General features: G+C 35.1%; 1 protein-coding gene across 1 annotated transcript; it reads right to left on the bottom strand.

The window, feature by feature from the left end:
* Nucleotides 1-37,818: 37,818 nt before the first annotated feature.
* On the bottom strand, nt 37,819-70,354 carry LOC128549176 (uncharacterized). The gene is made up of 5 exons (XM_053525669.1): nt 70,257-70,354; nt 59,705-59,778; nt 58,989-59,045; nt 41,898-42,088; nt 37,819-37,836 (listed from the first exon to the last, which is right to left on the bottom strand). The coding sequence occupies exons 1-5, from the start codon at nt 70,352-70,354 to the stop codon at nt 37,819-37,821; spliced, it is 438 nt and encodes a 145-aa protein (XP_053381644.1).
* Between the last annotated feature and the right edge of the window lie 1,735 nt (nt 70,355-72,089).

Raw genomic sequence — 72,089 nt, 5'->3', positions numbered from 1 at the left:
CAAAATCAGTAGCAAAATATCAAGCACATGCCCCTACAGGCTTGTGTTACTTAGTCCGGCTAATTGGGAAAAACAGTCTTTATTTAATGTTACCTGGTTTATCAATATATTTCTATTATTACATTTTTAATGGTTTAAAATTAATTTGAAATCAGATGACATGCACAACATACAAATCTTTTAAAGATGAAGTAACTGTCTATATTAGTTAGGCGTAAAAAAAAGTGTGTTTCCGGTATCCAGACCTACCCTAAATGTTTGGCCCGACCCTAAATGTTTTTATGGCCTTGGAGAATATTTGTTTCCAACTTTTTAACAAAAAGGTGCAAAACTGCACTTTTTATGCTTTAAACATAGCCAGTGATGTTAGAAATCAACTTACTGATGCTCTAAAGGCATAACCCCCTTATTTGCAATCATTTTTTGACAAAAAAATAATTTCCGAAAAGTCCCCCTTAATAAAAAAAAATTACAAAAAAAAAAAATTCCGACCTACCTACCCTAATTTTTTTTAGCATGTTACCAGAAACAAAGAATTTTTTTAGGCCTTAGTGATTATTTGCATTGTTATTCTAATTTATATCGACAGAGGATAGATATCTATTTTTCGCGAATTTGCCGAAGTATTCACCATGTGCTAAAAGTGCATTCACGGCTCTATGCCCGGGGTCCAATAATACCTTTTAGGCGTAAAATATTATTTGTTTCCGGTATCCCGACCTATCCTAAATTTTTGGCCCGACCTTAAATGATTTTATGGCCTTGGGGAATAGTTTTTCAACTTTTTAACAAAAATTTGCAAAACTGCACTTTTTATGCTTTAAACATGGTCAGTGATGTTAGAAATCAACTTACTGATGCCCTAAAGGCATAACCCCCTTATTTGTATTCATATTTTGACACAAAAATATTTTCCGAAAAGTCTCACTAAATAAAAAAAATCCAAAAATTTCCGACCTACTTACCCTGAATTTTGCCCCCTTTTACTTACAATTTAAGGTTAATTTTGATGCATTTTCACTATATCTCAGTTATTACGAAATGCATTTGATTCAAACTTGGAGTAGTTGTTCCACATCATCACCCACATCATATGACACAAGGTGCATAACTCTTGCACCAATATTTCTTGAATTATGCCCCCTTTTTGCTTAGAATTATACTTATATAGTGTTTTGATACACTTTATCTGTACCTATCTTATTATTTGATACTTTTAACACAGACTCAAGCTATTGTGTAATATTCATCCATCATTGGAGTCATTAAACACTCCAGTGACAGTTCTTGACAGATTTAAATGTTTTTGGTACACAGGTGTAACATCGTAAAATACAGGTCAAGTTTGATTTAAAGTGCACCTTCTTGTGTCTTTCTTATGGTTGCCATTCTTCTGTGACAAGACCATATTGTGGGGGTATTTGTCACTCCTGTGACAGTTCTAGTTATAACTTACGATAAAGTTCCCCTTCATACCCTTTTATTGTCGGGAATTATGGTATAATAATGTTACAGGATTTGAATCTACTGAATCTTCTCAGTTAAATGTTTGAAACTACTGCCATGTGTTATGCTTTGTCACTCCCTATATAGCTCCCTTCGGATATAGCTCCCCAGAGGAGCTGTAAGCGAACGAAAGCATGTACAAACCCGAATATGACTCCCTTTACATGGAAAAATTAAAATACTATAACAGTAGTGTTCGAGTAATACAAAACATGATTTTATTTGGCAGAATGTCATTTGGATATACGATTTCCCACACCATTTGGGAGACAGATGGGGATTAATAAAATTGATTTCTCTAGCCATTCGTAGGTACATAGTCTCGAAAACGGATACAATTTGACCAGTTAGGAACATGGGTTTAAAGGTATTTATCTGGCCTAACAGTTATGACCCTCGAGTCCAAATACATACTCGACCGTACTGTGACAGGCACTCATCTTCTGTACTATGTGTCAGAATTATCAAATTTGGAACAAACGTTAATTAGGTGTACCAGAAGATTTTAGATTTTTTGTCGGACTTGACGAAATAATGGTAGTTGCCACTAAGTCCCAAAAATGTCCAGAAATGTTGACTGGCAAATGTTGGTTTAGTACTAGTTATGGCCCTTGCATTAGAATTAAGGAATCATGTGTGAACTATTTTGACACTATCTATATACGAAAAGGTGTCCCGAATATAACACTTGGAGGAGCTATATCCGAAGGGAGCTATATAGGGTGAGACAATGCTTTACATAAATTGTACTATGTTTGACTATAAATTATAATTATGCTCAAGCGAAATACAGCATTCCATATCGAGCTACTATTAACATAACCCTATTATCTAATTGGCCAATATTATTAGTTTGATTGATAGTTCGGATCTATGCATTGCATATAAAGGGTTGAAAAAAATGCATATCAAATTACGTTTCTTTGCTTAAGTACTCGTCTAATGATGTATTTAAGTGGCAAATATTATAGCTATGGCTTTTAGAGTATTCAAGTAATGCAGACCAAAACAAAAATTTTAAACAAGAAGTTCCAGTGTTCTAAGTAAAAAAGTCATAACTCTGATAAAATGCAAATGAGAGTTATGGTTCTTGACATACTTACACATCTAATGATGATATACAAGTATGCAAAGTTTCACAATTAGCGCTTATATATAGCTTTGGAGAAAACGAATCTAAACAAAAATTTGGCCAACGCTAACGGCGATAATACCTCACAGATCTTGGTAAAACGGTCAGACGAGCTAGAAATTGTCTCAGTATTCCATATTCACGGAAAATAGATAACTACCCTCTGTCGATATAAATTAGAATAAAACTGCAAATAATTACTAACTGATATAGACAGTAACATCATCCTTAAAAGATTTGTATGTTGTGCATGTCATCTGATTTTAAATTAACTTTAAACCATTAAAAATGTAATAACAGAGATATATTGATAAATCAGGTACCATTAAATAAATATTGTTTCTTTCTTTCTCATTTAACCAGACTAAGTAACACAGGCCTTTTAGGTCCGTTAGGACAAGTAAGTGAAGTAACACATCAAATAACGTAACGCTGTTCTTACAAAAAAATCAACTGTTTGTTGTTGTTTTAAGGTAGTTATACATTTTCAGATGAAATAACTAAAGGAGAATATGAGTCAACCACGGCTTTTCAAAACATAAAGAGATACTTAGAACATTCGGCAAATAAAAAAAGCCGGTGCACGACGTTTGGTCGAAAGACAACTAGTCTAATTAAAATTTTGCCTACTGCTTTCTGGTCAAATACGTCAGCTGGTCTTATAAGACAATTGGTCTACTCTTTCTTAATAGATGCGACATTTCGTCGATTTCTTCTTTCTGTTCAAAAGATTATCAGATTCGACTAGATGTCACAGATCGATTTTGTTTACCGTGTAATGAGGTGCGATTGATTATAAGCTTGTGTCGGCGAACGATGTTTATCCCATTTTGACCAATTATGTGACCAATTATACTTGTACTGTTGTGCGATGTTCACCCACTTTTGCTCGTGTTATAGATTTGCTTTAGGTGAGTATATTATGTTTTTGAGTGAATCTGAGCCGGTTTTTAGGGTCGTTTTTATTAGTTTTAATACCCATCATGACAACAAAGCCGGAACATTTTCTAAGTTTAGGGGTGGGTAAAAAGCAAGTTTTCAATGGATTTTCCTACTGTAAAGATCGGATGGATACAAAAACAGGCAAAACATACTGGAGATGCGAAAAAATAAATGTAAGGGATGATTGATTAGTTCAGGCGATGACACTGTGATGAAAGTTTCCGACCATGATCTCTACGGACCTGATTTTCCGCAGATTGCTGTATAGATGTATATGGCGAGAGTGAGGGAGGCTGCCGCCTCATCACAAGATTAGCCCACCAAAATTGTTAACAAAGAGTTGGCATCTGATTTACCTTCGGATTTTATTACTGCACCTTTTCACGCATCAGAAGTTTGTGTCATATAATTATCTACTGTAATGTTAAAGAAAGATAAAAATGTTGCCGATTTTATAAATTACTCAAATATTTATTTGCGACAAAATCACATCAAACAACTTCTATCACCTGTAATTACTTCCCTTTGTCTTAAATAAAGGAAACAGACACTAAAATGAAATGTGGCGCGTTCATGTTATAAAATCCAACCGACACTTATATTATCATACTTATTTATTTTACAATATCTAGAGAAAAATGATGGATATTGTAAATTGGTATGTATATTTTATTCCATTTGTCTTGACGAAGAGGAATATTTACACTATATAGTCATGCTCTTCTTCCACTATTGTCGGAAGTCCATTGCTTATAGTTTATCTCTACTGATACTGACTACGGTCAAAACTGATACAGCTTTCTAAGCCATATATATGTTGATTCTACATATAGCCATAGGTGTCCCTTGACTTCCACTTTTGTTTTCTTATCACAACATTTATTACATGTATATGATACGTAACAAGAATGCTGACTGGCACTTAATGAAGAAATTGACACAGTTATTACCTTTTAGTATAAACGCCACTAAATACCGATATCAAAGGTGGAAATTAAAGGGGACTACACCTCTTGTTCAGTTTCTGGCAATCTTGCATTTGTCGTTTATCCCCTTTTGATATAATAATTAACGGTGTTCAGTCAGTCTCATTTATAATAGTCTTTTAGCACATTTTAGTATCTGTTTACGCATTTTGTTACAGTTGACAGAGCAAGGGAGGTAATGAAAAAATTTGGGTTGCAATAACTTTGTCATTTCTTGGTCAAAAGTGATGTGATAAGTCACAAAAAGCTTCTGCTGATGCATAGATAAATCATATTATCTCAATCATTGAAATTGTCCTAAAACTAATTTTTCTGTTGATATCACTAGATTAAAGGATTGTGTAATCATCGTCGTGTTATCTACGCGGTTTCAGTTTCACAGCATGATATATAGTGGTGGCATGTTTCGTAGATGATAATAATGGTATGTTGATGATATGATAATGTTATTATGTTGTTGGTGACGATAATGATGATGATGGTGGTGGTCGTATGATGGTGACGATGATGATGATGATGATGATACTATGATGATGATGATGATGATGATGTTATGATAATTTGGTGATACGTTGTTTATGTTTATACGATCATGATGATATGATAATGATGATGTATGATGAGGATGATAATGATGATGACGATAAACGTATGATGTGATGACAATATGGCGTTGATAGTACGATTTGACGATACGATCATAACGATGATGATGATAATATTATAGTGATGATGAAGATAACGATATTACAAGATGATGATATAATAATGCCTTGATCGAGAATATGATAATGATATAATATTACATGATGATATGATTTTGATTAATATGATGATGAAATGAATCTGATATGATGATGATGATTGTATGTATCTGGTATGATGATGATGGTATGTTGATGAAGATGATTGTGATATTATGAAATGATAATGATATGATTTCATGTAGGTACATTATGGTACGATGATGACGATGTTAACGTTTATAATGCGACGATGATGATTGTAATAATATACTGATGGCGATATGACGACGATGATGGTAATGATGATGATGATGATGTTGATGATGATGATGATGATGATAATTTGCATATAATTGTGATAATGCTCCACATTACTAATTCGCTTTAATGTCTTGTAAGCGATACTTAGACATTAGGGGTATACATCAGGTAAAATGAATTATAGGTAAAAGACAGATAAAAGATAAGATTACTTTTGATTGATTTTGAAGCGTTTTGGAACTGCTTTTCGTTGACATTTTTTTCAGAAACTTAATTTTAAAAAGAAATGATAATAATATATTTATGAAAATATCAATAAAATTCATTTTAAGTAGGCCGTCGTTGTCGAGAGATTTATATCATATGCTACGGATTACTTGACCCTCTCTGATGGGTATTCGAACCATACTGCAAGTAAGAAGCAATCCAGCTGGCTAACAAAACAAAAAACAAATTGATTGTTTTACTGCAGCACTCGCTCTTGTCTTGTTTCTTATACAGGCAAGGCTGTTTGTCAAAGGATATATTCTGTAACTTCAATATGCAGTTATGAAGGTGCAGGCATTCGGATTTGAGCATTGGCCTATGTTTTGATACATATTAAGTCATACGAATAACCGATGGCAAACTCTAAAGATTTCTATATTTTCTGTTACCTTTCGTCTAGATTATTAAGCTGTCACAAGTAATAATGTTCTTATTTTGTCAAGTCCTTTGTTTTTAAATCTCAGTACAAGAATACATGACAAAAACGAAATATAGAATAACAATAATGACTTTTCCCATAAGAATGTCTAACATACAGTATGAATAACGCCATATAAGAATTAGAATATGAATGACACGACATTGAATAACAATATCAAACATACAATAACAATAACCAAATATAGAATAACAATGATGACTGTTACCATAATAAAAAGAATAACGGCATATACAATACAAATAGAAAATTTTAGAATATGAATGACACGACACTGAATAACAATAACAGACATACAATAATAATAAAATAGTTTATATGATTTAGCAACGTTTGACATACCATAGCAGTTTATTATGAATGATAACAAAACGCGTCTTGTTTAAGTCTCGATTCAGTTAAGGGGATATTCCTTCAATATACTCTTCAGTTCGATTTTAAATCATATAATTTTGACAAAGAGCTTGAAAATCAACAAATGAAAAACATTCTGTGTGCTGATTGGGCGAATTTTATATTATGAAATATTTAGTGGACTTCGATACACATGCGGCTGCATGTGTATTTCGGTATGGCACATAGCAATTTATAACTTAAAGCAAACATTGAACAATTTGCCTTGCTTTCTCATCAGCTAAAAATGCAGACATCTCTGCATTTTGACAGTTTCTGCATTGTCAGCTTATAATATGGGCTTCTGCATCTTTGCGTTGCCTGTAAGTTGCTAAGCAATTTAGCTAGCGAATTTTCTTCTGTTCATATTCATTTCTATGAAGTTATACATGCTATATGCCATAATATCAATGAAATGAAGCCGCGGCCATTTCCCACCCAGCTCTTTGTATTTATTGTTTGTGATTGCTAAACTAGAGCTGCTTTTGAGAAAAACGCATGTCTCCCACAACTGCCTAATCATCTAGACTGGCATTTCTTCTCCATTATGTATCCGAGTCAGCCATGCACCAAGATCTGTATCACTGGCATCAGTATTTTCGGTAACTCAAGGGCCATAATTCCGAAGTGCCTAGGCCGTTTTGACTAGTTATCGAACTTGGCCAAGGACTTATTGGCAAACACATTTTGTTCAAGTTTGGTGAAGATCGGGTGAGAAATGTTCGACTTAGAGTGCGGACAAGATTTGTGACACACGCACGCACGCACGCACGCACGCACGTACGCACGCACGCACACATACACACACACACACACACACACACACACACACACACACACACAGAGGAGTAAATCAATGTCTCCCACCACACTGCTATGGGAGACATAATTAAATATATATAATTTTAGAATATTTGTACTGACGTCTTGCAACGGCTGTCATAGATATAGTGAATCTCATACAATCTCCGTATGTTCTATCTTGGTCGTTACCGGTCTTACGTCCTTGCAGCCGCCTGCCTTTGTTAGCCGCATGGATTCATTCCTTAGTGGGCTGCTAAATACACGTTTGAGAGGTTGCGAATTTGTACTTGTACGGGTAGGCATACGTGTAGGTTCAAAGTATAAATCGTGCGACAAAATCAGAAAAGTAAAATATATTCACATAAAAGTGTAATTGTACAAGAGAAAAAGTTGAAACTCCACAGGTCGCTCAACACGACAAAAAAGAAAATGTTAATCTTAAATGTTTATATAAATTATCATATACAAAATTTGAAGGTCTACAGATAAAGATCTGTTTGCGCTGAAAAATATTCGTTTTAACAAAATGGATAAGAAATACTTAAAACGAATCAAAATGCATTTACCTTTTCATACACATTCCATCCAGTTCGCAGCAACAGGTTTAGGTTCAATCGTTTAGGCAGCAGCATTTTTTGGAATTGATTTCACAAATGGCGTCATTTCCGTAGTAGTTGACAGGCGTGCATGCGGAACTCCTTGCACAACGGAGACAACACTCGGTAAGTTTCATACCCCGATTTACACGCACTCGTTGCGTCATCCGGAAACCAATGACAGCCCTAAAGCCCGTTACCGGAACCGAAGAAAGTGCACTTGCGACACCAAGAATTAAGACAAAAATGCGATAAAATTTGAAACAACTTTTCCTTTTTAAAGTCACCTTTTCTTCCGTCCCGCGCCGCGATTGTAATATTTTCTCTTCAACTTACCTGTGTACAAAAAAAAAATACGTTTTTTCCGCGAATAGTGTGTGTGTGTCTAAATCAATAGGTGCTACTTAACAACATATACATATTTATTTTCCGAACGTTATCTCATTTTGTAGGCCCCGCTGGGTATAATGGACTATAATCATTATTGGCGGCTTAAGTCGTCGCCTGAATATGTATTTATTTTAGTATTTTTCAGATTGAATATATACCATCCCTGTTAACATCGCAGTCACGAAGCATACACTAGTGTACACGTTTGAAATAATGGACTATTTTCAGTGGCGGCCATAGTTTGACGGTACGTTTTGTTGTTGCCAAATGGGAAATCTATGTAATGATAAGTACGAATGCAACTAAACAGGTAATTGTGCTTTGAACCGAAGAGAAAATGAAAATAATACTAACTGAGTACATGTATAATGCTTCTTGACATATATGCCTTCTATTTCTAAAGACGTAGAATTTGAGGTTAAAATTATAATGCGCTATCACTGTTATATCTCTGTTATTGCGAAATGGATTTTATTCAGACTTACTAGTTATTTCACATCATCACCGAAATCATTAGATTACATTCACTGGTTGATTCTTCCATGGCCAGAAAGTAACACCGACGTGAAACAAAGCTACAGTGACAAAGTAAAAACAGGTAACGAACAGATGAAAAATCAGAGTAAGAAAAAGTGATTGTAAAACAGATAAAATAAAACTCAAGTGATTAGTGACAGTGAAATATGTTGGGAAAATACCTTTTTTATCTACTTAGTTTACTCTTGATGCTATATTTTATTCAAAATATACATCAGTGAAACTTTTGTTCTGTTATTTTTTAACAGTACCTACTTAGTTTAATAGTGTACTTTTTAATCAATTCGAGCCAACAATACAGAGGTTAATATCTTATACCTCTACAGACGCGTATGTAAATTCTATTTTTGTATTTAGAAATGTTTAGAACAGTTTCACTTGATTTTCTACATATATTTGTACCTCGTTTAAATACATTTGTAAGTCGAATATGATTTTGAGCGGAATCTCTTTCATCAGACGCTTACATAGTTAGGAACGCGCGCACGTGCACGCACTGAGATTCGACCTTCCTGCTGCGGATATCAATTTTATTTTTGACACATACCCTGTTAGTCGCCAGATATGTCTAGAGAATTAAATAATTAAATATTCTTAAGTTTTTCAACTTTTATTTGTAGGTCTCTTGAACACACCTATTAGACAAATACGATTTCTATCGGACTTTTTATTTTCAGCAGACGCTTACATAGCAAGGAACGCGCGCATGTGCGCCTACCGGGTTTCGTCTTTGTATATAAATAGAATACTTAGATATAAAACACTGTGTTATAAATGAGTATAAACGGTTCAAGGAAAATGTTTGCCTTAGCGGCAACAGTACTAACAGTAAAAGTTTCGGTATATTTTTAAGTGATGCATATAAAATACTGACGCATGAAGAGATAGTGGAGGGCCGCCTGTAATGTTTAACGGTAACAATAAACGAAACGGTATAGGTATCGCACAGTAATAAGGCGCTTTGAAATGTAAGTACAGTTATTTGAGGCTTGTCTTCAAATAGATGACTTTATCCGGAGTCTTAGATGGGAGACAACTCTTCGGGGCATATTGGTTTGGCCAGCCACGCTACTTTGACATCATCAGCTATACGTCATCAATGATAGCACGCGATAACTTTCTTTTTGAATTGGATTTCAGCGAAACAGGTCACGTTTATATGGCTTTTACAAAACTTTTAAAAGACAAAAGATTTTAGGATTGATTTGCGCATTTTATTTATTCAGTTATAATTTAAATGAGTTATGCTGTTTAGAATATTTTTTATTGAGTTGAGATATGAAATAACGGTAGATCTAGATCTAGATCTGTTTCGTATTTTAGAAGCTACTAGAATCATGGTCTTTGTCTAATTTTCAGTTTTCACTTTAAATTGAAATCTTTTGCCATTATAACTTATGTGACTTTGAAATTTGCTCTGCTCTAGATTATATTGTTTCAGTTTATTTCCTGATAGAAATGCCACGTCAGAAGACTCGAGCAAGGAATGCAAATGCTCATACTGCCATTACTGGTGGGAGTGCTATGTCCAATCGACGCAGGCGGAGTGAGAGGCGCCAACAAGTTGCCAGCAATCTGGCTACCTTATCACAAGACAGTAACGTTAATGCTCCGACAAACAATGCATTAAACTTCTCAAATGTCAGTTTGGACCCTTTCAATCAGAGTTCTGGATCTAGACCAGATCTGCCATGCTCCGGCGAACACCAACCGGTGAGAGATACAACGGTCAATGATAACGGACAAAATCAATTCTATCAGCCTGGTGTACAAAACTCGAATGGACAAAGTGCTAATTGCCAAATCCAAGCAGCGTACTCGAATATGCAAGTCATGGAGGGACAATATCTAGCAGCTCCTTATTGGAATAATCCAGTAGTTACGCAATATTCGGACAATGGAGATAATTCCAGTTATGGCAATACATTCCAGCCGTACCCTACGCATACTTCTACGCAACAATCTGTGTATCAACAAACTCCTATGCAACAATCGGTGTATCAACAAATTCCTACGCAACACTCTGTGCACCAGCAAATTCCTACGCAACAATCTGTGCATCAGCAAATTCCTACGCAACAATCTGTGCATCAGCAAACTCCAATGGTTCCTAACAGTTATGGCAATGAATTCCAGCCGTACAGTATCGGTATTGGTTCAACCAATGGTAACATTATACCTGCCAACATAGAACATAGCGGAACCCAACAGACAGTTCAGGCAGCCACAGGCACGAATATTAGCAACGAGCCTCAACTGTCAGGTAATATTTTTATGACTTCTGTTTGTACGGATTTTTCACTACATGTTAGTCAGGGTTTGAAAGAAAAAATTTTGAAAGGGGAATTTATAGAATTAGCTTCATTACTTGATAAACAAGACCCAGATTCTCACTGTATCAAAATTGTTAACGGTCAATTACAAATAACTTCATCTGAAATGAAAAAACGAGAAATATTAACCATTGAAAAATGGACTGATGCTCTAATGATCTATATGAATATACTTATAGAAAAATCACCATTGCTTGCTAGAGAACCGTTACAGTATTGTAATACAATTCGTTCCGCTTCAAAGCAGAACTCGACGGGCTGGGTTAAATACGATAGGCTTTTCCGTCAAAAATTGTCAAAATATTCATGTATGAGATGGTCAATGGTTGACTCCGAGTTGTGGCTTCGAACTATGACCAGCAATCGTACTACATCATCGCTCGATAAGCAATGTTATGAATTTAATAACAATGGTTATTGTTCAAAATATGGATGCCAGTACTTGCATAAGTGTAAAAACTGTTATGGTCCACATTCTTCTATTGTTTGCAGAAATGGGCACGCAAACGACCTAGAGGCGTTCCAACAAATATCACAAGGTTCCCTAGACCCCAACATCGACCTGACTTTATATGCCCAATTAGGGGACCTCGGCAATACGCCAATAGACATATCGCGTTTAGAAACATGGCTCCAAGATTACGACCACAGTGATAAGATATATTTGTTGAAAGGTTTCAGAGAGGGGTTTCGGCTCGAATACAGTGGTCTACGATCGCTTATTCGTTCAAAAAATCTCAAATCAGCAATACTCAATCCAGACATACTCTTAGCAAAATTAGATAAGGAAGTAGAGCTTGGTCGGATGATAGGTCCATTTAAAGACAAACCGTATTCGAACCTTCGTATTAACCCGGTTGGTTTAATACCGAAGAGCTCTGGGGTCTGCGCCTAATAACACATCTATCGTATCCCTATGGTAACAGTGTAAATGATTATATTGACGAACGCTTGTCGTCTGTTCAGTACTCAAAATCCGAGAATGTGATTCAAATCATTCAACGATTAGGCCCAGGTGCATTAATGGGCAAACGTGACGTAAAGTCTGCTTTTAATTTGTGTCCAGTTCACCCGGATGATTTTAATATTTTAGGAATCAGTCATAACAACAAGTATTGGATACAGAAAATGCTTCCTCAAGGCTGCTCAATAAGTCCAGCAATTTTTTAATCTTTTTTCAACATTTTTACAGTTTACCGTAGGAAATCACGCAAAATCAAATAATACTGATCATTATCTGGGTGATTTTTTCTTCGCCGGTTTAGCTGGCACAAACGATTGTGCAGACTTGATGACATCATTTGAATATATCTGCAATGACATTAAAGTTCCAATAAATCATGAAAAATCAGAAGGTCCGACAACAATTTGAATATATTTAGGTTTAGAGATAGACACAATTCGCATGGAAATCCGTGTTCCAGAGGAAAAAATTGTTAAAGCAAAATTGCAAATTTCAGAGGCTCTTTTAAAAAAGAAAATTACTTTAAGTGCATTACAGTCTATACTCGGAAGCCTGAATTTCTTTACTAAAGTTATCCCTAGTGGTACAACATTCAGTTGCAGATTATATCAAGCCCAGTCCCAAGCAAAGTTGCCCTATCACTTTATCCGTCTTACATACGAATTAAAAGAAGATTTAAAAACGTGGCTAATGTTTTTAAATTCTTTCAATGGAACTTCCATAATGCCTGAAGAAAATTAGGTATCCGACCGACTTCTCAATATTACACAGACGCGGCCGGAAGTAGACGTTTAGGCTGTGGTGCATATTTAAATGGGGAGTGGTTTGTTTTTAAATGGCCTGTCTGCTGGCCTGAAGAAATATATAGAGACATCACGTTGCTAGAAATGGTTCCAATCATGCTCGCGTTTTTAATGTGGGGTGTCAAATTGAATTGGAAGAAAATAGTGTTGCACTGTGACAATATGGCTTTAGTTCACATTATCAATAAGAAATCGTCAAAAAATAAGAGAGTTCTGATTTTATTAAGGCACTTGGTGTTGGTTCTGCTGCATAATAATATCCAGCTTAAGGTTGTTCACATTATTTCAAAAAAATAACGGCATTTGTGATGCAATAAGCCGTTTACAATTTCACAGAGTGCAGACATTACTACCAAATTTTGCATGTAAAACCCCTCTCATGATTCCTCTTGAATTTCAGCAGCTTCTCAACACGAAATTAGCCGGCTAATACACGGTTCTCTAGCTGATAGTACACATAAGACTTACAATTCAGAATTACGTTCTTTCGAAAAATTTAGAATCAATATGAATTACGTTAAGCAATGGCCTCCAACGGTGCAACAGTTACAAGAGTATATTGCGTGTTTGTCCTAAAGAGGATATGCACATAGAACAGTAGGTTGTCATATTGCTGTTATCGCATTTACATGTAATATTAATGGGTTACTCGACACAACCCAACATTTTAAAATAAGAAAAATGTTAGAAGGAATGAAACGATTGCAAAATAGATCAGACGCTCGAAAACCGATCAGTTTCCAATTATTACTAGATCTTTTAAACAGTTTGCGTTTTGTTTGTACTTCTTTCTATGAAACTTTACTTTTCAAAACAGCATTTCAGATAGCATTTTTTGGCTTGTTGAGAGTAAGTGAACTGAGATTCACAAATAAGAAAATTATCATACACCCAAACTATGTTCAACTCAGTTAGCCTCCTCAAAAACCGATCAATTTAGAAATGGCACAACTATAAAAATATATTATTCAGCAGCAGAATCCGCAATGCTAAAAGCGAATCTTTTACAATATGCAGCTATTAGACCAAGCATACAAGGTCAATATTTATGTCATTCTAATGGCAGTCCTTTGACACAGTACCAATTCAGACAAATTCTGCGTAAAGCATTAGCGTCTCTCGGACATTCGAATGATATCTTTCAAACACATTCCTTTCGGATAGGCGGTGCAACTCATTTATACCGTGCAGGTGTCCCCGAACACGCAATTCAAACTTTTGGACGTTGGAGGTCAAATGCTTATAAACATTATATCAGATTATAAGGAGTTTGTTAAATACTTTCAGATAATACTGAAGTATGGATAGTTGGGTCTTCGATTGTCCGGGACGCCTTCTATCGTGTTCACAGTGGCAATTTTCAACTGCCGGGTGTAGACATCTTTTGGGATTTTCAACCCGGTATGCGAATGCATCATTTAAGTAATAAAATTTACGAACTGTTAGCTTTATATAAACCACCTCAATTTAGTCGTTCATTGTGGAGAAATGATATAGGTCAAAGTCCATTTAACGAAACAGAACTGTTAGCAATCAACACATTACAAGAAATACAGTCTGCGACTAATACTAGAATAATTTGGTCTCAGATACTGCCCAGATTAGTATATCGCAACGAGATTAATCATTTTAGATTAAGTGTCGGCGTCGTTTCAATACCACACTTGCAAAACATTGTATTCAACGTGGTGTTGCATATATCAGATATCCTCTGATTTCTGAGAAAGCATATTTGTTCAGGGACAATGTTCATCTCTCAGAAACAAACAAAACAATAGCATAAATTTAAGTCATTACACAACGTTTACACTGCAAATAGTAATTCCTCTTTGACCGAGCGGTATTGGTATCCGTCTTATACCTTTTCGTCGGGAGTTCGATTCCCGGGCCCGTATAAAGTATTTTGAAAACTGTATTTAATTTCTTTTTTTCAATACGATTCAATGAAAACAACAAAAGTTTGTTAATCTAGTACTAACTTGTTCACTAACTCATATATGTCATTGTTAACACGTAATCATGTTTAGATATGCTTCATCTTCAATATGATCTAATGTTTTTGAGGCTTTCGTAAATAAATTAGAAATCACTGAAAAACAAACTTACACAAAGTATATAAATCAATTGCAAAATAAAAAAGAAATGACGGATGCAAGGTTCGAACCGTCAAAACTATCACTACAAAATGATTATATGTCTATCCACTCGACCTACTGCGCCATCAAGTCAACTATTGGTATCATTTTCAATATATTTCCACTTAAAAGAGATTGCTTATAACTACACGTAGTAGTTATAATTTAAAGTTTACCAAATATGGAAGATGTAGAATTTTTCAATACTCTCGGATGACTCATAGCGGATAATGATGACAAGACACTGGTAATTGGGGGAGATTTTAATTTTATTCTGGATAGTGATATGGATAAGAAAAATGGCAAAAAAAGACACAAATACGCGCTGTAGAAATAATATAATAATAAAAGAAAACGTTGTTGAAAACTTTGAATTAATACATATATGACGTGTTTTACATCTACAAATAAAAAACATTTACGTGGCACTCAAATCACAAACATCCTATTTTTTTGTCGAACAGATTATTTTCTTATTTCATTAAATATTTTTAATAGAGTTTAAATACGAACATAACGACCGGTGTTAGGTCAGATCATTCACTGTTGATATTGACTTGACCTCTCAGACTCATAGTTATTTTAAATTGAACAACTCAGTCTTATTCGACGAAAAATACCAAACGGATATAAAGAAGGCAATAAATGAATCCGTCGCAATAAATCTTGAAGCTAACGCCAATACACGTTGAGAGTTAATAAAAAGTTTTATCAGAAATGTAACAATAAAGTATAATTGTTCTTATAAAAAGAGAAAAAAAACAGTTCATAAAGGGAAAACAGCTTATAAAAATAATGATACTTGACAAGAACAGATTGAGAATAATGAATCAAATGAACAGCTAAATGCTCAAATTAAAGTAAAAATAGTAATTAGATAGTATTACTCGATATAAAGCACAAGGCCGCTTCATTAGGGCAAAAGCACAGTATATAGAAGGCATGAACAAAAATACCAAATATTTTTCTAAAAAAAAAAAAAATAGAGTGAAAAAAAAATAATAACAAGATTAATCGTACAATCGAATTTTTTTTAAAGAAATCTTACAAGAAAGGAAACGTTTTTAAGGGAAACTGTATAAAATAAGACACGCTGTCAAATGTTGAACACTACAATTTTCCTGACAATAACAAAAAAACTTAACGAGGTAAAAAAACAATCGTGTGAAGGACTCTTAACAGAAAGCGAATGTGCAAATGCACTCTTAAAAATGCAAAACAACAAGAGCCCGGGATCTGATGGATTGACAACAGAATTCTACAAAATATTTTGGTCAGAACTATTATTCTTATAATTAAGGTCACTTAACTTAACTACAAAAACAAGGAATTATAAAACTGATAGCAAAGAAGATGCACATCTGTCATCTCTTGACAACTGGATGCCTATTTCTCTTTTAAACGTTGACTATAAAATTGTAGCTAAAGCAATAACAAATAGAATAAAAAAATATACTGTCTGGTATAATAGATGAATCGCAAACTGGTTTTATTAAGGGAGATATATTGGAGAAAATATAAGATTAATTTATGATATAATTGATATTTTAAATGGAAATAAAAAGCCTGACCTACTTTTCTTTGCCGAATTTGAAAAAGCATTTGACAGTCTAGATCACGATTTTCTAATGAAAACTCTTGAATACTTTAATTTCGGAACTTCTTTAAGACAGCAGCTGACTACTTTTTATCACGATATACACGGCTGTGTTTCAAATAATGGACATCTGTCTGAATATTTTCGTAAAGGTCTTTGCGTAAGACAAGGCTGCCCTCTCTCCCCCTTTCTCTTTATCATAGCGATAGAAATTTTCTCTGTAAAAGAGCCCCATAAAAAAGTGTAACCTTAACAAATCATGAGATTAAAGAATCACTTTTTGCTGACGATGTAACATTCATCTAAGATGGGTCAGAATTGTTTTTTAAATCGAAGAACTAAGTCAATTTCCCAGATTAAAACTTAATACAAAAAGGTCAACTATTTTACGAATCGGTTCCCTAAAACACAGAGACAAAATATTTAGCAAAATGAAATCATTTAATTGGACATCTGACAAAGCCACAACGCTAGGAATTATATTTACTAATCAAAAGAATAGAGTGCAGTTGAATTTGAATATCTCTGCTTAAATAGATGGCAAAAACACAAACTAACTTTACATGGAAAAATTAGTGTAATAAAGACATTTGCTTCACCTAAAATAATATACCTTTTGACGGTCCTTGAAAATCCTTCAGAACATACACTGGCAAATATAACAAAAGGTATGTACTCTTTTCTGTGGGATAATAAACCAGAAAAAATACGCACGAAATGTAATGAAAAAAGAATATGAAGAAGGCGGACTTAAAATGATAGATATAAAAGCATATATAAGCTCAAGAAAAGCAAGTTCGGTAACAAATGTTGAAAATAAAGGCTTCTGGACAGATTATTTACAAAAAAAGAAATACAAAAATTTGGCGGTAACTTGTTATTTGAAGCAAACATCTTTGAAAACGATATAAAAGCAAACATCTTTGAAAACGAAATAAAAGGAAAGATGAAAAAATACATTTCTAAAAGACGTACTTTTAAGTTGGGCACGTATAAACTTCGACTCAGATGTAGGAAGTGTGTCAAAAGAAATTATATGGTACAACTCTTTTATCAAAAATGAAAATAAAACCATGTACTATAATGAATGGTTTAGCCAAATCGTACAAGACTTCTAGTTAAGTATTAAACACTTCTTAAATAACAAAGGTATATAATATACATTAAACTTCAAAATGTTTCATTTGATTCTCAAAGCAAATCTCCAACTCAACAGATAAAAAATACATCATAATCTTAGCAAAATACTTTTATATAAATTCAAATAAGGAAATCCAAATCCAAGGATTGAATCGTTTATTAATTATCTCAAAACAATGAAAGATATTGAAAAGCATGTAGCAGTAAAAAAGAACAAAATAACCAGCTATAACAAAAAGTGGGATCTGCTTCCTCTATAAATTGCGACATTCCAACATTTTGGAGATCTAAATGAAGGATATTTTTACTTTCTTCGGACCATGTTATTTACCTTTTTTCTTGAACTATATTTTTTCAAACTCATATTCTTACTCTCTGTCGCCTTTAGACTCTTATCTCATAACAAAACATCATACTTTACATGCCCAAATTCGAAACATAATATGTTGAATTACGTACTGATGTATATTTGAATGTTTTTGTCTTGTTTTTTCTCTCCGTTTACTGAATTATTTATATTTATATGTATATATGTATATATGTTATATGTGTATAAAGTTTTGAATAAGCGGTCTAAATACTTTGTAGCTAAAAAAAAAACAAAGAAAAAAAAACAATCATCACAGAAATCATATGACACATGTCCATATCTCTTGCATCAATATTTCCCAATGATGCCTCTTATTATTACTAATTAAATGATTTCAGATTGAAGTTTTAATGCTGCATTTCACTCTATCATTGTAATTACTTAATGGATCAAATTTAAAATATTCAAACTTTGTTGTAGCAATTGTTATCATCACCAACATCATACGCCAGATGGTAACTCAAACTCAAATATTTCATGAATTATGCACCATTTTATCCAGCCATATCGTATGACATAAGGTACACTCCTGTAGTAGAAATGTTACATTGATTATGTCTATTTTATCGTACAAGTCTCCGTACAAATTCGCTCGATATATATTTACATCTGCTCGGCGCACTGTGTAGAAGTGTTCGCGTTTCCTTTGTAAATTTGTTATTATGTCTCGTGAAGGAAATTAAATACTCTAAATAATCCTTTGAACTTGACTCGGCCAACGTCTTTTTCGTTCAGATACATAAAATATTTTTCACCTAAAAGAACGTGATATTAAACAGAAAAGTTGATTACCTTTATTAATATCACTAGACATTGCCAACTACGACTGCATCATTACTTATGGTTAACGCTTCCCAGAGAAATCCCTGAAGGCCAAGTCAGGCAGATGCAGATTTGGACATCGGTCACGTTGAAATCGAATTAATGGAAGTACTAGTTAATAGAAATATTGCCATAACGTGTGCTGTCTTTGTTTTTTTTAGAATAAACAGGACTTGAAAGTGAGTTAATGGAAGCCATGTTCAATACGTATTGCAGTACTGTGACATTTGCACACAATGCAGGTACAAATGATTATACTGACTCTGAACGGATCAAACTGCACTTTCAGATGATCTGTTAGAAACATATGATATGTACAAGCAGGACTGAGTGTCCCAAGACGCGAATCCTATCATTTCTTTCGTAAGGACGGCAGTTTCATTCGACTGTCGTTCCTCTGCAAGCGACATGAAAGACTATTCCACGCAGTAAAGAAAAACTACCGCAATATGAAACGGTGCTACAAACCAACGGCTGAAGCATTACATATCGATTAGATTATACTTCCGAAACATGACAGAATCATCATATTCAAAAGGCTTTAAGGCGACACTGGTCACCAAGCTAGGGATAAGAATGCTCAGTAGAGGTTTTAATTGTCTAGTTTGGATTCTGACACTGTGGGGCGGGTAAGCCCGCATGATATTGACATTTGCCGATAATTAAAAAAATATGACCTACTTCTGCGACAGGACTGGTGAACATCTTTCAAAATGATATCTATCGCCTATCTGTCTAAGACATAGATGTAGTCACCTTAGCAACTGGACCAGTTTCATTGCTCATTGACTATATATAAAAGACGTAGGTCGGTCTTTTATAACTTTTCATCAAGATATTTATGGATGTAGGATCATTTTTTTCTTCTGTTAAGATATTTTTTTCATATTCTGCAAGCTTCAAGAACATTAGCTTCTAAGACAAATAAGAGCAGAAAAGAACTGGTCACTGCACTCGTTTTTATCTTATAGAGCGTTTTCTTAACCCAACGTTTAAGTATTTTTGAAATTAAGTTAAATTGAAAAAAAAAATGATGGTACTTTATAAGACATAAAACATCCCACTTAATATTACAGGGAATTCAGGTCTTACAGGTCACTGCGAATACATGGTGATACCAGTATTATATAAGCATAAATGTCACTAACAAATTTCTTTCATTTGAAATGTTGACATAATTACCCCACCTACTTTTGTTTCAATGGAAAAAAACATATTTCAGTCTACATAGAAAAACCCAAGGTTAAGATTCTAAAAATATTTTGCTGAATTAATGACACAAACAAATGCTTCAAAATGGAAAGAAAAAAGGTTGGGGTCACCGTGCATCTAAGAGATATACAAAATGTACTTAGAAAAAAACTTTAAAAAGTGGTGAAATTTGCTATTTTTTGTTTTAATATACTTATACATAGATAATGTAAAGTGCTGTGTTTAAATTTTTATTTCAGTTGTAGCTTATCATACATATCAGTAAGAAAAAATATCAGAACCAAACCTGATCTACTTAAATAGATATTTGTAATAACCGACCCCTACCGCATTGTACGTCTTGAATCAATTTAAGGTAAATGCCGATCAAAGCCAAGGGTGATTGTTTTCCGCAACAGGTAGAATTTATTTGCTTAAACAATACATTATTAGCCATGTTTTAATTATTCAGCATATATTTTAGCATAAATTTATTAGAAAGAAATATTCGAAGCAACATAATTTCAAATAGGCGGATATTCTGAAAAAAGCGATCGTACTTCTTAAAAAAGTTTTGCAGTCAAAGTTGGATTCATAAACGTCATACGCGTATCAGAGTGATTTTCTGCAGAAGATGCGTTTACGTAAGAACTCACGTTTCAATAGCACTTACAAACGAGTAGAAACAAAAGATAATTTATTTATTTATTTAATATTTATTTGGGTTTTACGGCGCACCGACACTTCAGCCTACATAACAAAACGAGTCTGATCTGATTTTGAAATAGAGAACAAAACCTATTTACACGTGTTTACTATCTAGAGACAAACAATACTGAAAAGGTAGTGTAATTGATAATATTAAGTTAACCTATCTCAAATATTAAAAATTGTTTTCGATCAGTTATTTGGACCCATTTTCGATAATATCATACCTCGAAGTTCGAAGTACAGTGAGCTGTCACAAACAGTCTGCAACTGTGGTTCTCCTAATTACAATACATCGGCAAGCATATTTTCATAAATATTTTTCTTTTATGAAAGGGTCAGCTAGACAAAGTCACCTTTGATATGGCGCTAAGCAAATCAGAAAGCTCTGGAAAATATGGGGTCAGGGAATGTAAGTTTGAAAATGCCACGAAAATGCATTAATACCGTTGCGTGTAAAAAAATCCATAAAACGAGAAAAAAACTGAAGAATATCAGCTAATGTATCATATACACTTCCAACTTTAACGGTATGGAATTCTAGTTGTTTTAATGATAGAAAGGAGCACAATTTTGGTTTCAGAAGACTAAAATTTCAGGCAAAAATGACCCAGACAGTAGAATCTGCAGCTAGTGATACCTATCCCGCAACAAGCAGCAAGTGACTAACCTGTAACGTATGTATAGTCTGATGGCATGAGACTTGGACGTAGCCAACGCTCTGAAAGAGTGTCGCATAACCCTTTCCTTCTTGTTGAATATAAATGCCATAAAAGACATCCAGAAAACGTATCAGGGCCCAAAACAGAATATTAACTTGATACTGCTCGCAAGTACAAGGTGTATTTCAATGTAAATTGATCAAAATACGTTATATTTGAAACTGTTCATAAGTGCAAAGGTGTAGTTTTATGTCGAAGGGGACGTTTGAATGAGCTACACGGGAATATCCGTAATTTGGCGCGACGCAAAAGTGAACGCATAGGACAGCCATATTAGACATTTCTAACGTAAACGTAATTACGAAACGGAATACTGAATCCGTAAAATTTTAGGCTAATTTGTGGTCTATGGGAGACAATTTCATCCAATAGTAATGCAATAGTAACCTCCCTTAGACCATTTTTTGCAAATAACATTTACGGATTCAGTAATCCGTTTCCGATTTACGTTTACTTTAGAAAGGTCTATTAAGCACTTAATAAGGTATTGTGGACTTATACTTGACATTTCGGTAGTACATTTGTGTATTTTCAAAATTGTTTGCATTTGACCTGTCAAACAAAACATTTCTCTCAGAAGGTACATGATCCCTACTTATTTTTGGCGGTTTTTGTTGTTTATAGGTTATTTAAGAAAAGCTGTCACCAGTGCCTGGCTATGTGTTACCGCTGTCAACACTGTATACAACAACATTGGCAACATTTGAAATATATGCAGATATGAGTATAAATTGGCTATTTTGGTCAGATTTTGATAGCAAATGAACATTTTATTCTACTTGCTGCAAAAATCACGGTGCACAATCACGTGGTCTATGATGTCACGCCGTAGGTATCGCGCCAAGCAATTTTTGTCAACAAAGCGTCGATTCAGGAAGAAAATTCGTCGTAAGTATTTTGTTACGAATTTTTGTAGAATGTCTTTAGTATGTTGCAAGTCCGTTTATAAATGCGTACCTCCGATCACACAGCATCTGTCCGTGTCTGCTTTAGTTTGGCTGGAAAACGGGACAAACTGTCGACCAAACTCTTAAAATCGCTCTTGCTATCGCTCCAAGCTGATTCCAGAATCGCATTAAGACCAGCTTTCTCTTGCTGAATTCTCCAGATGGCCGTTTTTGTTTGTAACTTTTTGTCTCAAAACAGCCGCTGATAGATTATTTTTCACGTTAAAGGTGTTATTTTTAGGTAAAATCAAAGATCAAAAGTATGCTATTGCGGCAAGTTCTGGAAGATAAATGATATCGCAACAAGCTGAAATGATATTCTTATTTTAAGTCGGTTTTCCAATCAGTATTCATACGTAAATCAACGCATATCACTTTTTTTACCTAAACCGAAACTGGTCAAATGATAATGCAAATGCTAAATGAAATATTTGATACTTTTATTTTGAGAAAATATTATTATACATTTTACAGGTCCTTTTACTATCGAACTAGCCGGAAGACTGTTTGCAATCTGGTGGACAAAGCAACGAGCAGATGACAGATCCAAACAACGTGTGCCCACTAATAAGCGTTGTACATTGGACGACAGGTAATAACCTATATTCAATGATGATAATAATAATAATAATTATCAATAATGATAATAATAGGGGAAATTCTAGTCTGTAAACTCACTTAAATAACCTTTACACCGGCAAAACAAACAAACTTAATAGGAAACGCCTTCGTGTTACAAAATAATTGAATAAACTCTGAAGAGATCAGTAGAAAAAAAGACAAACAAAACCAACATTCGATTTAAGTCAGTTCATAACGAACTATGAGTAAAACAAAGCTATCAACGCCCTTGGAAACGTTGTAATTTAAGCAGTACATGTATGTATTCATTTGTTTTGGGATTAAATACGTGGCGACATGTTATAGCAGGCACACGACATGTCACATCTGCATTTATAATAAGTCATCTTTGATCTTATAAGACTTTACCAGTTTTTGTCTTTTTGCTTGTTACAGGGACCACGACTTTAATCGCTCAGAGAGAACTAGGGTTTTGTGCATGAAAAAGGTAGCTAAAGTGAGCCTAGACAGGAATGCTGTTAAATGGGACCCCTTCGTGTTCGATGGGACAGCAGTGCAAGGCAGAATGAAAGCAAACTATGATCCCTCTGAGCGTTAGAATTGGACTCGAAAACTGATGATACACAACATGTTTGCGTGTTACTTGACTGCCTTTCGAATAAAAATTCAAGGCTGCTGACATAAGACGTTTCTTTCAAAATTCTATTTTAGACATTGTCATGAGTCAGTAGACCAGGTTTGAAGACATTTTGTATGTTGGAAATTTTAGTTATTACACAGGTAACTCTCGTAAGCCTTTAAGGCTATGTATCATGATATAGACTGGACTTTTCCTGAGTCAGGTCGTTTAAACATTTGTAATATTTTACAACTTACACATTCCAGAACATTCAGCTTCATTTTTATTATTTTTAAATACATGTTACTTCATGTATATTCATACGTAAACAAGATAAAACTCACACATATCATATGATTGTAAAATTCGTTCCTATAAATATTTGGTTTACATATACCTTGTCTCTACATTGAAAGTAAGAAATCCTGTTATTTCTGAAACAATAGTTCATGATGTGCTAAAAGAACTTTTACATTAATTTTGTAAACTTTAAAGATGTGTTTATAGTATCTAAAATATGTATATTATTTCTGTAATGATGGATTTCGGATAAAATCAGACGCTTACACCAGTTTTGCCAATTAATGTGAATGTAACATACGATATTAAAATTTTATATTTCGAAACTTCAAAATAATTTCTTCCAGTAACTGCTCCACATGTCGAAGCATAGTTGTATCAATTGCAAACTATTTTCTCTGTGTTACAATTCCTACAATTAAAGGTGTGTATATATCCACTATATTTTTAGCTACTGAAATTGTGGAATGAATTTTCTGAACATTCATTTTATATTTACTTTGCAAAATAATGCCAGAATTGTTTAGCTATTGATCGCTTTAGCTTGTTTTTCTTAAAGACCCAATGTTTATCTGTAAATAAAGTGAACAAGGCTTAATATATCAACAGTACGTTTTCTTTTCTGAAAATAGAAAGACAACGTTAATCCTTCTCAATCCCGTAATTCTGATTTTGCATTAAAAGAAGTATGACGTCAATTTCTTTGTTTGATAAAGAAGGCTGAGTAAAGTATATTTCAACCAATGAATTCCATCATATATTGCTTAAACTTAAGGACATTTCCGTTACAAAAATATTACACACCCGGAAATAAACGAAATAAACTGCACTCATGGCCTAAAATGATATGCTTGTATATATATTAATGGCGGCAAATAGAAGCATTTTTCTGTTGTTTTTGTTTTTTTTCTCACCTCACGTAAAAGATCTGATGCAGATCATAAAAGATCTAAAGGCCATTTTGGGAGGTAGTGCAAGGGCATGGGCGATTTTTTCAAGCGTGTGTGTGTTCAAGCGTGCGTGTGAGTGGGCGATGTATTAGACGGATTGTTGACGCCTGGCCAATTGTGACTGTATTTAATGACTACTGCAACAAAACTTATACTTTGGACTATAAAATACTGGCATTAATCAAATCGTTGTAAATCACAGAATAAATTACAAACATAAGAACTGTATATGTTTTATTAGTCTTCTTTGACGACTAAACTTTAATCTTGCAACATGATAATAATAGCTTCGCGAATATACCGCTGTACTTTAACATATAAAAAGATTTATTTTGCTTCAAAGCCTTTGATTTATCCTGAAAATCACGCTCAAACCTTTCAAGCCGTCGTCGCACATAAATGCTTCAGTTTGTTGCGATAGCATTTATCTTTTAGAACTACCTGCTATAGCATACTTTTTAAGCTTGTTGCGATATCAATTATCTTTCAGAACTTGTCGCTATAGCATACTTTATACTTTGTTATCTTTGGGTTTACTTGAAAATAGCAATTTTAACGTGAAAAATAATCTATCAGCGGCTGTTTTGAGACAAAAGTGTCAAACAAAATCGGCCATCTAAGACTTCAACAAGAGAAAGTAGGTTTTAATGCGGTTCTGGAATCAGCTTGGAGCGATAGCAAGAGCGATTTTGAGATTTTGGTCAGTTTGTCCCGTTTTCCAGCCAAACTAAAGCAGACACGGGCAGATGTAGTATGATCGGAGGTACGCATTTATAAACGGACTTGCAACATACTAAAGACATTTTATAAAAATTCGTAACAAAATACTTACGACGAATTTTCTTCTCGAATCGACGCTTTGTTGACAAAAAATGCTTGGCGCGTTACCTATAACATGACGTCATAGACCACGTGATTGTGCACCGTGAAAATGGTAAACAGTCTAAAAAATCACAATTCACGAGAAATGGTTAAAAGTTATATAGCGACAAGTATATTTGAGAAAAATTGCTACATTACTCAAAACGATATAAAACCTTGGAAAACGATTTAATCAAGCAGAAATTTAGTATTTTTCATGCAGTTAAGCTACTTTTACTAAAAAAATGACACCGACTCTATAATAATTACAGAAAGCCACATGTTCTTATATTCAGTGGCGTAAATTGATTGTAAGTGATGGAATTTGACCTAACTGAAAAACAATGATAAAGCCTATTTCACATATACCACAGAAAGAAATGCACCGATTCCTTAGCGTGAAAAAATAAAATGGAAAGCAATTTTGAAAACTGTCAGCTAATAAACACGTGTTTGTCTGACTTTTATGATTCCTTTGTTATCAGCAGTTGAAATACAAATTCAAAAAATTTAGTGTATTGCACTGAAAACGAATATTTTTGTAGTATTTATGTACATTGTTTTTGCACATTTTGCATCTACTTTCCTGGTCTTAGAAATCTCCATTTTAAAGTTCAATTGGTGACATGTCTTTAAGAATCTGGCTATAACAGGGAGAATATATAGTTTTATATGCTACGCTTGGAACAAAAGTTTGTTTAAAAAGAGCATGGTATCTCCTGCTTCAGCTGTACAGGTTTGTTATTATTATGAGGCAATTGCAAGAGCTAAGGCAACAACAATAAAAGTAGTTTAATAGGTGGATACATCATTTTTTCCGCTGCTGTTGTGACTTGTGGAATCATTTCATTGATTATCTTTGTCGTCTGGCAAACGTTCCAAGACTTTAACATTCAAGACCGCAATGGATGACAGGTCAGTGCTTTGTAGGTCTTTCCTCACCTAAAGTTCAAAATACTATAGTAAAAAGGCATATACATTCATGCATATATACGAACTAAGATAACTTGAAATAATATCAAATTTATGGAAAATCAAAAATGTGTGATCTGTAAATGTCAGTGGTCTGATCAAACATTTGCAGAATACCGAGGAAAATATGCAACTTAGAATGGTAACTTTTTCTGTTTGCACCTATACAAAAGCTCTGCAATAATAATGCAAAACAAATCAAGCGACATCTGTTGGTTCTAGATAGGTACCAAAGGAGATGTTAAGTTGTTGTTTTTTTGTGCCCCCCATGAGTGGTGGGGGCATATAGATTTGGTCTTGTCCGTGCATCCGTGCGTCCGTCCGTGCGTCCGTCCATCCGTCCGTCCGTCCGAAGTTAGTGACACGCCTAGCTCAAAAAGTATTTAATATAAATTCATGAAATCTTGCATGAGTCTTTATCATGATATGAACTTGCGCACCTCCTATTTTTTGTCTGGCTCCGCCCCCTATTTTTAGAGTTATGGCCCCTGAAATAGTCAAAAATGCACATTATCACCTTGTGACGCGCCTAGCTCAAAAACTATTTGATATAGATTCATGAAACCTTGCATGTGTATTAATCATGATATGAACTTGCGCACCTCCTATTTTTCATTTTGGTCCGCCCCCTATTTTCAGAGTTATGGCCCCTGAAATAGTCAAAAATGCACATTTTCACCTTGTGACACGCCTAGCTCAAAAAGTATTTCATATAAATTGATGAAACCTTGCATGAGTCTTTATCATGATATGAACTTGCGCACCTCCTATTTATCATCTGGCTCCGCCCACTATTTTTAGAGTTATGGCCCCTGAAATAGTCCAAAATGCATATTTTCACCTTGTGACACGCCTAGCTCAAAAAGATTCATGAAACCTTGCATGTATATTAATCATGATATGAACTTGCGCACCTCCTATTTTTCATTTGGGTCCGCCCCCTATTTTCAGAGTTATGGCCCCTGAAATAGTCAAAAATGCACCTTTTCACCTTGTGACACGCCTAGCTCAAAAAGTATTTCATATAAATTGATGAAACCTTGCGTGATACTTTATCATGATATGAACTTGCGCACCTCCTATTTTTCATTTGGCTCCGCCCCCTATTATTGAGTTATGGCCCCAGAAATAGTCAAAAATGCACATTTTCACCTTGTGACGCGCCTAGCTCAAAAAGTATTTGATATAGATTCATGAAACCTTGCATGTGTATTAATCATGATAAGAACTTGCGCACCTCCTATTTTTCTTTGGGTCTGCCTCCTATTTTTTGAGTTATGGCCCCTGAAATAGTCAAAAATGCACATTTTCACCTTGTGACACCCCTAGCTAAAAAAGTATTTCATATAAATTGATGAAACCTTGCATGAGTCTATATCAAGATATGAACTTGCGTACCTCCTATTTTTCGTCTGGCTATGCCCCCTATTTTTAGAAAGTATTAGATGTAAATTCAGGAAACCTTGCAGGAGTCTTTATCATGATGTGGCCTTGCACTCTTGGCATTCTTCTTGAGAATCTTACTCTTATTACAGAGTTATGGCCCTTGAAATAGCCAGAATAGTGGATTTTTTGTTTGTGATGCTCATAGCTCAAAAAGTATAGGGCCTAGAATAATGAACCCTTTTCATAAAATGTTTGTTGAGGCTATAACCCATTAAGACTGCAAACATTTGAATTATTGCCCCCTTATTTGTGACTAATGTACTAGTGGGGGGCACACCCTGTGTCCTACAGACACATTCTAGTGTTAAAGATTAAGTCGCACCGACACAATTATATGTAATAGGGGATTTATCACCGGCGCGAAGCGCCGGGGATGAAAATCCCCGAGACGGTAACGTCCGTATATAGATATTCGTCTTTGCCGTTTGCATATACTGAGGCAATTTTTTCGATGTTTTCCGGTTCCGGTTTATGTAAAATCCGCTGACTGGTTGTCTTTATGAACATCCGAGCACCCCGAATCAGTCATAGAAACTCGTAAACCGCGCTAACATGATTATTTTACTTCTTTTTCGTAATGAAAACTGTACATGCAACTGAAAAACACTTTTAAAACAGTAAGGAAGTGTAAAGACCGTCAAGTTTCTGCGTGGAGTGCAAACAAACAAAACAAAATTCTAAAAGCTAGTGCGAGAACGCTGAATGACGTCACCGGCATGGCTTCCGTAAATTTTGCAAAGTATGATATTCGCTGTAAGAGGTATGATGACACTAAATGTAAACTACAGTTTAGAGCAAAGTTTCACCTTCTTGAGCGTTGAATATTTCTTTCTAAGCGGATATATAAAAGATAAATCCCCAATGCTAGGCGGTGCCTTAATTCATATTATGATGACTTTCCAGCTTTGCTGGTGGAAGAAGACTCCAGGTGTCCCTCGGAGCAATATTCTATCACGAGTGGGTACCTGGTAGAACCGCTGATCTTCCGTAAGCCGGCTGGATGGCATCCTTAAATGAAAAGTTTAACTCTCCGAGTGATGCTCTAACCCATATCGGTGAGGGGCTGAGACGTAAAGAAGATCATGTATTCGCCAATACTGTATTTGAAGTCAAAAGTAGTAAATGAAACTGATGGTGACTACAGCACATACCGGTATATTTCTAACTCTATATGCTACTAACCTCAATTTCGAGCCTAAACTCTGTGTCAGTGAGATTAGCTGCGTCAACAGAAGTAATTTGCGTGAGAGCACCTGTGGTCGTGTCCATGGTAAATAAATTTTTCTTGTTACCTGAAAAGTAGCAATTTTGAAATGCCAATATATATTGTTCAGGCAAATATTTAGCGAATACAAACTGAACAAAAAATGTAAAATGTCAACCATCTTAATGATACCTTAACTTAATGTTAAGTTTCTGTCAAAATAAGAAAAACTGACATATTTCATCAACAAGAGCTGTTTGAAAGACAGACAATGTTCGACTATTCGAATTGTTGTCACAGAAGCGGGAATATTAACCTAAATGTTAAGATATCTACGGAGTTTCAATACAGTATCTGCATTAGTTTTGGAGTAACTTGCATGCAAAACTTTAACCAAAAGTTTTAAGTTCAAACGGGGACAAAGTTTGGCCAAAATGCATGTCAAAGTTATGGGACTTATGCTATAACCTAGTTTTATAACCACGAAGACACATAAAAAGTTTCAATTCAATATCTGCACTAGTTTGGAGATAGTAACTAGCACGCAAAACTTTAACCAAGTCCAAAAGTGGGCATAATTTGTACATATCAGAGTTTGGACTGGGCCCAGTGAGGTTGGTAATTGACCTAGAAAAGAAAAAAAAACAAGTGAATGAAGTATTGCAATGCAATACAAAGTCCCCTACTGGAAGGCACCTAATTTTCTCTACTGCAGCATAGAATAGTGAACTGATATCTGCCAATGATGTTTAAACAATATTTTACTATCATATACAATATGTTATAACAAATCACTTGGATTGAAATTTGCATATATATAAACCTACTGTTGTTTTCATATGGACTTTTTTGCTGATCATATAAGTTATTCATAGTAACAAAAAAGGGCAATTAATCCCAAAACAAAAAAAATAAAATAAAAACATGTATATAGTATAAGTTCACAAGAAACGCCTTACCAGTTAGAGACAGGTCAAAATACACCTAAAACTTGGATGTAACATGCATGTTGTACCACAGAAAAGTGGTCTCGATATTACACTACGGCCAGAAATAAAATGTTACAATATAATCTATTTAAAGTAACAACAATGGGACATATTCTAAAAACAAGGGTGCCTAATGGTGGTAAACATTTGTGGCCTGTTACATCAAAATCCCTCCATGAATCAAGAAATGCTCCGGACAAAGCCATTCTAGAATTTGAGTTTGACCTCTAAGCGCGATCTTGACCTTAGACCTAGGGAACGGATTCTTGCGCATGACAATCCGTCTCACGGTGGTGAATATTTGTGCCAAGTTGCATCAAAATCCCTCCATGCATGAAGACGAAACGTCCGGACAAAGTCATTCTTGTATCTGACTTTTGGCCTCTAACTGTGACCTTGACCTTAGACCTAGGGCCCGGGTTTTGCCCAGGACATGTTGTCTCATCCAGTGGAATATTTGTGCAAACTGATATTTAAATCCTAATTTGCATGACAAAGTTATAGACCGGACAGAAAAAAATCTATTGTGACCTTTGATCTCCAAGTGTGACCTTGACCTTTAAGCTAGGGTTCTGGGTAATGCACAAGACACGTCGTCTTATCATTGGGAACATTTATGCCAAGTAATTTGTAATCATTTGATGGATCACAGAGTTCCGGACCAGACAGGAAAACACCCTATTGACATTTGACCTCCAATTGTGACCTTGACCTTTGATCTAGATGTCCGGGTTTTGCACACGACAGGTTGTCTTATCATGAGGAAAATTTGTGCAAAGTAATATTAAAATCCCTTCATGGCTCTTAATGCTATCACCTAGTTTTATGACTCTACTCCAAAGACACATTTGAAGTTTCGATGGGGCATAATTTAGCCAAAATACAAGTCAAAGTTATGGGTCTTCACTTGACCCAGCGAGGTTGGTAATTGACCTAGAAAAAATGTTTCAAAGCTATGTGCCTTAAAGTAATAGGTATTATATGTACTTGCATGCAAAATGTTAATCAGGATCTTTTAATGTCGAAGGGGCATAATTCGGCCAAAATGCATGTCAGAGTTATGGGACTTAATGCTACCACCTTGATTTATAAAACCGAATATACATGTGAAGTTTCAAATGAATATCAGCATTAGTTTTGGAGATAGTAACTAGCATGCAAAACTTTAACCAAAAGGGGCATAATTTGGACAAAATACATGACAGAGTTAAGGGACTTGGCCTACTGAGTTTGGTAATTGACATAGAAAAAGAAAAAATCTATATGCCTTTAAACGATAGCCAGTGCACTTGCATGCAAAACTTTTACCAATGTTCTTTGAATATTTGAGCTAAAAATTGGACACACTATTGCATGATTGATTGCTACAATTTTTTATTTTCATAACAATCATTAAAAGATCAGTAAACGTCGTGTTCAGTTTTCATTGAAATGTGTCAATATTGGAGATAACAACAAGAAAACCAAGAGTTAAGTGTAAATGTCATGTTTTACCGCTTTGATTTTCGGTCGCCATTACGACGGGTATATCTTATTCTCGTACATTTTCGCCTTATGACAATAATCAGTATAACATTACTTCTTATATAAATCGCAAGTCTATAGTTTGTGCCATATTCAACACATCTTTGCTTGGCTAAACTCAAAACTTGAACAACGACTAAGTATCACAAGACCACGAGTTAAAATCAAAACGCTGAAAGCACAGAAAGGTTGAAACCTGTCAGTACGCTGTTAACAAATTATAATCTTTAGAAATACATGTTGTTCTGGTAAGAAGTGTGTATGTAGCCTTTCATCTCGCAGGAGCTGGTATTAAAGACTTGAAGGTAGTTATTCGCCGGATATGCCTTCGTGGTCTAATGTAGTCCATATCAATACATAGTTCAATTTTCCGCCTAGTAAGGGCCATTTTTATGCCAGTATAAGCTTTATTGATGCTTGATTGGAACGAAGAATGTCTGCCGATGAATTTAAGCTACGTTATATTCTTCAAAAAGTGAGTCGAAGCTGTTTGGTAAAATGAATGTTAAAGTAAGTATGTCCTGATGTCTACCTATGAAATGTGAGCTTTTTACTTTTTTTTTAGTTTAGCGTTTTAATCGCGTATATCAGTCACGTGACCATGGCTTCACTGCGTCATGGTCAACCCAATAAGTAGTCATGTGCATCTCTTCCGATTTTTTTCTGGTTTAACATTGTAATAAAGTAGTAAAATATCTTCCCGATATTGACTTGGGATCTGAACAGACATCAAGTTTATATTTCATGACAACAATAGAGGATAGGTCAAGGTCTGTGAACTCTGAACAATGAAAACAATGGAGGGCACCCTAGACAATGGCACAGATGACGGACTCGCTTAGGCATGACTTAATCAGAAGCAGACGATGGTTTCCAAACCATGTTTATTTTATCATTTTATTCAACAGTAAATACAAAATCACAGTATATATAAATGCGCTCCCGGCGCTCCCAAACTGCGCTCATGATGTAAGAAAGATATATCAAACAAAAGGGCTATTATGGACCTACTGCTCAACAGGGTATCAGACGCTATTCTCCAAGTAATCAGATCTCCAACAGTTCAACTCCAATATTATTTATGTTTGCTATGTGTCAAGTTTCATTTCTACAAGGATTTGAAAATAATATCCTGGAATCAGACGACTACAGGCAATGCAGATCGTACAGTACCAGAATGCACTGCACCTAGAAAAATTCAACTCCAAGAATTCAAACCTCAAAAGTTCAACTCCAAGTTCCTTCTCCAAGTAATCAGATCTCAAAACAATCATTTCCAGATTATAAATTTGCACAACTTCCAAGGCTATCAATATTTGCCAGTTTTAAAGTGTTTTTTTTTTTTGTAGAACTGCTACATTGTGAGGTTTAATCGAGGATTGTTAACTCTTCTAGCAGGGTTGGCGAATAAGTGGGAAATATTCATATTTCCCAGGACTGTTCTAGAAGGGTTCAGTATTCAAATGCTATATCATGAATACAATCTATGATGTACCTCTGCATGTCGGTCTTTAGATTGCAGTATGTTATAGAGTTTCGCAAACTTACGAACAAATCTTCAGTTTGCAGCGGGTTACATCAAGCAAAATTGTTAACAACAAATAATATATATCCTTGACGTAATCAATACTACCAAATACTTAATATTCTACATGCTCACCCTATTGCACATATCTGAGTGAATGTTTTCTTGACAAATCGTTATGTATTAAATAAATAAGGCTGCTTATTAAGAATAGCCCTTGTGCCGACTTCCGCCTCGGAGCTTCAGAATATCAAAATAGTATTTTCATTGATCTAAACACCTCTTAGTGATCATAACAGAAACTTCAGGCTTTTATAATAAGGTATACTCTGAGCTGATTTCATCCATGACTAATTACCTTCATGAACTGCATGTATTGTCCACAAGCAATCAAAAGGAGCAGGAGGAGGATGTTAATTAAGAATTGCTACTACATTTTTTTGTATTACGTTAGTTGCTATATGGCTAGATGTAAATTCCTGAAAGCTTGTGAGAAATCACCCTTCAATCAAGAATATGACCGTCAAACTCTAATTAGTTTGCATTGTCCATGGCAAATGTAAGCAAAAAAAAAGTTGCATACGGCCTTTCAAGTCAAATTCCTCACCTGCCACAGGCCAGGGCCAAAATTATGAAAACTACGTAACCACATCATCAAAGGAAGATATGTGATTCAAAAAGATTTAAAAATTTACCTAAAACAGCTAATTTTGGTATCCATTATTTCACATGTAAGTTCACAATTTACTTACCAGACTTTATAGAATAAAGTAAAGAAGTCCCAAGAGTATCGTTATCTTTTCCCTTCAGTAGTGGTGTGACCTCCAACGGACCCTGAGTCATAGAAAGGAAACAAGACTTAGTATATCTAGTTAACTTATATCCTCCGCAAAATATCTAGTTTGTGAATGAAGAGACAGTATTTTGAAAGATATTCAATTTTCAGATATACACAGGTAATGTACAAATGGCCCATACAATGGTTCGTTGTTGGTTTATTGCAAAATCAAAGGAAAAACTCTGCCATTATCTATATCTGTACAATTTTTGTATTAGGTTTCCTAAATATCCATTTGCTTTGTTGGAATTTATGAAATTTAAAAGAATAAAACGACAAAAACTATAGTTTCTGATGAGATCATAATATTTGTTATATTGTATGAAGATCCATTAATGGATTACTTTGTAATATCGGAATTTATGGATTATAAAATAATTAAAGGGCAGTACATTTTGTAACTAACTCTGAAGGTAACAAAGTGATCCTGACGAAATTGCAAATGCACCACAGCCTCTACATTTGTGTAAATATTGAAGGTTCATCAACAGTTTACTTAGAAAGTAAAAAATCCTTTCCTTAACAAAGTCAAGGGAGAAACTCTGATTTTACTGTGTCAATTATAAGCCTACCAAATCAAAGGGGGTGTGTTCGTGGCCGAGTGGTCATGGTCGCTGACTTCAAATTGCTTGCCCATACCGATGTTGCTTCGAGCCACATTTTGAGCGTTGAATTCTTTATGTGAGGAAGAAGCCATCTATCCTGCTTATGGTAGGTCTGTGGTTCTACACAGGTGCCCGTCCGTGATGAAATAATGCACGGATGGGCAACTGGGGTCTTTCTCCACCTTCAAAGCTAAATCAAGGGGAAAACTCACTCTGCTTTTACTACGTTAGGGTATACTACAACATGTGAGCAATGAACATGTGCTAATGGTTTAATCATTCTTAAACACTTTTAAATTATACTCAACAACGTTCTAACTCCACACCTGGTTTTGTTTTTATATCTGTCACAACTTGACAGATTTGAATGAAATTTTTATACACAATATTTAATGATTGTTTTATTATAATAAAATATAACAATGATAATAGTCTGAAGTAAGCTCATTAAACCGTTACGGTAACAATAAGGTAACCCTTAAACCAAAAGTCACCAAAACAGCAGTACACTTTGAAATTCGAATTTGATGAAATTCAAATGATTATATACTAAATGTTCAACTCTGATATATCCGTCAATATTTGCAATAGCAGCGTGTTAATTTCATATCAGCGTTATGACTTCACTAATGACAACACGTTAATCGATTGCGTGGAATCAAGAAGTACATTTACCTCAATAATTTTGAAGTTTTCTCATCCAAACAAGTAAAGTATGTACGATTCTACAAGTAAAAACGAATATGCAAAAAAAATAATAATAAGCTTTGCATCGAAAAATATGCACTAGTGTTTTAGCGGATTAATATCGCACTGCTAATGTAGCGCAAAATCTCAACTGCAGAGCTCGTGCATATGTTTTAATACAACTCCGATTAAAGGACACATTATGTCAGCATAAGATTATATTCTATCCCTTGAAGATTATAATGGTCTCAAATTGTTTAGTCTCGCAAATGGCATTACTTACTGTATAGAGACCAGCATCAAATTGCATTCATTTTATGTCTTTTAATTTTTTGGTTACCTTATTGCAAATGACATGGCTCAACGAATATATGTAAAATTGATAGCACTGCATCTTTTATCTAACTACACTTCTCATTCAAGTCTATAAAAATTTGGCAGAGGTAAAAACACTAAAAACAGGTTGGGAGTTAAGAAGTTGTTAAGTATATAAGCATTTTCAATTTTGGACGGACGGACGCACGCACGCACGCATGGACAGACGAACAGCAGGATCGACATTGCCAGAAAAATATCCCCCGACTATGGATATTTATATTTGGGTGGAATCATTTAGATATCTTCAGTGTCATTACAGGTGAGACAACGGTAAAATGTGCATTTCGTTTGAAATGAAATAAACAAGTTTCTGAAAGTTCTCATACATATATCATGTATATAGTCTGACCCATTTTAAAATTAATCCCATTATGTTTCTCTTTAGGTGGTTTCAATATCATTGTTTGCAGAAAGAAAGAGATGTGTTTTGTATGAAACTTGAGCATCATATACATCATAACTAAATAGTAAAACTAATACAGAGTTTCAATTTTATTGACATAATTATGCCTTATGATCCGGAAAAGGACTACTGAAGTTTTTCTACCCGAAGGCTTACTAAAAAGCCAATTGTAAATAAATAAGTTAATACATTTTCAAATAGCTGAAACGCTGTTAAATACAGATAATATGTGAAATATCAGCACAAGGACATTATAATAATCATAAATGCATCAAAACGAAGATTTACAGCAGTTCTTTGAAAAAGGCGACTTTCTAAAAGCGTATCGACACACTCGCAAACGGGCTGTGCTTTTTTGCGACTTATATCTAGAAATAAACCGGAATAATTCTATAAAAATACAGATGGTCTGTCTTAAAAAGTAACCCTTTGGTTGATCAGACTGCACTTTGAAATTTGAATTGTGAACTGCAGACCAGTTTGCAGTTCGCAGTTCGAATCGCGAACTGCAAACCAGACTGCAGTTTGAAATCCAATTCCGAAGCTTTAGACTTCGAATTATGAAATGCATTCTTGTCCGCAGTTCGCAGGGCAGTGCTGATCAGACTGCACCTTGACGTTTGAATCGTAAACTGCAGACCAGTTTGCAGTTTGCGATTCGAATCGCGAACTGCAGACCAGTTTGCAGTTCGCAATTCGAATCGTGAACTGCGAACTGCGAACTGCAGACCTGTTTGCAGTTCGCAATTGGAAACGCGAACTGCGAACTGCAGACCAACTTAACTGAAATCTTATAACAGCGGCTCACATTCTGTCATATATATCTTTAGAAGTTAAAGTCATTTGCTCATTTCATATTCATAGTTTTATTGTCCGTTCTCTTTTTATAGTCAATATTTCTAATTTAACTCGCACTTCTTAAGATTACCGCCTGGGTTGAAAGGTCTTACAACACATTGTTGTCTGCTACTGTTGTAGTACCCATCGGATAAGTTTGCGCCTCCCATAGTTACTTCTCCGAAGTTCGTTTGATAAATCATTTATGAACAGTTTGTAAATCAAGTCGAAACAATTCCTTGGGGTACTGGAAAAAAGATAACCTTATTCAATCGGCAACAACGCAGTTAGAAATGCCAGTGATTCCGGTTTATCCTGTCTTTTATGATTTGTAAACACACAATTGATCCAAACAGTTTGTCATACTTCAATTCTTCTTGAATTTCTGTAAATAGATTCCCATAAGTTACAGTATGCAGAGACTGCTATGGAAGCCCTGGAGTAAGAAGTCTGGAAGTTGGAAATCAGAAATCAGAAGTCAATACGTTAGAAGTAAGAAGTGTGGAAATTGTAAGTAGGAAATGAGAAGTTTGCAAGTTTTAACTTAGAAGTCACTGTGAAGAAGTTGGAAGTCAAAAGTCGGAAGCGAGGTAGTTAGAACTTAGAAGTGGGGAAGTTGCAAGCAAGACGTTGGAAAGACGGAAGTCGGAAGTCAGAAGTCCGGAAGTTAGAAGTCAGAAGTACGAAAGTTAGAAGCTGAAAGTGAGAAGTCGAGAACTTGCAAGTGAAAAGTGCAGAATTCAGAAATTAAATATATGAAGTACAGAAGTCAAATGTCTCTCCAGGGCTTCCAAACTGGACCACAAAATCTTTGATACGCATTTTGCAGTTTTTTGGGGGGATTTATTTTCCAGTTACTCATTAAGTTGATTATTAACTTTTCAAATACTTCACTTGTGAATACATGGAAAAAAGTTATGGATCTACCATTACATGGTTGCATTCTTGCTTTTCCATTACCATTGTTGTAATTTTTGTATAAATGTATTACAGATCAAACTTGGCCCTTGAGCCATGGCCTTTTTAGAAAAGTGTCTTTTTCTACTTGAAATTTAATTTTATTTTTCTGATATTATTTCCAGTAAATAAAGGTATAAATCTGAGGGTTACCTTGTTTATTGGTATTGTGTATAGGATCAGGGAAGCATTTCTTTTAGAGGTTGGAGCTTAGGGGTCAGATTCTTACTATAGTATTCACGTGTTTTGAAGTTTAAAATAAATAATAATATGACAGAGGCATTAAAGTAGTACGGACGAAAACACGTGCAGACGACAGGCAATACCGACATTCAGGATGAGCCGCATCGTGAGAAAATCAATATGGTGTCAAAGGCATGGATCGATACCAGCAGTCTGGTCAGGATCAATGCAGTTTGCTTTCGGAACTTTAACTGTAACTGAATATGCGATATGTGCTTCGCTAATGTGCAACTCAAAAATCTAGGTAGTAAAATGCTCGTTGATGGGAAAGAAATACAAAACACAAATGTATCTCTCAACAGTTTAATGTATGATTACTTCGCCGTGAACGCAAATATATTTCTAATACAATTCTGATAACTGAAACTAACGTAGACATCTAAAACTAAAACAAGATATAAGCAATATTGCAGCTGGAATAAAGTGTCACATTGTAATTATTATTAAAATTGACAGGGGTCTGTATGTAAAATATCAAAATAAATCACCTCTTAGGCCTATTATTAAATCACAGCTGTATGAAAAGATTTGTATTGAAAAACACCGACCAGATTTCGTCTGGTGCATTGAAAACACAGTCAAAGTATACAAAATCAGGATTGTAAAAAGAGTTTATACATTATAATCACAGTTAAAGGTATGCAAAGCATTTTTTGTAATAAAACAAACTAAGATCATTACAGTTCTAGTATACAGGGGTATATTAATGTAAAATATCAAATTTTGATCACAGTGAAACTATCAGTTTAAATACACACAAAAGATTTAAAATATAAAACGTTAACAAAAGTACTCAATTGAATAATGCAGCCGAAATATTGCATATCAGTTACAAGTATAATGAGACTTGAGCATTAAAGGGTAAATAACAAGAAGATTGCACCTGAATTATTTATGACATTATATTACTCGCAGCTTAAACTTTCCCGCATTTTTGTAATGCAAAATCGTTTAATAAAACATCAACTATTTAATACCTGGTATATACTGTTTCATATTGCAGTACAAATAATTTTGTGAGGTAAAAATCATATAAAAATGAGTTATATGTAACATAATTTTGTCTGATGTTAAAAACATTACTGTTTAGAAAAAAGAAAGGAAAAGGTAAAAAGATATGTAACAACATACGTTTCATCAATATTAAATACTTTGCTTGTAGTTCTGTAATAATGAAGTAAAACACACAGTTTGCATTGATTAAGATGACGGTATAACCATTCGTGATTATATTAGCCATCCGTAAGTTTCCGGTGGTTTCCGTACAATCGGAATCGGCAATTTCCGTCTTTTGGGCCGGGCCGGGTCGGGCCGAGCCGGGTTTTATTAATAACCAAATTTAACATTAAGCATTTAGCATTTAGCATTTAGCATTCAATATATGGGATATAGCATTTGATGCATGTACCATTTAGCACTAAGTATTTGGCATTTACCATTAAGTTACTGTCATCTGGCATTAAATATTTTTCATTTAGCATATGGCAATTAGAATGACGCACCGGCCGTAAGTTTCTTTCCAACAACATGTCATTTAAATTCTGTAGACACTTATAGAATTACCCTTTATGCTACGAATCTGATAATACATGTAAGCATGCATATTGCTCTTTTGCTATGACAATAAGCATTAAGCAAATAGCATTTTGCACTAACCATTTGTTATTGACCATTTAGCATGGCGCACCGGCCTTCCATAGGTATTGACTGCTAATTGTCAAGAGCTATATGCGTAAGTGTAAGTAACAGGTGCCATTCAAGGCTACAGTTGTATCAGACTGGTCAAATTGGTGGAAATTTAGAAAAAACGTCAAAGGTTTACAACGGTGTATTTTTAACTCGTATCATGTATATCTGTAATCAACTGGCCGTTCGAAAAATGAAATTGGAGACTTTTCTCCCATCCAATAAAATTTATATTAACCGAAGTAGAGGCAGATCCCATCTTATTTGTCAGTTGCACAGTCCAACTACTAATTTTTGTTATATTACGTAATAAATATATCGATTCTCACTGGTTTGTTTGACAAGACATTCTTAGAAATAGGGCTGTTCCATATTGGGCACTGCCGTAATTTAGTGCCGCTTAGGACCTGTTCAACTTCATAAATTGACTTGACATTTGTTTAGTTATCCAAACAAAAGCAAAATCTGTTCATCATGGAATTCTGTTTCATCCTTGCTCTTCATGATGACTAATCATAATTCATCTACTCGTATTTATAGTTCATATCACAGACACTTGGGGTTCGGACCTCCGCACACCCCATTCTCCTCCGCCCCTGGATAAGTTTAGCCAATATATTTTAGCATTTTACCATGTATTGAGCATAGGTGACGATCATAAAACGCATTTTGTAACATTCCAGCGTGTTTTTAAAAAATGTATTTTTACCATCAAGACGCTCAATATAATTACAAGATATGAACCATAGCACGAACACTAGGGAAACGATAGCCATTTAAACTTTTAAATGAACCCCTACCAATGAATCACTGGTATCAATCGTCAGATCTATTACCATTCTGTCAAATGACACCGGTCCCGACCACTGTCATTTGTATTCCGACGAGAAATCAATAAATAATATAAATCAATCAATCTAAATTCTATGGAACACTTTCTTGCGAATTGATCCCTGCTTTGAACTGCGCATATCGTTGCCGGGTACCAAAATTGATACCGTTTCGACTGCATTATACCGGATTATCGCTTCAGCACGTGTTTCACGAGGTTTGTTTACATAAAGAAGTGATGATCTAGTTTAACATAGCCGTAAGTGTAACAATTTTGGTACCCAGTTTATGGCATGCGCTATACAAAGCGAGGGTCCAGCGCAAGCAAGTGTTCCCATTGTTCATGGAATGTTTCATATCTTGTAATATTGAGAGCATTGATGGTAAAAATACATTTTTTAAAAACACGCTGAAATGTTACAAAATGCGTTTTATGATCGTCACCCATGCTCAATACATGGTAAAATGCTAAAATATATTGGCTAAACTTAACCAGGGGCGGAGGAGAATGGGGCGTGTGGAGGTCCGAACCTCAAGTGTCTGTGGTTCATATTAGAAAGTTAGAATAAAAATGTGTTACGCGCCTTCATGTATATATATTAAACATATGATACCAGTCAGAGTTTACAATGGCAAAACTTGTTTGTGGTTGGCATTCTGCGTAAAACCTTTATCAAAAGATTTTGTTTCGATTTTGCAGAAACAGTTTTAATAAAAAATGCCACTTACACTTATCCAAAACTGCTCCAGATCTAGTGGTTTTGTGTTTTCAAACTTAAAGGTTGTATCGTTGTTAGTTAGCAAGAGAGCTTCGCTTAGTTGGTTAAAAAATCCTTGTGGGTCCTTTGTAGCATTTAGGTTTTTCACTTGGAATGTTACAGTATCTCCTTGAGTTTTCGTTCCATTAAATATAACAGTACCTGGAATATATACATTTTCATTATACAAAGTCATATGTATTTTAAATAATTTAAGTTATACACTCTGCAGCACCAACTAAACGATTTCAAAAAATTCAAGTTGATAATTACTCCAACCCAACACAGTTTTGACCAACTTATTTGAAGTGTTTAAACGGAAAGTTTAAAAAAAAAACACGAAAATTGACTCTAAGCTACAATAGCAGTTATTTCTGGACAATGGCATAAAAATGCTTTTAAGTTGATATAATTACACAAACGTGATTCTTTCCTTTTACACACCATTGCACCGAATTCAACTGCCTACATTTCTGTGTGCGTGTGACTGCCGAAAAAGTGCCCTCAACTCCAATCATGATAACTGCCGAAAAGAACTGACGATAAGGAAGAAGTATACCTTATCGCAAGGGTAAATTCAGGTTAAATTTTCTTAAGCCGTAGTAACTCATTGTAGATATACTTTGTGTAGTTGAATATGTGTGTATTAAAGTTAGATGTATACGTCGCGTGGTTCGTTTCCATGGTTATATTAATTTAGTTCACGATATCACCATTTTCTACTGAATTATGGAAAAATGCAGCGTAGTTATTGGTTAAACTTTATTTCAACACATCTGACATACATTAGTCTATGGCGATTTGTAATCCTGTGATTTTTTTCCTATATTTTGAAGAATTCCATTGGTAACATTTTTTCAGCAATCATTGTGGCAGCCATTTTGAATTTCAAAATGGCGGCTATATTTCAGTTAGTATGCCCTTATACATTGTATATACAATCTAGCCTTTAAATAAAGCTGTTTTTCTAATTAATAAATAGAAATTTATATTTCTAAATAGTAAAGGATTGAATTTATAAGTCTGTTTTAAGTTTTAATTCAGTATTGATTTTATATACATGAAAAATATCATTTTCAAATGAAATTATAGGTAGAAAATCGTCTTTTTTATACATCTAATTTTTAGATGGTAAAACGTGGTCATTCTTTAAAAGAAACAGTATATTTATTCAAATACATACTTAAGACATTCATCTTAAACATAGTATCAATTATTTAAAGACATTGTATTTATAAATCTTGATTGACAGGGTGTAGAAAAAAGTCCCTGCTGCAATGAATATCTATTATAGCGTAAGAAAACATAAATATGGATAGTGGTGATGAAATTAGAGTTATTATTTGATTTTCTTTCCATTTAAACATCATCATTGTAACTAGAACAGTCTTTACATATAAGAATACAGCTTTTCAAAAATTTAATACAGGAAGCCTGCTACAAGTAAAATATGACAGTGTCATAAAGTGGGATACTGTTGTAGAAGGCAACATGAACTAGCATTTAATTTTAAATTAGCAGTTTTGAATTTCTTTAAGTATGATAGTAAAATATGACTTTAATAAACTTTCTGCAGCTTTACCCAAACAAGCTTTGGTAATGGCCAAATTTCAGCATATAACCTTGTTGGTGTAACATGTGTGCATCTAAATTTGGATACAGATAATCTTATCTGTAAGAAATATGACGAATTCCATCCCACCCCTTTCCCTCACACACTCGCTGTATCAGATAACTCTTTCATTCTAACTGTAACTATTATAGTCCAAGACATCTATATGAATTAGAAATCCATTGTTGTGCTATGGAAGGTATCAGTCAAACTGTGAATAAATACATGCAGTTTAACTACAACATGATATATTTTTCACACACAGTTCTAAACATCTCAGGATCTGATGAGTTCAGTCTTAATTAATCCAATATCTTCAGACAACTGAGTATTAACAGTTGCGAAAAGGGAACTTTAGTATTACAATCACCCAATGAATGAGTCCTTAACAAACCTTGATTATTATAACATTTTTTAAAGAAAAATTGCATTTTTGAGCGTTACATGTACCTCTTAATCAAATACATGTAAACATTTGTTCAACAAAGCAAGCTTAATGGCTTGCCAACCGTATATATGGCAATGACATTGTTAGACCTTAGTAAGCTTGTTGGGGAATTAGTCTTCAAATCTACTTTCTATATTGTTTTTGCCAGTTTGGTTTTCTTGAAATGTCGACTATCTGATGAGACAGAGTTGAATATACAAAAGAAAATGCCGCAGAACAAAACTGAAGTGCCTTTACTTCCTTGGCCTCTTGTGGTATCATGAAAGGGTAAACAGCCACATCTAAAAGGTGTCTTTAGTATTGTATGAAATTCCTGAGATAAGGAAAAGTTTTACTACACATGCTGATATGTATAAATATTGTCATTTCTAGTTAAAATGACTGGCTGAGCATTACCAAGTTTTACATTGGTACTTCACTTATTCTCCCAAATTCAAAGCCATTGGTCTTCCTTTGTAATCATATTTCATTCATCTTGGTCCAGTTAATGTTTAACTTTTTCTACATTTTAAAAGGACGTTACTGACATACAAATTAAAATACCTAGTTATATGTAAATAATTTACTACACGTACATGGAAACCATTAATGCAAGAAAAGCAAGCGAAATATCGTTTTACTTATGTAGAACCTTATTTAAAAAAAATCATAACTCACTCATTGAATAACACATCACAATGTACAGAAATGTGAATGTTCTATTCAGTAATGTTTTATTTTTGACAATCTAACTGGTCATCTAGTGCAGTTTGCAAGGTACCTCTGTAGCCAAGCGGAGAAGGATGTCGGTATTAAATCACTAGACCATAGTCTCTTAGGGTTCGAGCCCTGCTTTGGTCATCATGTGAGTTATCCAACCTGCTTGCGGAAGGACAGCAGTTCAACCAGATGCCCACATATGCCCGAAATAATGTTCAGAAGGGCACATGAGTCTTCCTCAACAATTACAGATAGAAAGTTACCATTTATCCTGCACTGTGTCAATGTGATGTAAAACTTTAAACATATATAAATTATGTACAATATAAGAGTGGGCCATGAAGTTTTGCTTAATTTTAGGGTTTATGTCCCACCAAAACAATTGAAAAGTGATTTGAAAGTCAATGTTCAGCTTTGAACGGCAAAGGAAGGCATTTCAACCACTCAGTTTTGCATTGCTCTGAGACAGCCGCCATTTAGTAAAAGTATAACACCACAAAATGAACATTTGATAATAATAATTATTACCTTAAAATTCCTTCCCAGTATATCCTAATTATTTTATTCAAGTTAAAACTTTTATAATAAAGCATTGTATATCATAACTGCAGCTCCAAAATGGAGAAAAAATGGTACAGTGTGAATGTTCATTCTAAAATATCTGGATATAGTTCTCAAATTTTGTAATTATTTCCCTTTTTATTAAACCAAAAAGATAAATACTGATAATAACACACAAGATTTACCTTGACTTATTTTAAATTAATGTAATAAATGTAATCGCTTTACCGATAATTGAATAATTTCAATAATATAGGATGCCAAGAAGCAAATACACATTTTTGCTTTTTACCTCCCTTTACTCTGTCTTTATCATGTTATCGTTATGCTTTAAATTGTAAAGGTTGACTTAAAGACATACAGTATAACTGATTTAGACATATTTTGTATAAAGAAATGTATTGTGTTCATGTCATATCTGTATTTTGAAGATATTGCAAATCATTCTAAATTTATAAAATTACAAGCGAATTATCTCCCTTTAAGCACAAATTACTCCACTTTAAAAACACATTCAAGATAGAATTAAATGTTCCATTTGAACTTGATTCTAATATACTCTAGCATTTATGTAACATACAAAGTGCATACAGTACATTATAGAGAAATTTAATTGGTAAGAAAATGGAAAATAGTGTAATTTGAGTCGGCCAGTTTGAAATCAAGATGGCCGCCAAAATAATGATGATAAAAATGTTATCAATGGGTCTTGAAAGGTTGGGTATTTACACTTTCAAAAAACACAACTTCGTAAAATATAGCATGAAAAACCACAAACTCTTATTTTCGGACAATTCGGCGCAGACTACATGGTATACAGCAATAATTGCGTGAAATCAATGAATTGGACAAAAGTTATTTAAAACTTATATAAATTCCTCTCTATGTAGGAAATAATTACAATTCATCAAATACTCCATTGTCAGAAATCATGGCTAGCGATAACTAAATTTTTATATGACAACTAAGGATGGTATAACATAACTGTAATGCTATTTGTTTCAATTGAATTTTGTAAAATAAAAAGGAGTGTTGCTTGAACCAATTATATAATCACGGTACCGGGGTGCAAATCGACAGAGCAGGACCCACCTAACTAGGTAGTAAACCTTTTTGTTGCGAGAATGAAACGCTGAACATCAATGATTAGAGATTTAATCTTCTCAAAAGAAAGTCTGTCGTTGCCATTGAGAAGATTGATTACTGACAATGGACATGGAGTATTGTAGATTTTTTTCCCACGAATTGTTTGATATTTACGACACCGAAGCAGGCAGTCTTAGTGTCGCCACAGGTGCAAAAGGCGGATTCGATTAAAGATCTTCTTTGGATATCGTAATTCAAAGAACTGCACCTAAACGCATTCGAGCATGCAAAATTTGCCCCTTTCTCGTGCCGCAATTAAACAGTGGAGAAGACTTTGATAAGTTTTTGTTTAATGCTGATTTGAAAGGGTAGCTGCTTCTTTTGTCGTTTATGGTAATACATTCCAGACATTCCAGTCACGAATTTGTCTCGGCAGAAATGAAGAATTGTTAGACTATTTACACTTCTTGTGCTTCTTAGATTGTAGCCTTCGTCGTTAATTTGATCACGACTTGGGATGAGATTAGACATGTAAGAGGGAGACAGACAATAAAGTATTTTGTAGAATAAGATGAGAGTGACAGACGATGTTTTTCCTGCTCTGCGAGGGTCTCCCACTTCAAATCATGTAGTAGCTTCAGGATGTTGCATAATTTTGTTGCATTGGTTACTATACGATTTGCCTCGTTATGAACGGCCTCAATATCATTTTTCAGAGCTTCACTACAGTTGTCCCAGACAACATCTGAGTACTCGAGAAGAGGGTGAATAAATGAAAAATACATTCGTTCAAGGCTAGAGCGGTTAAGTAAAAATTTCAGCGACCTCCTTATTCAAATCCTCTGCCATGCTATGTTACAAACTGATGTCGGAAAGAAAATGCAGATCAGAACGCTTTCACTGAATAGAAAAAGAATATATTTAAAATCATAAAATTTCGAGTTAAATTTTATGTTTTATGAAACAAACCCGTCCTTATTACCTCCTAAACCCAAGTTTTCACTTCGAAGTTTAAAGAAAGTTTTATCCAAGTTACACACAAATTTTGTTTTCACTCCTGCAGACAAAGCTTCAAATAATATTATTATTATATGACTCATTTACTACACAGTAACCGCCTCGGTAGCCTAGTGGTAGAGCGTCCGCTTCGAGTGCGGGAGGTCGTGGGTTCGATCCCCGGCCGCGTCATACCAAAGACGTAAAAATGGTACTAGTAGCTTCATCGTTTGGCGCTCAGCATTAAGAGGTTAGTGCTAGGACTGGTCAGCCCGGTGTCAGTATAATGTGACTGGGTGGGGTATCATGCCACGAGTCTACGGCGTGATATTCCAGTGAGGCAGCACTATAAAGTTGGGCATTGTGCTCACTGCTACAAGTAGAAACCGTCGTTTATATGACTGAAAAATTGTTGTAAAAGACGTTAAACCCGAACACACACACACACACACGTACTACACAGAAATATTACAAAATGAACTGAAACATACAAAAACTTACCAGTTATCACTACTAGATGAGAATAAAATTGTACAAAAGCATGTAAATCAATGTATAAATTCTCATGTCGCACTTGACGACAGTCAGGTGAAGCTCCCTACTCTTTATTGGATCCCCTAACTTCACAAAACTCCATATAAAGCTCGATTCGTTGCAAATTTAACCTTATGCACTACAGAAAACATTTTCTCTACTTTTGACTTCTTGTCTCACTGCAATAAATGACCGCGTACAGAAATATTGCTCCAAGGTATATGAGAACCCTGGTGTTAATCTGTTATGGTCTATCAAGAACTCTGGAGATGTTATCAAAAAGCTAAAACACAAACACTTCAAATGTTCGAGTATAAGTACTTATGCTTTTTCTACTCTTTATTCTAATTTAGCACATACTCTTATTAAAAAAAAACTGGTAGCTTTAATTGAGAAAACATTTGCAAGAGAAAACGTTAATTTTCTGGTTTGCAATGAAACTAGAGCATTATTGTCTAACAATACATTTAAGAGATACAACCTATGGAGTTGTGATCAGGTTTGTGAAGCTCTAAGGTTTCTACTAGATAACATATTAGACCTTTCTAACGTAAACGTAAATCGGAAACGGAATACTGAATTCGTAAATATTATTTTCAAATAATGGTCTAAGGGAGATACTATTGCATTACTATTGGATGAAATTGTCTCCCCTAGACCACAAATTAGCCTAAAATTTTACGAATTCAGTATTCCGTTTCGTAATTACGTTTACGTTAGAAAGGTCTAATTATCAAATTACAGACAAGTAATTGGTATCCCGATAGGAACCAACTGCGCACCACTCATTGCTGATTTATTCTTATAGTGTTATGAACGAGATTTCATGCTTAGTTTATCCACTGAGACACAATTTAACATTATTGAAGCTGTGAATGGAACCTGAAGGTATCTTGATGATATTTTAAATATGGACAACCTATATTTTTCACCCAAAAGAGTTACAGCTTAACAAGGCTAATACTTCAGACTTAGAAGCGTCATTTTTGGATTTAAATTTAACAATTGTGAATAATAATCTAGTAATGAAAGAATATGATAAAAGGGACGATTTTAATTTTGAAATTGTCAACTTCCCCCACCTGGATGGAGATGCCCCTCGAGCAACACCATACGGTGTCTATGTTTCACAACTGATTTGTTTTGCAAGAGCTTGCTCAAAGAAATAGGATTTTAATGATAGAAATCTTCATATCACCAAGAAATTATTACAACAGAGTTACCGTTATTATCAGCTACGGAAAGCTTTCAGTAAATTTTTACTACAGATCGTCCGAACTGTTAGAAAAATACAATACTAAGTTAAACCTAAAACACTTTTAAAACTTGTACTTACACACCCGGAATACTATGGAGATGTAGTTTATAAAATTCGGAAAATTAAACATAGTCCTTATTTTAATCAGATATTTGTAAAATTTGTTAAAAAGTTTATCAAAAGCGGATACGATGCAAAAATCGTGAAGCACAGTGCATGTTTAGTGATTGGCCCCTCTACAGTTAATCGCTACGCTTTCCTATTTGGTGGTGCGGTGACTAATAAAGTGTAAAAAAAAAATCTGAAAAGTAGATCCCTCGGAAGCACCGAGAACAAGGCAAACAGTGAAAATTGCAGACTCGGTTTGACTGAGTCTGTTCATGAGCAGTAATGGAAAATGCAACACTGCCCACGCCCCCCTAGCACCGGCTTAAGCAGTATTCAATCTTCAAATCTAAATGAGTTGAAATCAATGCTCCCGAAGGACCAGAAAATATAACAACACTGAGATGAAGTCGGGGCGACTTTTTATGGCCGCCACACAGCACTTAACACCCGCTGTTGTAAAGTAAATAAAATCTGAAAAGTAGATCCCTCGGAAGCACCTAGAACAGACTCCATGATGCTTTTCTCCTAAATCCTACATACAAAGGACGGAGGGAGTTGAATTTAGTCTTGCAGCTTTCTTAGTCGAGCCCTTAAAAGTAAGGCTCTTGGTGCTCTGACTTCAGACAAGTTGTTGAGTACATCGGTGTAATTATACCTTAGATTACCTTATTTTTATGTTTTACTTATTAATTAATCTGGTATTTTTTCGCTAATAATAGAGCCTTTCCCAGCGGGGATTTTATTTACATTGTGTTGTCTAACTAGTTGAAAATAAGGTAAATGCGAGGTTGGCATGCCCTATACGCGTTTAATCCCCCTGTTTCCTTTATATAGGTCACTGACTGTTCCAAGGCGGTGCCCCTGTTTTCAACTGGTTTTCTGTCTGTCTTGTATTTTCTGTTGCGTATGTTGTCTTGTTGGTTGTAAGCGTTATTTTTCCTCCTTCTCCTTACTCCCCCTTTCGCCCCCTCCTTTCCCCTTGCATTTGCGCTCCCGCGTATTTTGGCGTTCCCTCCCGCTTTACTAGGAGTTGGTTTTCGTGCCCTCTCTATTTTGGCTGCCGGGGTCCTGGGGCGGTGCACGATTGTTTTTTCCTGCTTGTCAGTGTGCGTTTGTGTGCGTGTGTCTCTAAAGCGGTGCCCTGCAGTGTTCTTGTATCTTACTTGTCTGTTTTTCTATGTTAGTAAGTTTGATGTGGTTGTGTGTTTATCTTCCCCCTCTATCTTATTTGGCATAAATTTATATGTACTTGTTAGCTTTTTGAAGCAACCCGTTTGTAATATTTTTCCGTTACAGTTTCTTTTTGTTGTGGGCCTACTTTGCAATGCGTGGCTTTGTTTTTAGTGCTCAGTGCTTCCAAGAAATCTACCCTTACCTATTATCTTTTTAAGTATATTGGAAATATGGGATGACCACTTCAAGTCGATTGGGAAAGTCAGTACGAGATATTTATGACTAGTTACTTCTTTGATTGCTGCGTTGTTCATAAATAACATTGGATGGTGTGGTTTGGAAAGTTTACGTAAGAAGACCATGGATTCGGTCTTTGAGATGGATTGAAAGATACTAACCAGGACTCAGACCAAGAATGAATACTTTGGAGATCTGAGTTTAAAGCAGTTGATGCATGATTGGGATTTTCAACTAGCATGTAGAGACTCAGCAAAAAGACGAATGTCGTTGATAGAGGTCAGAAACAGAAGAGGTCCTTGTATGGACTCTTGAGAGACGCCTGCATTAATCTGGGACCAGCTAGAAGATGCATTTGCATAGACGACACGTTGTTTGCTTGACGACAGATAGGAAGAAATCCACTGAATAAGTGAACCATTTATACCCAGTGAAGACAGTTTCTGTAGTAGACTACGATGCCACACCCGGTCAAAGGCTTTAGAAATATCGCAGAATACTGCACGCACTTCCTTTCCTTCATCAAGGGTCCGGCAAATATCATTGTAAATAGATGCAAGTTGGATGACGGTGGAGTCGCCCTTAATAAAACAAAATTGAAAAGTCGTGAGGAGGTTATTGTTGACAATTTTTTTTTGTTGGATTTAACGTCGCACCGACACATGATAGGTCATATGGCGACTTTCCAGCTTTAATGGTGGAGGAAGACCCCAGGTGCCCCTCCGTGCATTATTTCATCAAGAGCGGGCACCTGGGTAGAACCACCGACCTTCCGTAAGCCAGCTGGATGGCTGTTGACAAAGTAGTTGTAAAGATATTTATGAACACAGCGCTCCATGATCTTGCTTGATGGATCTGACTTTTTGAATAATGGTGTGACATTTCCAAGTTTCCAAGGATGTGGAAAGTAAGACTCCATCAATAGTTTGTTAAAGAATTTAGAAAGTGATTCGGATAGTGCTGTTGCGCCTTCGCGGAAAAGTTTTGGACTGACAAGGTCTGAACTACTGGCTTTAGATGGGTCTATAAGAGTAAGAGCAACTTTTACATCCTGGGGAGTGACAGTAATATTAGAAAAAGATGAATCGATTAACATTCGGCTAGGTGGTAAGGGGCAATCTTGGTTGTCAATGGTAGACTGTGAGCAGAAGTACTGGTTGAAGAGCTACTTTTTCTTGGTCTATTGACGCTTCCATGTTGCTTTCGTAAAAGGTTGGGATAGTTTGGGATGTTTGTTTGTGTGTAAGTTGTTTTGCTGTTTTGAACCAAAACTTAGCTGAAATATTGGATGTTTAACCTTTTCAGTTAATTTATTTTGATAGTCTAATTTTGCGTTGTGTATCTGATTAGTCACCTCGTTACGTACGTGCCTAAATTTAGCCCACGATTCAACTGTGTTGGACTTTTTTGCTTTTTTATATATCTTATTGCGTTTTCTAATGAGATTACGTAATTTTGTGTTTAGCCATGGAATGTTATTTAGTCAGACGGTTACTACTTTATTTGGTATAGTTTCTGATGCAGCTGATAAGATACTCTCGGTTATGTCTTGAGTAACTTTTTCAAGGTCATAACTGTCCATCTGAGTCCCCAACTAGTTGCTTGGAGCTTGGCTCTGTATTCGTCGTAGTTACCTCTGTCATACAGCCAAATCTTGCGGTTAAATGAGATGTGTTTAGGTTTGTCTAGTTTTAGAACAACAACAATTGGACAGTGAAAACGAGTGAGGCTTGGCTGAAAGGGTCAGCAACTAAGGAAACTTTTACAAAGTAATACAATACTTAATGATTTGTAAGGAAAAAAACCAAAGACAAATATCAAACAGGGAAGCCTGATGTTTGACATAATATATACCAAATTGCGTGCGTACTAACGTAGAACGTGTCATACAGATATAACAGCCAAAGATATATAACCAGTAGGTTATTACGATAACTTTACAAAAATAGATGTACGTTTTTGAATATTATGTCTGCATATTCATGATTAACAGATTTGTTGTGTAGCCCCTGAGTGTGTCTAAAATAGTATTCTAGATCTTATAAATAGAAAAACCAACACGTCGGACACTTCTAATTAATAAAATCAAGCGAAAACCAATATAAGAATACCACGTTGAGTTCGCAGATCAGTCACTGGTATCAATAAACAGTATTTTATCATCTAAATAAATATTTATTGCGAACTGAACAGCATAGTTGCTCCGCAAATATCAACATGTTCATGTACTCCTGTTACAATTTCGAAACTAATTGCAAATCATGCCGACGTAAAAGTTCATACAGTCATGTAAAACACCGGCATCAGTACCTATCAGAAGTTCCTATATTCTTAACTATAATTTTAAGACATTATGTTGACTAAAAGTGCATTTGTCGTCTATGTAGAACACAATGTAGACTAATATAAAACTTGCTGCCGTATACAACGCACTGCAATGATTGTTCAATTTTACTCTTACATTAAAGTAATTAATAAATATATCCTTTGAAAAAGATAAAATAAGGCAGCCTAGGTTTTATACTAGATTTAAATAACCTCTTGACTTTAAATGGCTCAAAAGCTACTTCTAACTGACGAACTAGTATGAAGTATTGCAACAACGTGTTCGTGTAATCAAAAATAGTACTAGATTTGATAAAAGCAATTTCAAAATTGGACAAGTCTTTCTCAACTTCAGTTTGCACGAAATCAACCTATATACTAGAAAATTAGTACACATATTTATTCACGTACTGATTTTGTAAGGCAAGGTTATTCATTAAGTGTATGACAAGTTAGTAATCGACAGGTTTTGTACAGAACGCATATGTACTCTTCAACATCAAATACAAAACAATGAAATATTTAGTGCATTTCTGAGCGTGATAGTAATATTAGTAATATATCAATTCTAATTAATTATAAATAATGTATGCCGGTTTTTACAAGGTAATCGTCCATGGAAAACAACATGAGTTTACGTTGTCCTGTCACCAACAAGTGTGAATAGATTTTCAATGAAAACGTTAAAAACAAAGAAAAATATCAAACAGGGAATGCCATGCACCAAAAGCGCAGCCTCCTCAAAACGAACCCCCCAGCACGCAAAAGCGTGCACCACACACACACACACACTCAAAGCTTACACATCAGGACAAAACGAACAACACACACACACACACTCAAAGCCAACACATAAGGACAAAACAAATGAAGCCACATTCACTGTCAAAACTACAAGATATACTATGCGAATAAAATAACGCCTACGTAATTTAGTCAGTAATACCATGCTTCAGTTTGAAGGTGTCAAGGTCTTTTTTGCTTCCGGTATGGTGATCACCAGGTCTGATATCCAGAAACTATTGACACGTCCGTTTTTAAGTAGGCCCCGTGCTAGGAAGTGTAGATCATTGCGCGTATGTGTCAGATCCTCATTGAGATACACGCCAGCATACCCTGCGTCTTTAAGTTTGGGTTTAAGCTTCAGAAGCTTGTTCCGCGCGCGGTAACTGGCAAATCTGATGATAATGTCCCGAGGTTTGCGGGCAAGCGGTCAAGTGGCGAATATCTCTGTAGACGACTTTGGCTTACCGAACATGTGCGACCTGTCTATTTCATCTAGAATCAGGTCTGAGCCTATCGCCTTTACAATGTCGATGATTTTCTGGTCCGCGGATTCATCATCTGATTCGTTGATGCCAGAGGGCCGGAGATTGTTGCGGCGACTATATTGTTCAGCCTTATCTTGTCGGTCATTGACCTGATCAAGTGTTGTTTCCAAAGTCTGTACCTTGGCTTTCAGTTGTATGTTTTCAGTTTCTAAAGATTCTATTTTGTGACGAAGGTCATGGGGTACACCACCGACAAGACTGGAGAGCTAAGATTCAAATGAACCCTTTAAAATGTCACTTATCTTGACTGTCTCGTCTTGCAGACTAAGATCCATGACGTTTTCTGTGGTATCGGATCCCTCCATATCTGAGGCGTGAAAGATAGTGCCCTTGCTTTCTAAAGATCATCCGGATTGTAAGGAGATGATAATTGTCTTTTATTACTTTCGGCGGTGTTTCAACAGTCTCGATTAGTGAGTTATTCATGTCACGCTACTTCTTTCGCTTAGTATACTCTAAATTTTTAGCGCTGTTGGTAGGTCATTGATTTTCTATTGCATAATATTGAAATAGGAATTAGGTACAACGCTGATCACCAAATGAATGCATGACACAGGTGAAATTATAGGTGTATTTCCTGTAACAGGAAATAATGTCAATAAATGTTCACCTTTGCATTTCTATAGTCCAGAAGTCCAATAGTACACCTAACACAAACACATGTACATTTGTATATATATCACTTTCGTATCACTTCTTACTTGCAGTATTCACTGATAATTTTGCAAAACAGAAGTCCGGAAAAACAGAGATACTACTCCGCCATGATACCGGATGTGTAGTTTTTAGTATGTAAGTACAAATGATCAAAGAAAACGGAAAAAAATGGTTATTACAAATTTAATTATAATTAATCTTGCACCCGACTGTTTCCATATAAAAATCAGTTACCAATATCCATTTTCTTACGTTCCGTATGATATTTCTATATGTGGCTAAAAACCGAAAAATGTTGGTCTTTATTTAAAACGGAAAACTCACGAAATATTTTTCGGCAAATACTGGCTGTTTAAAGTTAGATTAAACAAGAGCTCGTCGAAAACGAAATGCCCCCCTTGATGCAGTTAGTAATTGCACAAGGAACAGAAATTATATGCTCAGTGTAAACAAAAGTACTATCATTCTGGTTTAATCTGACCTTGACCTTTAACCTATTAACCTAACAAGAGATTACAGATTGATCTTGGCGCCATCCACTGAGCCATTTTTGAATGTTCCAAATTTCAAGACTAGCTCAAGGTCAAAATCAAGGTCAAATTTCATTTAGGTACAAAACAATGTGTATGTGGTCCAAATTTGAAAGCGGTGGCTTGAGAAATGTGAAAGCAGGTCACTAGATCAATTTCAAGGTAAAGTTCATTTCGGTAAACAGAACTATGCATGTGCTTCAAGTTTGGAGGCTGTAGCTTGAGAAATGTGATAGCAGGTAATAGATAAAAATCAATGTAAAATTTCAATTCAGAACACAAAAATATGCAAGCAGTCCAAATTTGAAGCCTGTACCTTCAAAAATGTGAAAGTAGGTCATTAGGTCAATCTTAAGATCAAAGTTCATTTCAGTACACAAAACTATGCATGTGGTTCAAATTTGAAGGTAGCTTGAGAAATGTGAAAGTAGGTCACTAGGTCAAAATCAAGGTCAAATTTTATTTCGGAACATAAAACTATGCAAGTGGTCCAAATTTGAAGCCTGTACCTTCAGAAATGTGAAAGTAGGTCACTAGGTCAATCTCAAGATCAAAGTTCATTTCAGTACACAAAAGTACGTTTGTGGTTCAAATTTGAAGGCTGTAGCTTGAGAAATGTGAAACTAGGTCACTAGGTCAAAATCAAGGTCAAATTTTATTTTGGAACAAAAAAGGTCAATAACAAGGTCAAAGTTTTTTTCAGTACACAAACCTATGCATGTGGTCCAAATTTGAAACCTGTACCTTCAAAAATGTGAAAGTAGGTCACTAGGTCAATAACAAGGTCAAAGTTTTTTTCAGTACACAAACCTATGCATGTGGTCCAAATTTGAAGGCTGTAGGTACAGAAATGTGAAAGTAGGTCACTAGGTCAAGATCAAGGTCAACTCATGTCAAGGTTAATCTTGCCACTCAAAACTATACATGTGGTCCAAATTTGAATGATGTAAGTTATGGACATGAAGATTCTAAGTTTTTCCCTATATAAGTCTATATGAACCATTTGACCCCTGAGGCAGGGCCATATTTGACCCGAGAGGAATAACTTGAACAAACTTGGTAGAGAACCACTAAATGACGCTACATTACAAAATACCAAAGCCATAGACTTTGCGGTTTGGACAAGAAGATTTTCGAAGTTTTTCCCTATAGACGTATATGTAAACCATGTGACCCCAAGGGCGGAGCCATATTTGACCCTAGGGGAATAATTTGAATAATCTTAGTAGAAGATCACTAGATGATGTCATATACAAAATATCAAAGCCCTAGGCCCTGTGGTTTTGGACAAGAGGTTTTTCAAAGTTTTTTCCTATATTAAGTCTATATAAACCATGTGACCCTACGGGTGGGGCCATATTTGACCCCAGGGAAATAATCTGAACAATCCTGGTAGAGGACCACTAGATTTTGCTACATACCAAATATCAAAGCCCTAGGCCCTATGGTTTTGGACAAGAAGATCAGAAACCATTTAACATTTCCTGGCCAATGTGACCTTGACCTTTGACCTAATGACCTCAAAATCAATAGGGGTCATTTTCTGGTCATGGCCTACCTAACTATCAATTTTCCTGACACTAGGCCAAAGCGTTCTTGAGTTATTGCCTGGAAACCATTTTACTGTTCCTGGTCACTGTGACCTTGACCTTTGACATACTGACCTAAAAATCAATTGGAGTCACCTGCTGGTCATGATCAACCTCCCTATCAATTTTCGTGACCCTAGGTCTAAGCGTTCTTGAGTTATCATCCGGAAACTGTTTTACTGTTCAGGGTCACTGTGACCTTGACCTTTAACATACTGACCTCAAAATCAATAGGGGTCATCTGCTGGTCATTACCAACCTCCCTATCAACTTTCATGATCCTAGGCCCAAGTGTTCTTGAGTTATCATCCGGAAACCATTTTACTGTTCAGGGTCACTGTGACCTTGACCTTTAACATACTGACCTCAAAATCAATAGGGGTCATCTGCTGGTCATTACCAACCTCTCTATCAATTTCCATGATCCTAGGCCCAAGTGTTCTTGAGTTATCATCCGGAAACCGTTTTACTATTCAGGGTCACTGTGACCTTGACCTTTGACATACAGACCTCAAAATCAATAGGGGTCATCTACTGGTGATGACCAACCTCCCTATCAAGTTTCATGATCCTAGGCCCAAGCGTTCTTGAGTTATCATCCGGAAACAGATAGGTCTACATTCCGACCGACCGACAGACCGACCGACCTACCGACCGACATCTGCAAAACAATATACCCCTCCTTTTTCAAAGGGGGGCATAATAAAGAAAGACGAAAATAATTTGCTCAGTTACTGGCACTAACGTTTATGACGTCACTTATATGCAACAATATTTTGTTTCAGTGGTAACTTACTCATTATTTTAGCATTACCAAACCATCAAATTTGAGGCCCATTTTATGTTATCGTTCACAAGAATGAACATGAACACACGATTATTTTGTTGTAAATGTTGATGCGAATTCTCCCATCTGCTTCCCACAATAAAGTTTTATGGCATACTACTTCTTTTAAATGTAACTGCCGAAAGACTGACTTTAACTTTCAGTGTAACTGACAAAAATCTATTGTTAACTTTAATTTAACTGCTAAAACTGACGTTAAATTTCATTCTTCACGACTCGTTTCATTTTCCTATTAAATGAAGAAGGCTGAAAACTGTGTGTTATTAAGCAACAATTCATTTTTCTGACGTCACTATTATAACGCCATAGCGTCAAACGGAGTAGCGGCGCAATGGAAAAAACCAACAGAAAATAGGCAAATATTTAATGGATGTCGTCAAGGATGTACAGGTACCTAAAAATTCTTGGTTACGTGTTAGAATCGAAATTATACACCTCATATAGTGATTTGCTCTTGAATAAAATCATTGTTTGTTGTTCAGATGCGTATTATTATATCTTTTCGCATCTGAACTCAAACAATAATTTTATTCAACGACAAATCACAAAATGAGATATATTACTTCTTAAATATGACTTCCAGACTTTTTACAGATTTCACCGTCTGTCAATGTAACTATCGAAAAACTGACATCTATTTTCAGTGTGACTGCCAAAACAGCAATGAAACCTTTCAACTTAACTGATGAAAAACTGATTGCTTCTTTCGATATACATGTGACAGCTGAAAAACGGACTGTCGAAAAGTTAGCTTTAACTTTCGATGCAACCGCTGGAAAACTGACCTCTTAATTTTCAGAGTTACTGCCGGTGTAACTGCCGGAACACTGATGTTACCTCTCAATGAAACCGCTAAACCACTGACGATAAATTTCGATGAGACGACCAAAGATTTGCTAACTTCCCAATCAATGACCTTCAATGTTAATACAAAACAAACTGTTCAGCTGTCATCGTAAATACCATCAAACTGTCCAGAAACTGTTATCCCTAGAATTTCATTATTTCGCTGAGAGAACTACGTTCAGGTTTATATTTTTCGACACCTTATATGCAGGTAATAATACAAACCATTTGGCGCTGTTTCTGCTATGGCATATGCTGGCTGTAGATCACAGACGGCATCCACTGTAATAAGAAGTACAAACAATGTCAGTGTTAATTATACTGATAGAAAAAACCTGTAAATTCTCACAGTTTATAACATTTACCACTAAAGGGTCATGCAATTTATCTTTCATTCGTTGTAAGCTTTATGAGAACAAAAGTCCAATCATTTCTAAGCAAAAATCGGGAAAAATAGTTTAAGTAATTCAGATATAAACATACCCGAAATATCTATACCGCCCTGTGACAGGTCAGAATTTTTCTACTCGACCTTACTTTACCGTTCAGTTTCAAAAATACATAACTTATTTTGTTGGACATTTTTAATTCATATATGTATAGATCAAATGTCATATTTGAAAATATGAAAAATTGCTACACAGTATCTTTTAAAATATTCAAAACAAAAACTTATTTTTATGCATTTATAAACAGTATTACATGTTAGATTCGAAATACTAAACACTGAAATGTGTAAGTAAGCGCTTGGGCATTTTGCAATGCCAGTAAAAAAGATTTGTTAGTAAGACGGTTGTTACTAGAGTATGATTCGTTTCACAAACACACTGAGTCAAATTAATTATTATCACGAGGATAACCTAAATTTAAATCAACCTCTTGTGATAAAATATTTTAGTTAAAGATACTCTAAAGAAAGGAGAAAAATACTGTTTCGTTACCGTTGGATACAAAGATGCACAGGGCAACACTTATGATGATGCATCCGCTTTTGTTCATGGTTGGGGGGTTATATCTGAAAACAATAAAAAACATAATGTTTGGTAATATATTTGTTTATTTTAATATAGTAAATAATGAGCATTCCTTCTAAATATGTATGATGTGGCCAGTTTGGACCAAGTGTTTGCCACCTATTTTAGAATCAAAGGACATATAATAAAATATATAAGATGGGGTGGAGCTCTTAACGGAAGAACGGCCGGGCCAGAGTTTTTCAGATTGAATTAAAGGGGTTTCGTCTGAGGAAAGTATGCTACATAGCATAGAAAGTGGGACAATTGCCTAGAAACCCGATGACTACAGAATCTTGCTGATCTTGTAAAACTACTTTAAGTTTATATTGACAAGTGTAAAAAAAAAATAGAATTTCAACTAATAAATGATAGAAAGCAAGTGGCAATAGTCAAGTCGGCTTAAAGAGCGTTTGGTTTCTAAGTTTAGAACTTCTTCGGTTTTCAAAATGAAGGGTTTTCTGTTTAAAGGGATATCTTTAAAATGAAATAAAAAGGGATGTTTCGGGGCCGCAAACATTTTTTCAGTTCGGAGGGAATTCTTGTTTTGCTTGGTTTTTGTTTGATACACGTCACCAAAGAAAGCTTTTAAAATTTAAATACACGACTGTTCATTAGTAAATCTTAGTGAATGAGGCAAAGGGTAATGAAACACCACTGACGTCCACCTTGATATAAAATTAATTGTCACATATATCAAATAAATTTAACTTCCAGGTGTTCCTGTCATGTCAGCTGTCACTATTTATTTAAAAAATACAAACGCGACCCATATTTAAAGATAAACAAGTAACTCCTATAATTTTACAAAAACCATGTACAACTACGACGTAGCAATATATTAGACTGCAATGGTCTGTATAAATATTGGCTGATACTTATGCTTGTCAAATATCCAAAAATCAATAGTTTTAACATTCAATTTGCAGAAAACGTTTATCAGGGCACAGTGACCTTATCCTCAAATACCAAGTGCAATAACCTGTTATCCCATAAAGTACATAAACAAGATATCAATTGATTATGTTTTCTTAAGTTATGTTCAAATTATTGCATAGTAAGTATTGTAAGATGTATGAGCGTCGAGAAGTTGGCACTCGCACAGAAGAACGAAAATCGGAATTAAATTTCTGGCGAGGTTTGATCTTCGAGACAGCTCGAAAATCGAAAATCATCATCAAATATCGTACTAACTTTGAACTTCTAGCCAGCTCGAAGATCAAAATTCACAATAAAAAAGTTGAATTTCGGGCTGGACTTGAATTTCGAGCCAGCTCGAAGATCGAAAAATCATGTTTTGAAAAAGTTGAATTTCGAGCTGAAAATAAATTTCGAGTCAGCTCGAAGATCGAAATTCAAAACTGAATTTCGAGAAACGATTGAATTTTGAGCCAGCTCGGAGATCGAAATTCAGATTTTGCAAAAGTTGAATTTTGAGCTTAACATGAATATCGAGCCAGCTTGAAGATCAAAATTCAGATTTTGAACTACAATCTTTGAGTTCTTTCATTGCCCAAAATACAAAAAGTTATTTTTGAGATATTTACGATTTTATTCATGATCCATCAACGATCAGGCGTTTCTTGCGTGAATACATTTTCATGTTTCATAGTCATCAAAGTTTACCTAAAATTCTTTTACTTCCAAACACGAATATTTGGTTGTATTTCTTTCTGTGAAGCATTCTCACTATGTATAAACATTTTGTGTAAATTCTCGAAATGAACAAAACATGAATAAATAAAAGTGGGTTACTTTACGACGCCTAAAACATCATATTATATTAGGAATTCCTACACCCATCAAGCTTGAAAGCTTTGAAAACCCGACTATTCTGATTTTACAGTAAGGTCAAAGTTGTCCGCTGACTCATAAAAAGATATCAGTCAATCACAATAAAAAATAAGGGTTTGTCAAGATGGTGCAACAAGCGCACAATGTATACTGCGGTGGATGTGTCAATACAGTGGCCCGGTGTTTCGCGATTGTATCGAAAGACATTTATTGGGATAAAACAAGTAATTTCAAAGGCGATGGAAGAAAGTTTGCATGTATAGCTTATAAATATAAAATCACGTTTTTTGTGTAAATGTTACGTCTGTTTTTATTACCATATGTATACTAAGAAAATCATAGTTTGGTGGAATTATTCCCTTTACAATGTCCAAGCCGTACGGTGAAGAAGTCCGTTTTTGTCTATTTATTTGCACTTTACGACATCACTTTAAGTTTAATTTTACAAGGATTTGATGTTTTGTCTTTTTTAATGCAGCTAATCGTTTTAACTAGAAGATGCTTTTGTGGAAAAGCGTATGTCTCTCCCAATGCATAGCAGTAATAAGCAAGAAATCAATAGGGGACAGGAGCAAAAGTCCAAGAGACACCATTCGTTAGCTGCAATAGGGATCATCTACTCGGCATGTCCAGTCATCGAAGGAAGATTCAACATTCTGGGCCTAGCGGTTCTCAGGTTATTGATTTGAACAGTTTTCAATTACTTGACCCCTGTGACCTTTGATAGAGTGACCCCAAAACCATTTGGGTAAATCTACTCTGCATATCCAATCATCCTATGAAGTTTCAACATCCTGCGCCATGTGGTTCTTAAGTTATTGAGCGGAATTAGCTCTCCATGTTAAGGCCCCTGAGAACTTGACCTTAGCTCAAGTGACCCAAAAATCAATAGGGCTCATTCACTTTGTATGTCCTATCACTCTGTGAAGTTTGAAGGTTCTGGGTCAAATGGTTCTCAAGTTATTGATCAGAAATGGTTTTCGAATGTCTTGCCCCTGTGACCTTGAACTTGGATCAAGTGATCCGAAAATCAATAGGAGTCATCTACTCTACATTTTCAGTCACGAAATTAAGTTTTAGAATTATGGGTCAAGAGGTTCTCAAGTTATTGAAACGGTTTTCCGTGTTCAGGCTCCTGTGACCTTGACATATACTTTGTAAGCACTATCTCTCAATGAAGTTTGAAGGTTCTAGATTAAATGGTTCTCCGGTTCTCCAGTTATTGATCGAAAATGAAGTGTGACAGGCAGATGGCCCCTGTGCCCTCGACCTTAGATGAAGTGACCCCAAAGACTATATGGGTAATCTACTCTGTAAGTCCTATCATTCTGTAAAGATTGAAGGTTCTGGGTCAAATGTTTCTCAAGTTATTGATCGGAAATGTATTTCAATTATCTGGTCCCGGTGACATTGACTTGACCTTTAATAGAGTGACCCCAGTATTAATAGGGGTCATCTAATCTGCAAGTCCAATCGTCCTATGAAGTGTCAACACTCTGAGTCAAGTTGTTCTTAGGTTATTGATCGGCAATGGTTTTCAATGATCAGCCCCTGTGACATTTACCTTTCACAGAGTAACCCCAAAATCAATAGGGGTCATCTATTCAGCATATCCAATCTTCTTGTTAAGTTTCAACAATCTGGGTCAAGTAGTTCCCAAGTTATTCATTGGAAATGGTTTTCCATGTCCAGGTCCCTGTAAACTTGACCTTAGATTGAGTGATCCCAAAAACAATAGGCGTCGTCTACTCTACAAGTCCTACCACAATATGAAGTTTGAAAGTTCTATAACAAATGGTTCTACAGTTATTGATCAGAATAAGTGTGACGGACGAACTGACAGGGCCAAAAAAATGTCTCCCCCAGTGGCGGGTTGGGGGAAGGGGCATAAATAAACACATTAACATGGTCATTATCACAAGAAGAATATATTTTTGTTTGTATAAACAATACTGTAAGTTAGGTTTGAAATATACGTACCACACGCCAAACTGCAACACGTTATGTTTTTGAACTGCCACTTAATTATGACCTTTAACTACGATTCCGCTCCAAATAACACTACGTCATATATTCAGCCAAGTTAGATATTTTTATGAGATTTATCTAGGTTTATATACGTTATGGTGAATATCTTAGTGAAGATTAGGATATAATATCTTTAAATAAAGACGATGAACAAAGTTTTATTACTGTCGGATGTAACGATGTTTAGGGTAATACAGATGATAATGCAGCCTTTTTTGTTCATGGTTAGGTTTTCATATCTGAAGCAAATAAAAAGCATAATCAGATACGAGTTTTGCAATATTTACCTAAAGATTCATAATGCCCATTTCATACTGTGTGGCTGTGTTATGTATGTCATTCCCCATTTTGTTTACTTTCTTACATTTTTGTACTGATGACTCATTTTACTGTTTGCTGTAAAGCCTGTCCTAGTTTTGAGACATCATATATGTCAACACGACATTATAGACTTTAGTTTTCTAGAAGGTTCCATAAACAGGGTGTGTACACTATTTTGGTAAAAATGGACGGACCCAAAACTGTCAATCATTAATGTTTACATAAAACAGACTGTCCAATCGGGACTCTCAAATACGATTGACCTACTTTACACAATAGATCACATGCGTTTTGTTTGTGATACCGCTTGTGAGCACTTGACCTTGGTATGAATAGAATAACAATAGAGGGGGATTTGGATGAAATTTATCGACAAAACCCGGAACTGTCTATTATTGCCACTTAAAATACATAAAGTAACAGAAAAACAAAGCAGCAAGTATTAACAATAACAAAGATTATTATAACAAGTAACAATTCAAATATCTTAAAAATGTTAATTAGGGTTGTCCGACCTAATATGCAAGAATAGTCCAAATCCTGTCTTGGTCAAATTTAAATCCAATCATTATTTCACAACAGTCCAAACTGAATTTAGTACAATTGTATAACCAAAGAATATAAATCATCTCTTCATATATAATTGAGCCGTGCCATGAGAAAACCAACATAGTGGGTTTGCGACCAGCATGGATCCAGACCAGTCTGCGCATCCATGCAGTCTGGTCAGGCTCTATGCTGTTCGCTTTTAAAGCCTATTGGAATTGGAGAAACTGTTAGCGAACAGCATGGATCCTAACCAGACTGCGCGGATGCGCAGGCTGGTCTGGATCCATGCTGGCCGCAAACCCACTATGTTGATTTTCTCATGGCATGGCTCATATGTTTTCTTCAAATCCACACTGTTAAGGCAAAAAAATATTGTTTAGTTTCTCATGCCACTTTTCTGCAATATTTAATGAAGAAGTTCGGATATTATAAAATTTATTTTTATTATTATTAACGACATTGTCCGTTTTATTTGAAATCCAGTGATGAACATTTATTTTTTAACACACTTAAAGACATTGCATCTTGTGTAGATAACAATTTACAAGAACAATACTTGTTCTGAAGGGTGCATTTGGCACTCAATATATTCTGAGAAAATTATTATATATATTAAACAAGAAATTGTTGAAGCATGGACACAAGACGAAATTGACGACAAACCAAACATGATCATGAAAGCTCACATTGTCTCTACGTGGCAACTGAGCTAAAACAAATCTATTAAAAGAAACTGGAATGAAAGCGCAATGAAAGTTTGTATATAATATGTTTGATGATGTTTTTCAGTTTGTGTTGATAGGAACACTATGGTGGAATGTTGGCAGATTCAACCCATGTCCGGCAGCTCCTATTAAGCCCGGGTTCGTGGTGTAGGGGATACAGTCCTGGGCTTGAAATCTCTGGAATCTCTGACTGAAACCGGGTCGTAGGTTCGAGCCCTGCTACTGACTAGAATTCTTGTTGTGAGAAGTAGGCAGTTGCTTACGGACTTTAGGGTCTAGTACTGGTCTTTCCTAGGAGTGATGGTTAGGTGAACTGACCGCCTGATATAACTGAAATAATGTTAAAAACGAGCGTAAAACACTGAAACCATATGACCCATATTAAACAAGCACTTCTTTTATATAATTGTTCTCAATGTGATTCAACTTGAATTTTGTAGTAATTTTTTATTATTTTAATAGTATTATAATATGGTCCATTGTGAAATAAAAACTGTGCACTACTACTTTCCTTTAGAATATATGAAGTACGTACGCTTATAGAATAAACAGAACACCAAACGCCTATTAACCGAGATGAACAGAGTAACCATTGTTGACGATTTATTCGTACTCACTTATTTTCGTTCCTTCATCCTCACTTTTTGTTGAATTTTCTCTTTTCGCGAATTTCGTCAATTTTTCTTTGATAAAAAATTAAAATGCGGCGGGTCAAAATCGTATGCGACGGGGCCTGAGAAACTAAACATTATTTTTTTGCCTAATGTATGATTATCTTAAATTGTTATATGTCCAAACTGGTAATATTTTCAAGCCTCGCTTCGAAGGAGGAGGGGTATATTGTTTTGCAGATGTCGGTCGGTCTGTCTGTCGGTCGGTATGTAGACCAATCCATTTCCGGATAATAACTCAAGAACGCTTTTGTCTAGAATCATGAAAGTTAATAAAAATTTTGGTCATAACCTACAGATGACCCCTATTGATTTTAAGATCAGTAAGTCAAAGGACAAGGTCACAGTGACCCAGAACAGTTAAACCGTTTCTGGATGATAACTCAAGAACACTTAAGGCTATGACCATGAAAGTTGATAAGAAAGTTGGTCGTGACAAGCAAATGACCCATATTGATTTTGAGGTTTGTAGGTCAAAGGTCAAGGTCACAGTGACCAGGAACATTTTAACGGTTTCCGGATGATAACTCAAGAACGCTTTGGTCAAGGATCATGAAAGTTCGTAAGATGGTTGACATATTCAGCAGATGACAACTGTTGATCTTGAGATCAGTAGGTCTAAGGTCAAGGACGCAATGACCCAGAACAGTTAAATGGTTTCTGGATGATAACTCAAGAACCACTGGGCCTTGGATCATGAAAGTTTATATGGAAGTTGGTCATGACCAAATGACCCACTTTTGATATTGAGGTCAGTAGGTCAAAGGTCAAGGTCACAGTGACCTGGAACATTTAAAGTGTGTCTGGATGATAACTTTAGAAAGTTTGGGCCTAGAATCACGAAATTTAATAGGGAGTTTTATCAGCAGATGACTCCTATTGATTTTGAGGTCAATAGGTTATAGGTTAAGATCACTTTGACCAAGAACAGTAGAACTTTTGTGCACAGTGACCAAATAATTTCTGTTCCTTGTGCAATTACCGAATGCATTAAAGGGGACGGATTTCGTGTTCTACGAGTTCTTGTTTATTAAGAAAAACAGGATTTCTTTTTTCAATAATATCATAAACTAGGTTGTCCCCTATCCTCAGACAGCTTCGCATTAAAGTATCACCAAGAGTAAAAAGACGATTCTGGAAAAATCAAGAAAAATCCAGACTTTAAAACAAATGTAACACCCTGTTAATCAGTATTGTAGTAGAACATTCTGGAACACAATAGAATAGAAATAACTTATTGACATAATGATATTTCAAAATTAGGTCAGTAAACAATGAGTTATCAATAAAGTAAAGCCTAATGGTAAATGACATGTACATACATGTAACACCTCCCCGCAAAAAGGAAAAGAAAGTTTATATAATAAATAAAAAAACTTTATAATTCATAAGAAACATACATAATACACGAAAAAGAAATTGAATGCTTCAGTACATCATATTTATAAATATAACACATATATACTAAATAACATTTACTTTTATAAAGTGCAAAGCACTTGCTTCAACTCCTTAATAGGGCATCTGGTGTAAGATTATCTTTGCCCTTAATATGTGGAATAATCCAAGTTAGACTCTTGGACTTGATTTAATCTCTGATTCTTATTTTTCATTTTGTTAATGAAAGTGACAGAATTATAAAGACACTGAAGACAACAACAGAATAGCACATGGCCGCACCTAAATATACTACAAAACACTGAATTGCCAAAATAAGAGCTGCACATCCTTTTTTCAATAATAAAGTAATTTCCCTGATGTTTATTAAACTTCTTTGAGAAATAACAGTCAGGTTGATTAATTCCAGAGCAATACCCCACCAGCACCAAATATCATTAACATCTACTGCTAACTTAAATGTTTCTTATTAAACGTTGTTTTTTTTTCCCACAAACTTGTGCAATTTGTTGACTCAGGAGTACAGCCTTCAATTTTTTTTATATTTTTTTTTTTTGATATTTTTTATGATTCCATATACATTTTGAATTTTTTTTATAATATCCAGCCATACCGAGAAAACGCAAAGTTGTAAAGGTTGGAACTGGAAAATCAGATATTGATCCAATCTTAGCATCAGTGGGTTTTACTTGACCCTGTTCTACAACATGAACTAGGAAAATAACACAAGATTTACAAAATTCTCATTTTGATAAACTAATTTTCCAATTGCCTCATACTGGTTCCCTGATTTAAGTTTAGACAAGGAACCAACACAATCCACTATAATCATACTGAAAGGTTCATCAAATGCGGATATTGGCTGAACATGTGCCTTGGGTATTTTCTGATTCGGTTTGCCTATTATTTGACATGTATGACGAGACCTACAAAATGTGACACATTAGTTTTTGAATTAGGCCAATAAAATAATTTAAGATCTTGTGGTATGTTTTATTTACACCACAATAACCTAATATGGGCGTTTCATGAGCCAGGGTAAGAATATCCTGACGATAAAATTTTGGGACCACAATCTGGTAGCCGCAATTTTCTCATTAAAATCCCATGTTTAATAAAATTGCAGACAGGGCCGTGTAAACCCTTTTTTACTTCAATGAAACAACAATGAAATGCTGTGACATTGACAGCGAGTTATGACATTAGTCATTGAAAAGAAAATAATCAGATACGTTTTCAGAGTCTATTAGTTTCACATACAGATATGAAGAGACAGAATTATCTGTCTCAGAATAAAATGTTTCAAGAACACTTTCAATGACTTTCTTAGCCATAGAACGGGTAACTGCACAAGATTGCAAAAGGTCAGGAATTTGCTGCTCAAGTGGATCATGTTTTTTTTTTATACAAACAAGGTATATCACTTAAAAGTAGATTTACCACTACCTTTATTTCAGCTAGGTCATTTCCTAATAGTAAATGGACACCTTAAAATGGTAAGTCAGGTTAAATACCCACGGTCACAGGGCCATTAACCACATCTGCGGTTAAAAAGATATTATGGAGGGGTGCAAAAACATAGCCACAATCCACCCTTTGTAAAATATCATTTGTACCAGAACAAATCCTCTCAGAAAAAGGCAGGACATCTGCACGAAAAGGAGTTTGAAAAGCTCTAGTATCCATTAAAATATTAACAGGAGTACACTGGCCAGAATCACTAATAAATGAAACAGGACCATTAGATATAAATGGCTCATGATAGAATCAGAATTGTTCTCATTGACCTCTATAACAGTATTAATTAAGTACAAAACTGGGGGCTTAGATTTCAGAGAGGTACGGCCTTTAGGTCTCTTTCCTGCTTACTCTTTAGAGAGAAACATTTGGAGTTAATGTGTCTTGGTATCTTGCAAATACCGCAACTAGGTAGAGAAACGGGTATTTCAGCAGGTTTATTACCTGTAAATTTTGATTTTGAGAACTTTCTGTATTGGGATAATTACCAGATGAGAGCCTAGAAGTAATTTGTGAAAATAGCATTTCTTGTTGAAAGTTTTCGGTTTGTTGAAGGAAACTTTATTAGTCATAATCTTAGCTTTGTTCTATAGACAACTGTGTATACATTTTGCGGGCTTTGCAAATGAAAACACTATGTAATAGAAGACTCCAACTTTTCTTCTTCTATTATTTTTTTTCAAAATCCACCTTTAACTACATTTCATTTAGTTTTAATTCAGAGTGCGTTTCTACAATAAATGTCTTAGCAGAAAAATGAAAAATGTTTTCATCCTTGAAATACTGAACAATTTTATTCTTAATTTCTTGTTTGAGCATTGAAATTTTTACACCAGAACTTTTATAATGCTTGGCAATTAGAAGTACATCAGCTTTCCTAGCTAACTTGATCATCTCCTTGGATGGCTCAGCCACAAACTTATCAATGTCAAATGATATATTGATGCTGGTGGTAATGAGTACCGTACCCTGAATCGGAGTTTTTACACACTTATTTTGTAAAATTTCGCCGAAGAGTTTCAAAAAAAGAATTGAAAATGTTTAAAATCCCGGACGAGCCTCCAAATCCTTTAACGGCTAATGGCAGGTTTTAAAAGTCATATGGATATACATGTATTTATTATATAACTTTAATGCAGTTATACAGACGACATTACACAGAAACAGTCTGAAATTTTCATGCAATTTCTGTAATTTAAGAACTGTTGATTTCAAACATTTAAACAAGTTGTTAATTTTGTTTTGAGAAAAAGAAAAGAAAATAATTTGAACTAAGCTCTAAGGCCCATCCTAAAAAGACTGAACATCTATAAATCCATGTTTTAAGTAGTTGACAGTTCATATATTACTCACACTTATTTACAAATTAATACTGCCTGATAACTAATACATGTGTCCTTAAAATAATACGAATAAATCATTGGTTTTTGATCAAGCTTAGTGATTAAAGGCAACAACTAATGAAAAATCACTTACAGGAGGGAGATATCCACTTTGATATCAAATTTATTCTCACTTATAAATTTTAGATAAATTTTAACTTCCTGATGTTCACTTCGGTCAGCTATTGACATTAAGTTGTAACTAACTACCCAGTTTAAGGTCACCCGTATCTCCAGGGTACAAGTATTTCTTTATCTCAAACCTCGCTATCTCGTGGCAGAAATAAAGCTTATCAAATATTCAAAAATCAATACTTCTATACCATGAATGCATGTTACGTTAATTAGGTTGGTTGGTTGGTTGTTTAAGACATAATAAGTTCCCAAACGTGGTTTATCGTAGAATAACCAGAGTTTTAAATTCTTATGCGAAAGAATATATCACGAGGGCCGCAGGCCTGAGTGATATATTGTTTCGTATAAGAACGAAAAAGTCGGGTTATTCTCCGATAAATCACACTTGGGAACTTATTATTTCGATTCTAACACGACATACTAGTATCAAAAGAGTTAGAAAATATAGTTTTTGCGACCGTACTACGCACCTATATTGGATGATGTCATTGCACGCGAGTGGTTTATTGCAGAATAACCCGAGATAGATTTTGCTCTACATGTATGTAGGTTATTTTGCTGGTCGTGTTAGAATTTGGATTTAACGCCGTTTTTCAACAGTATTTCAATTATGTAACGGCGGGCAGTTAATCTAACCAGTGTTCCTCAATTCTGTACCAAAAAAAAACCTGTTCTCCGCCGCTAACTGCCAACTTCCCCACATGAATCAGAGGTGGAGGACGAATGATTTCAGACACAATGACTTTTATCAAATCGCCACGGAGAACATACGCCTCGCCGAGGGCTAGAACTCCGTAGATCTGCGCCCTCCCTATTGAGCTAAGCGGGCGGGCTACGCACTAATCCTTAGTATATTCCTCTTAGAAATAGTGAACTAAATCTGTTTCAATCGATTCTATTTGCTTAATGAGGTAGTATACTTTAACATTTGTATATGCGCATTTCAAACCGGAAGCTAACGTAAGGATTTACGACAACATTTACGGCAAACTAAATTTGATTGTATATTAATTTTATTCTCTGAAAAGAAAAGTCATTTCCTGTCTCTAATCTAATGCTTTATCTTTAATAATGCTGAAATAATGAATACATCACCTCATGAACGCTACAAAACATTGTTGCCTTAAAATGACGTCATCGGCGTCATGACGTTACGTATCACTTACCGCGCTAAATTAATAGCTTTTACAGCTGTTTTGTTCAGAACGTTATGCAACTGTGTTTTGTTTTGAGGCATTCACCCGCCCTAGACAGTCAACAATGCGTAACAGGCCTAATAGTTGGTGTATCACGTACCTGAGAAAGAATGATACCTAGAGGCATGCACCTTTCGAGGATTGTTATTCATCGTGTGAAGTTGTGAACCTAGGAATTGGTTGGAAAAATACAAGGCAAATCTAGAACTACGGACCTTGACTTTGCAAAATAACGCGTAAAGCGCTTACACATTTGTGTCGCATTTACCACAAAAACATTTAACCTAGACTCAAGAAACCATTTAAAAATATCATTCAGCACATGAAGTTGTGCACCTATGTGTTTCCCTTTACAATATCAAGAGTTAAGGCCTTTGACTTGGTCGAAGTTTTGCACTACAGACCTGAAAGTGTGTGGCGCACGCATCTCAAAAATTATTTGACATGGAGTTCTGAAAAATTACTAGAAGGAATGTTATTCAGGTTGTGACGATTTGCACCTGGGGCTTAACCCTGACCTCTCAGAAAAGAAAAATAAATAAATAATTTTACTCTTTATCTATTTCTTTATCTTGAGCTTTTGACGACGTTTGGTA

The sequence above is a fragment of the Mercenaria mercenaria genome, chromosome 2, assembly GCF_021730395.1.
Source record: "Mercenaria mercenaria strain notata chromosome 2, MADL_Memer_1, whole genome shotgun sequence".
Taxonomy (NCBI): domain Eukaryota; kingdom Metazoa; phylum Mollusca; class Bivalvia; order Venerida; family Veneridae; genus Mercenaria; species Mercenaria mercenaria.
This window is presented reverse-complemented; position numbering and strand designations above follow the sequence as displayed.

Excerpts from the sequence above, each read along its gene's own strand:
- LOC128549176 (XM_053525669.1), bottom strand. The coding sequence starts at position 70,354 with ATGTCAATAGCTGACCGAAGTGAACATCAGGAAGTTAAAATTTATCTA. Across the intron at positions 59,779-70,256 it reads AAAGTGGATATCTCCCTCCT|ATATAACCCCCCAACCATGA; the intron begins GTAAGTGATTTT and ends TATTGTTTTCAG. Across the intron at positions 59,046-59,704 it reads GTGCATCTTTGTATCCAACG|TGGATGCCGTCTGTGATCTA; the intron begins GTAACGAAACAG and ends TTCTTATTACAG.